Here is a 71,458-nt window from a genome sequence, read left to right as displayed (position 1 = left end):
GAAATATTAATGGTTTCAACATTATTTTAATTTTGAGGTAAATATCATTTTATTCTCAAATTTAAAATTGATTTCTTAAAAAAAACATTTTCTATAATTTGAAAAATATCTTCTTTTAATTTTTCTGTTTAAATATTATTAATGAATCTATCACTTGTAATTAAATATGTCGCACAAAAATTTATTTATTAATAATATTATTAATAAAAATATTACATTAAATTTAATAAATGTTGTATAAATACTTTATTAGTGTCTATGATGTTACTAGTAGTGATGATGAATATATATATATATATATATATATATATATATATATATATATATATATGAATGATGGAGTTATAATTACACTGATGTAACTTTTTACTAAGTGTTACACCACTCAATAACTTTATATTAAATGTGAATTTTGTAAATTTAACCGTTACATTCAAAGTTCATATCACTTTATAGGTGTATATCAAATTTTGTTAAAATTGAACAACAACTTGAAGGTGATCAAAGTGTTCATATTTTAGTATATTTTGGAATGAATATATTACGTCAATTTTGTTTTATAAAAATAAAGTATTAAATTATCTTGAATTAATATAAAATTTTGTATATATGATCTAAGAGATATGAGCTTTCAATCTACAGTTGGGTTTACAAAATTTATATTTAATATAAAATTATTGAATGGTGTAACACTTAGTAAAAGGGTATAATTATAACCTCTCTCTCTATCTATATATATATATATATATATATATATATATATATATATATTATAAGGTTCATGTTATATTTGTCAAATTAAATAAAACATTATTTGTATTCTCGCTCCTTTGAACAGACAAAATATTAGTAAAAAGATGTCTGTATTCAAACTCGTGGCTTACTTATGATATAGCCTGTATAAACTTTTTATTTCTCAAGCAACTATGATTTTATCATTCAAATTCGTTAATCATTTCATCTCATACCATTTGAAATTCATTCATAAATTCACAACATTGCAAACACTAGTTAAATGTTAATATAAACTCACTTTTTTATTCGAAGAACCAAAATAATCAGCAAGATTTATACTTATGTTTCATAAATACAAATGATAAGAAATGTGGGAGACTACCTTCCAATTACCTTTGCCATGGTTTGATGATGCTGTGGGAAAATTATTTTAGAAATTTGATCACTCACGCATCTATAAATGACTTAAACAACCACATAAATATTTCTTTTCCTTCAAATAGAAAAGCACACCCAAACATAACATTCCGCCATTAATTATTTACTCCCACAAATGATATACGTATTAAATTGTATTTATTTGTGCATTAAGTGATGTCAAATATATCTCGTAGTCTTTGTTTGGTAGGCTAGAAAACCGAAAGAAGGAGCAAAAGAGAAAGAAAAGAAGGCTAAATACATTCTCTTTTCTCATTTGATTATGAAAAAAAAAACACATAGGAAATATAAAAATGTGAGTAGGTCCTAAAATTGCGAGTTTTTCCCCAAAATGAGATGAAGAAACAAGTATAAAATATCATTATTTGTGTAATTTTCATATTGTTTTATACTAAACATCCTATAAAATCACTTCATTTTCCTTTCTCTTCTTTCCTATTTCCTTTTTTTTTCCCATTATTTTCTTTTACTTTCTTCCCTGAACCGAACGCACACAAAATCTCTCGCTCGCAATCAATTCTTAATTTTCCCCATTTCTCCTAAGTGAAAAAGTATGAGTCTACCTTCTTGATCAATTTATCCTTTGTAGAAAAACTTAGGATATTGTTTTACTAAAGCTTGAAAGCTTTATTAGAGTTTGAGAAAATATATTGAAAATTGGAAGACAGGATCATGTCTTCAGCAGAAAAGAAAAAAAAAAGAAAAAAGAAAAAGAAAACATAGGATCTTGTTGCCACGTACAGCGGGGATGCAATTCTTATGATTAAATACAACTTTTTTTTTTTATGCACATAGTGATTTGTAGTAACTAGTATGCAATTTTCCATGCTCATGCACGAAGCAGGGAATCATTGAGCACTCCATGCATATACAACTCTTTTAAATAAACGGAGCAACCAAAGTAAAAAAAATACAACAATTTTCTTTTTCTTCCCAAAAGCCAACCAAACTGTAAGTGGCTAGTCTGGTCATGAGTTCATTAGTTTAGTCCAAGCAGTACTGAAATTTATTATGATAAACTTATCTGAAAAAATACTTATAGAAAAATAATATATTTTTTTCATAAGTTAAAATTTATAACCTAATTTGTAAAAAAAAATCATATTAATTTCTTTCAATTTTAACTAATAGAAAATATTGTTTTATTTTTTCTTTCTATTTTATTTTATATATCTTTGATATTTTTTATCCAAATAGATCTCATAAAATGACACAATTTCAATTAAAACAATAAAAACATAAAGTACATTATCAAATAGTTGATAGAGAATAATCATATAAAAATAGTTGATAGAAAATAAAAACGAGTTGTTGAAAAAATAAAAAATAGATTTGTTTTTGAAATAGGAAAGATCACGAACTACTTTTAAAAATACAAATTGTACTTGACACATAAGTCAACAATATCATCCCAAGTATGAATGATCTTAAATCAAAATTGTTTGACTTCTTTATGTGACTTAAAAACAAAAGAAAACATGTTAATAATAATTCAAATATTAATAATAAATTCAATTGAATAATATTAACATTTAAAAGATGACTACTTTATCATATTCATTCCATACTTTTTTATTTTCAATCATAATCATGTACTTTGTGCTATCCCAGTCAAATTCACTTTAACTAAGAATGTCACTAACAATTTCATACCATGTTTTCTAGAGTTTAAAATGGTTCTTGATATTATCTCTTACTAAATGAATTTAAAACGCTTAGACAAAACTTGAAATGTAGTATTGTATGTCATTGCTTTCTAATTTCCATCACTTTTATTATCCCAACTTTTTTGGTCTTTAACCACACCAGCTAAATCATGTTTCATTTCCAAATTTCATGAGAAGTAACTTCTTGCATCCTCTTTCTTATCATGAGTTGTCATTTTTCTTTTTTCTATTGACTTGCTCTTAACATTGCTTAACTTCATTTCTCTTTAAACAATCTTATAGTTTTCGCATGTGTCATAAAAATTCAGTGCATTCAATTATCATCCCAATTCAAGCAAATCAAAATCTCAATAGTAGAACATTTTCAAACATGAAACTATAATTATGACAGAACAACTAATCTCTTGAATCATAAAAAATTAATATAGTTATAAGCAATTTCAAAGCTCACTAGCAAAAACTTGTATGAACTTCTTCCATTTATTTTGCCACAATTTATAAGGTATTGACTAGTTATTTAATTATACAATAGAAACTATTTTTTGTTTTCAAAACAACATCAGTTTTCATCAGACACAATCATCCAAAATAACAAGTCAAATGCCACTTTAGTACAATAACTTCAAGTTGTAAAGGCACCAAATTCATACAAATGAAAGTTAAATTACCAAACAGATGAACACAAAAAACACTAGATCATAGAATAAATCATATATGAGAAGAAATATAGAGAGAAATCAAAGATAAACAATAAATAAAATGCACATAAAAAATCTTAGATATGGAAGATATAAAAAAAAAATTATAACAAAAATGCATAGACAAATTAGAGATAAACAAATTAGAGATTGAATAAGAAAAATGTGAGAAAGAGCTTGAGCGAGAGAGAAATTGAACAAGAGAGAGCTTGAGCAAGCAGAGGTTGAACCAAAGAGAGATTAAGCAGGAGATAGATCGAATTAGAAAGAGTTTGAGTGGGAGAGAGGCATGACACAAGCCAATGACGAAGTGAGAGTTCACTGAGCACTAAACGAGAAGAGTAGAAAACAAGTAAGAAATTTTGAAATTCTTTTGTTTTAGGTGAAAATTGAAATTTCATGTCTTTAGTTAATTAAAATTCTAATATGAAATTCTAAAATTTTAAATTCCTTTCTAATAAAATATCTAAACAATGAATTTTATGATAAAAAATTTAAAAATCTTATTTAAATTACATTTCTCATTTAAAATTCTTTACCCAAATATACCATTCTTTAGCAATTTCATTTGCTAATTTTTTTTAGTAGTTCTCAATTTTCTTTTATATTCTGTCTATATTTAGAGTGAAATAAAGATAGAAGAAATAAAATGATAAAAATAGTGAAAAGTATTAATATATTATTTAAATGGATAAAAATAAGAAGAAGGAAAAAATGAATTCTTCTTCGTTTGTTTGGATTTGTGAAAGAAGGAAAAAAAATATATATGAATTTTTTTGTATGTTGATTTAAAAGGTGATTTTCAATCTATGATTTTTTTCTTAATAAAAATTAGTTATTATTTAAAAAAAAAATCATATTAAAAAGTTAGAAATCAAACAACAAAATCCAATTTGAAAAAAAAAAGATTTTATAATGAATCACAGGACAATAAGTTTACTTCTTACTTTTCAAAAATACTTAAAATTTAATATTTTTATTATATATTTATTTTTCATATTCTATTTTTATATATCTTCACACAAAAAGAAAATCAAAAGTTAGAGCATCTCCACCATTGAACTATCTAAGAGCTCATTAAAAATAAGCAATCGTGTCTTATAAAAACTTAACATTAGAGCAGGTTTACATGACAAATGAAATTCTTTAAACTTAACCGCCGTATCTTACATTAATAGACACATGTGCTTATAAATTAAAATATAATTTATTTACGTCAACAAAGAATAACAACTTCAAATTTAGACGCTCCCCATCAATTATGAAAAGCATTGAGGGTATAGTTGCCCTCACAAGTTTTTCACGTATTCTTAATATAATGTGTATAAACTGTCCCATAATTTAAAATATAGTTTGAAAAATCACTTATAATATAAAACATGGCTCCTCTAATTTAAAATATAGTTAAAAAAATAGTTATAACATAAACATTGCTCCACTAATTTAAATATGTAAATGTTACTCTCAATTTAAAAAATTTCGATCCGTCAGTGCTCATTGCTCATAGCTTTGTGGCTTGTAATTATTCACTGCTATTGACTTTTTAATTCATTGCTACCAAAAGAAGTCTTGACACTGCTAATTTTTTGTTATGATCGTTAAAATATTATTTTATATGTTTATACAAAAAAAATATTTGTATCCATATTAAATTAATATTTAATTATAATAATAAAATTAATATTTTAAATTAAATATAAAAATATAAGTCATTTATAAGATCCTAGCGTGTAAGCAAAACATGTAAAAAATAGAAATAAATATGAGACTGTGGATCCATTTTAAAGTTTGAGAAAGAACTTGTAGTAGTTGCTTATAAGAAAGAAACATGGCAGTTGGTATGAGTAATGTAGAAATTTTGGAGGTGTCAGAAAGACATTGGTTGGAATGATAGCTGACGTGGTGGGCTAGGAGTGGGTACTAGTTTCTGGTTTGTGGAGGGGCACATGTGGATGAGAGAGAGAGAGAGAGAGAGAGAGTGTTTAACGGGTGCAGAGCAGAAGAAGATTCTATATGTTCATTTCTACTCGGCTTTTGCTCACTTTCCTAGCTCCTTCCTTGGCACATAGCAGCATTCCAGTGTTCAATTCAACACAACCGAGTGAGAGTAAATCCACAACGTGTAATTCCTAACTCTCACTTCCTAATATATATATATTATTCTCTACCCACATAGCTGCACCTATTAAAATCAAAACTCAGCAACTACTACTAATCCATAGTTTTAATTCACTTTACCACTCTCTCTCTCTCTCTCTGCACACAACTCAAGTCTCAAACCAGGCTAGACACGCTCACAGGTATGCTTTCTATGTACACTTCGTAGGTTTCAACTTCCCTTGTGAGCAATGCCTCAGGACCAGCACGCTTTTTTTTTCCTGTCTCATGTGTTGGATGATTCACCTCAAACACCTAAATCATAGTTTTTTGTTTCAATTTATATTTTCAACATAGGATTCCTGTTTTCCAACCGACCTCTTTACCATTCAATTTCGTGGGGTTTCTGTTACCACTGTTTTTTTGTCTTTTTATTAGTGAAGAAACCCAAAATGGAAAAAATATATATATATATATATATATTTTTTTTTTTACGGTTAAGACTCTTATCTTATCTGTTATTTGAGATGAACTTGGAAACTATGACTTTCCTATGAGGTTGACGATTTGCGAGTTTGGCAGCCGAAGGGGTTGAATTTTTTGGCATGTATGATTCAATCCTTTGTTTTTCTTCCCTCTAGTGTCAGCGCTGGTCGTTGCTTGTGCATTTATTCTTCTTTCGTTATTTTATCGCTCAGTCAAATGCTTTCTATTTTCCCTTCTCTATCATTTCTGTCTCTGTTTCCGCAATCTTAAACTACGCGTTACTGCTAGCGTATCGGATCAAAAGTTCTTTTTCTTGGGAACATGACCCGAGTAATAATATACACGTTTTCATTTTTCTGTTTTACTCCTCCATTTTTACTTTTTTTGTTCTCTGCATTTTGGTTACCTTGTTAATATCAGAAATTCTTCCATTTACTGTTTGAAGTCTCAGTTGGGAAATTTAACTGGTTAGTAGTGGATGATAATCTAAGCCGTATTCGTGTCCATCTAATGTTTATTTAAGATCCTTAATTGATCATTCAGAATCTAAAATTAACACCACCTCTCTCTATCTAAAAAGATACTTCATTATGAGAGCGAGTTTGCATCTTATGAATCCAACAGAAGGTGGATCAAATGTTTTTAATCATGTTTTCTTACATTAGATGGATTCATTTGACGAAGAATCTTCGCAGTAGCCCGGATTTGTTTTCCCCTTCCATAGATTTTTGAAGTTTGAATTTACTTTTCTTTAGCTCATCTTCATTATTTAGATCTTCATGTATCAACCTGTTTGAATCCAATTTTTTTGTTTTGTTAAATCACCGTTAAGTTTTCTTAATAGTTTTATCTTATTATGCAGGTTGTGTTTCTTCAAAACATCTGTGAACGGTTGTTGGCAGATAATTATTGCGTCTACCAGCTCATAAAAACAGTGACTATGAGTAATCTGCAAAATTTTACTGCATGACCATCAAGTGTTCGTAAGAACCTTCACAATCAGAAGATCGACAAATTTTGTTATTCTCGTTAATATTTCTTGGAGAAGGGAATAGTTCTTTCTAGATGCAAACGTCTCAGAAACACCCAAGTTCAGCTGGTGTCCATTTCTATCACCAGCCTGTGCAAGGCATTTACCAAATGTTGCAAAGCAATCTGTGCCATGATAGCAGCAGCCAGGGAACAACTAGCGTTTCTTTTGAAACCTGCAAGGAGCAATACTTTACTCTGGAATCATGCCCTGCACCCACTGCTTTCATGGATTGTGATGATTCTCCTTCCTATGCCAGTGTATCATCCAAGAGGACTCCATTTTCTCCACAAGGTTCTCAGTCATGTTATTCAGACCACCACCAGTCGTCCGACAATGCCTATGGATCCCCGATAAGCGGCTTGTCTAGTGTTGATGACGGGCATGGACTGAAGCACAAACTTAGAGAACTGGAAATTTCATTGTTGGGACTAGATGAATCTGACATCGTAGACAGTTGTGGCTGCTGCATGGCCAAGGTTGGCCTTCAAGGAGCATCTCAGTTGGCTAAACATGACTGGGATCAGATTGTGGAAAATATTCCCCAACTTGACTTGAAAGGAGTCCTCAAGGTATGTGCACAGGCAGTGTCTGATGATGATATTCCAATAGCAAGAGGCTGGATGGACAATGTATTAGGGAGAATGGTATCAGTTTCTGGAGATCCAATCCAGAGGCTAGGTGCTTACTTGTTGGAAGGGCTTAGAGCAAGGTTGGAATCATCAGGGAATCTGATCTACAAATCCTTGAAGTGTGAACAACCAACAAGCCAAGAACTAATGAGTTACATGCACATCCTGTACCAGATTTGCCCGTACTGGAAGTTTGCATACATATCTGCAAATGCTGTCATTGAAGAAGCAATGGCAAATGAATCCAGGATCCATATAATTGATTTCCAAATTGCTCAGGGCACTCAGTGGTATTTACTTATACAAGCACTTGCACATAGGCCTGGAGGACCCCCTTCTCTTCGTGTAACTGGTGTTGATGATTCACAATCGATTCACGCTCGGGGTGGAGGACTTCAGATTGTTGGAGAAAGACTAACAGATTATGCCAGGTCTTGTGGAGTTCCATTTGAATTCCACAGCGCTGCAATATCTGGCTGTGACGTTGTGAGAGGAAATATTGAAATTCGACATGGGGAAGCTCTGGCTGTAAACTTTCCTTATGTTTTGCATCACATGCCAGATGAGAGTGTGAGCACTGAGAATCACAGAGATAGATTGCTGAGGTTGGTTAAGAGCTTGTCTACCAAGGTTGTTACCCTTGTTGAGCAAGAATCCAACACCAACACTTCCCCTTTCTTTCACAGGTTTGTTGAAACCCTCGATTATTATACTGCTATGTTTGAATCCATAGATGTGGCTTGCCCCAGAGATGATAAGAAGCGGATTAGCGCAGAGCAGCACTGTGTGGCACGAGACATTGTCAACATGATAGCTTGTGAGGGAGTAGAGAGGGTGGAGAGGCATGAACTTTTGGGAAAGTGGAGATTGAGACTTTCCATGGCTGGATTTAAACAGTGTGCATTTAGTTCTTCAGTGATGGCTGCTACACAAAATCTCCTAAAGGACTTCAATCAAAATTATAGGCTTGAACATAAAGATGGTGCTCTTTATCTTGGCTGGATGCACAGACATATGGCCACCTCTTCTGCTTGGAGGTGAAACTGACCAATTCATGCTTTGGCATCCTTTTTGACCTTTAATAGTTTACCATATATCCTTAGGACTTGAGATTTACCTATGTTCTATACTGCATTCTGCAGAATCTCAAAGCACGTTGTAAATGTCAATACTGAAATTAAAGAAAAACAGACGTCTGTTGTGACTTATTTTCCTCCCTTCGTTCGCGGGGTTTAGTGTTATTTAACTAATGTGAGATGAGCAATATATTCATCCTGTTTCCTCGTTTTTTTCCTTGTAATGACTACTGAAATGAGAAATCCCCTACTACTGATGTACATGAAGGTTTGGTCTACTACTCTAGTGACTTTACTATCTCCAAATTTATAGTAGTTTCCTAATTTGAGTCAAAATACATCATTCTACGCGTGTATAACTTTACTTCTCTTAAATTTATTTGCTTTGTAGAAATAACATATTCCTGAATGTATATTGTATATCTTGTGAGTTCTCTCAAGAATGTTCTAAAAATTTCACATCACTATACCTAATGAATGGATGTTTACATTTCAATATTGATTCAAGTGATAAAACCTTACACCCTAAGTCCTAAACTCAATATTGATTCAAGGGCTTAGGGTTTAGTTTAATCTCAAGATATAGCTAACTCATGTATAATTAGACCTTGCTGAAAAAAGATATAAGTAATAAATAGGCTTAAATTTATGATAAGTATTTGTGATAAGATATAGTTTCATTATCCATATGAAAACTAGCTGAAATGCAATAAGTGGAGGAGGATAAAGGAAGAGTCTTGGAAGCAAAGGGATAGTCGGAAACAGAGATATAGGCGCTGCAATTTCCATTTGAGAGCACAAATTAAAAATAAATACACAGCTAAAGTACTACTCCTACTACTTTTACAATTTCTTGATAGAAAATAATACTCGTATTTATAACCAATGACTTTTAAAATACTGTAAAAAAAATATTAAACTTAACTTTTAGATGTCAATTACATATATGAATTCCATAAAGTAATTTCTAGAAGAAGAGACAAAAGAGAAGGGTTATTTGAAAAAGAAAAAAAAAAAAGGATAAAAAATATGCTTAAAAAGGGAAAATGGGAATATATTTAATAAATAGGGAGTATAAATAGAAGAAAAAAAAAGGCTTTTTTTTAGTTAACCAACTTGGCTCATTAGTAGGCCAACCCACTTTGTGGGCTTCTTAGTCCACTTTATAGACTTCCTGACTCACTTTTATTATTTTAATAAATAACTAAAGAATATAAATTAACAAAAAAATTGATAAAAACTCACCCTCAAGAAAATGTGAGACCATATTATAAATTACACTATCAATTTAATTAGTCAATTTTAATTAAAAATAATTATTTAGTTAAAGTTAACTAGTCAATCTAATTAATTATAATCAATTTTTAAAAATAAAATGTTAACTATTTTTCGGTACAGGTTTAAAATGTTAACTATGATTTAGTTGAAAAATTAATCCATAAATAATTATATAAATGAAACATATTGTAATTGAGTTAAACCTGAAAATAAAAATGACACGACAAAAACTGTGATCTTTAACAGAAAAGACAAAATTCAAAACAAATCCAATAATTTATAATTATAATCAATTAATTTTTTTATGTTTAATTATAATCAATTAATTTTTTATGTTTAATTATAATCAATTAATTAAATTGGAAAATTATTAATAACTATTTAAATAATTAATTAAAATATTATTTAATTATTAACATAATTTTCTTTAAAAAAATAATTAAAATAATAATAATAATTAATAAAATTAAAATCTAAAGTGATCAATTTTCAAAATCCCACATCATCTATCTTAATTTTTCAGATGTAATTTATATATTTATTAAACAATTTCATTTAATGTCAATTAATTTTAAGATGAAGTTTAAAATTATATCAAATCCTATAATTCATCTCTTTTTATTTGCTTATTTTGAAAAACAATCATTACATGATTCCACAACTTATTCCATTCTCAAGAGGTGAAATTTTATGTGTTCAATTATCTCCAATACATCCTTATTTTCCTCCGACAAATATGAAATCATTTCAAAAAAAAAATTAAAAAAAATATTGTTAGCCATTTCTGCCCGCACTACACTCCAATAACCCACCAAATTGAAAGAAATTCAACCCAACATCCTCATGGAAAACTGTGCATATATATCTCACCATTTTGAAATTTCAGACTGTTGCCATTACTGCTAAATAAAATATGATTAATGTCTTTTATTTTCTCACCATATTATTTGCACGATAATTCATTTGCAATCATTATCTTTAAGAATAGATTATTTGATGACTTTATACGATTTGAATAAACTTCACAAAATTATATAGAAAATGAACTCCTAAAATTTTATTGAAATACAATTATCGTCTCTAATATATCGGAGAACGGCTGTAGTTAATTTATTAACATCATCTTAAAGAATATTTTATATTGCATAATAAATATTTTGAAAACTTTAAAATAATATAATTTAATTATATCTTATAAATATATTATTTTAATTTGTTATATTTAGGGTGTGTCTTCAAAAACGCGGTTCTTCATTTTTATGTATGTTTAAATTTTTTATCTTCACATAATTCTACTAACAAAAATTAATTTTGGTCAAAGTTAAATAAAGATTGCTTTTACTTTCTTAAAAAAATTGATTTTAGTAAGTGGGTGTTTAATTTTCCTCATTTACTCTCACGAAATTTTAATGTTTACTTCAAATACCCTCATCTAATTCATAAATGCTCTGATTCATCTCATCTAATTTGATTTTTTTTATCAATGTTCTTATTGATCTTTGTTTGGATTTAAGATTTTGTCGTAGAAAATTTTTCTCATCAATTTTTGTTTTATCGATTTAGCTTCTTTCATCCTTACGTGTGTATATGTTGTCCTTATTTTGAACCTAAAATTTTATTGGACATCTATTTTTTACTTTAATAGTAACCAACAACTTATCCAAGTTAATAATATACATATCAATATATAATTAAAAAATGATACATTACAATACAAAAAGAAACATCAACAATTAGCTAAGATCCATTTTGGTCATTACACACTTAAAATCAATTTTGATAACAATTTCCCAAACATCATTCAATATGAAAATCAATTTTCTAATAAATGCATTCAAACAAAAATTATGTTACTTTAAAACCACATTTACTTAAAATCAATTCTGTAAAATCATGTTAATATCAAATTAATTCTTCAAACACAAATCTAAACACACACTTAATCTTTGTCTTAATGAAATTAAGATTTATTGTAATTAATATTGACATGTATTATCTTTATTTAGATTAAGTTCAATTTTCACAAGTTTTTTCCTTCATTTTTCAATTGAGTTATGTTAATTTTACTTTTAATTCACATATTTTATCTCAAGGTTGTGTTTGTTACGTGGAATATTTTTATTTTTGTTTAGTAAGTTTTTTTTTTTTTTTGAGGTGTTTTGTTTAGTAAGTTAAAAATATTAGTTTTTCATGTTTATTTATCATTTATGAAAAAATAAGATTTATAGGAAACATAGTTTTCAATAATGTTTTTATATAAGTTTCTCACTAAATTATTCTCATGAAAGTATCTGAGAATCTAGTAAAAAAATTTGATTTTCATGTAACATTTGTAAACAGTCATAAAATTATTTAGTATCAATAAACAAATTTAATCATTACCGAAAATATAATTTCCAATAATCATGATTAATAGGTATGAGAAAAGATTTCTTCTACCAAACATCACATAAATGTTATTTTAATTTTTCTAATTTTGGTAGCTCATATTAATTCACCTAAACTTTAAATTGATTTAAATTAAAATTCTTGCCATAAAAATCCAATTAATAATTAACATATATATATATATATTTTTTTTTTAAAGTATCGGTAACATTAATTTACGTACAGCGACAAAGAAAAAATATATAAAATCTATACAATGTTATGAAAACCGGTTTTTCTTTACATATATTTTATAATCTGAAAAATTAATGACATATCATATTTTTTGTATTATTGATTAAATTTTATTTAAAAAAAATTAATTTCCATATTAAGCTTATTATACTCTGTAACGACCCGCCACGGTCTCTACACTTAGTGGAATCGCACTACAACTAGTTAACTAAGAGAATATTAAACTGGATAACACATACATACAGGCATAAATATAAAGATCGAAATAATTAAGTTTCTGTATATAAAATATAGCACCATATATGTACAGTCATCCCAAAATATTCCTTAGTGCCGGTCAAGCACTGACAAAAAAAAAAAATGTTACCCAGAATGGTAACTCAAAACACGAGACTCAGCTCCTCGTCTCACAACGATCATCTCTACTCCCAAGCTATCCCTGACCTGCTCCCATACCAAGTATGATCATCGCAGTTCCACCACATGGAAAACAGAAGGGTAAGCTAGAATTCAAAGATCAATAATACAAGTACAGAATAAAAATTCTATACTACACATGCATCCCAAATCCTGTCCCTAAGGAACCTTTCATCTCAATCAATCATTCATTCACCAAACATGAAGTCAAACACCACACTTCATCATATTAATAATCATGCAATGAATGCAACTCATGACAGATAGGCATACATATCAATCATCTAATGCGTCGTCACGCATACACCTAGGAGATCTCCATAACAATAGAGTTGTATAAGTGACATTCCATCCTACCGAAACCACCCCAACCGTTTTCACGCCCAATGCGCCCGCTCGGTCACAGCTAAACAGGATATATAATCCTCACTCGGGTTTACTCGGATGATGTCACTTACACACTTGGAAGTCCAGATCCACCGTCAGGTATAGCACAGCTGGGTACGGGCTTACCACGACCTTGACATGCATTAACCAAGTCAATTGTGGAGTTCGCCCACCGACTATCCGCAAGGATCCACGCACCTTCCCGAGTACTTGGTTAAGGGAATAACCCTCGACCTCATACCCTGCTCCAACACTAGCTAAGGACTTAGAGGAGACTCACCCAACCCAGTGGCCTATCTGAGCACCACTCTCCCAAATCCAGTGGCCTCCCAGAGCACCACTCTCATATATCAGTGGCCTATCCAAGCACCACTCTCAAGAGACTCTATGTGAGCTCTTCCAGTTCGAAATATTTTTCCTCTCCTCAAGTCCTAGGTTAGACTCATGCCATAGGCATCACATGCAATCATGCATCATACATCATAATGGTCTGCCCACCATCATGATCAACAACCATACACATGTCATAAGACATCACATGCAATAATGCATCATACATCATAAATGGTCTACCTACCATTATGATCAATACATACCATATGAACGTATCATATTCAAACATTCATATATATCATCACAAAGCATACATATGAATCACACCTCACCATACATCATATATCATACATACATGATCTAAAACTTCAACTTTAAACATGCATAAGCATCAATTCATTCATAAATATATTCAAGCATAGTGCCGTCAACTCGCGCCTGGCCTAACACCAACCCAAGAGCTCTAAGCTCTTCCACGCCTGACACGCTCAACCTGCGCCCGGTCTAAAACTATTCAGAGAGTTCAAAACTCTCATCCAAACTAACAAATTCAGCCACATGCAAACAATCTAGCTTCCCTTACCTGAAGATTGGCTCAGATAGCCAAAGACTGAATCAAAAGTATAATTTCCCCTCGAGGCTCAACTCGAAACTTCAGTCCTCCCAAAACAAGCTTTCTAATCTGAAATTCAAGAAAAGACAAAAGGAGTTATTGATCTAGAGGAGAAAAGGAGTTAAACAGAGAAATTTGGGAGAGAAAGGAGCTCACTGACCCAGAGACCTTCTCTCTAAAACTTCTCTCTAGAACCATAACTCCTCACGGCCCCCCCCTTCACCCCTATTTATAGGCAATCCGGAGTGGCCAGAACGGCCCGTACCGATACCGGAACGGCCCGTTCTGAACTCCCAGATCACGCACAAAATCCACGCCCAGAACGGCCCGTTCTGAAAACAGAACGGCCCGTTCCGGGACTCATCCAGAACGGCCCGTTCTCCCTCAGGAACAGCCCGTTCTCCCTCTGGAACGACCCATTCTCCCTCCGGAACGGCCCGTTCTCCTTCCTAGAACGGCCCGTTCTCCTTGTCGGAACGTCCCGTTCTCAACTACAATATGTAGTTCAATTCAGTAGTGTGGAACGGCCCGTTCCAGTTTGGGAACGGCCCGTTCCAGTTTGGGAACGGCCCGTTCTGGGCTACTGAATCAGCCTCTTTTTTTTTTTTTTTTTTTTTTTTTTTTACAATTTACATACTCGGTGTAAACAAACATTTATATGTGAACTCAACAAGAATGTATATGTAATATATATATATATATATATATATATATATATATATATGTGTGTGAAATTTTATTTAATAATAAATTATTAAAATTAATATAAACATTTATCATTAATATTTTTCAAATAAATTCAATTAAGCATTTTTTTTCATTATTTGTGTATTAGTTAATCATTTATTATAAATTTTTGTTTCTATACTAAATTAATTAAGTTTTTTGTTTATTATTTTTTTATATAATTGTTTTTTTAATTATATAGTTGAGTAATTATTGATTGGTTTGAGTTGACTCTCATGTCTATCACATATAAGATAGTCTGTCCTTTAAATTAAAGTTGTAATGTTTAAAAGTGTGGAATTATTGAAACCAAGTGGTATCAAGTGTTTGTCCTTTAAATGCATTAAGATGTCAAATTCTTAATAATAATTTTCTACTAATAATTAATCCTGAAATTGGCGTAAAAAAAACTAATCATGAAATTAGTATTAAGAATTTGACATTCTTAATGAAAATTTTGAATTATACTAGCTAATTAGATCGATTATGGCCATACAATCAATATATTAATACTCAAGTGTTTTCACTAAATGTGTACAAACAATTTTCTTAGTTTTTTTAAAATTGATTTCCACACATGTATCTATCTATACACCTATCGAACTAAAATATTTTCACTAATTTGGTTATATGATATTTTCAAAATTTGGTTAAATTGTTTCAATTTTTTACTTCGTTTTCTTTGATTAACTTTTCATTTAAATATATTTATTGACTTCTCATATTTCCAAACATGGATTTTAATTGTTATTTTCCCTTTTAAATAAATAGAATTTAAAAGTACATTACAATTTACGATCGTTAAATTAAAATTACTATTTATTATATATGTCAATCCTAAACTGAGAAAAAAGTATTGATATAATATTAATTGTGGTTTTTTTACTCATTTGGAAATTGTATCATCTTTTAATCTTTCACATTTAATGATTGAAATTCTATTTTATTATTTTATCATGTTATAAATATTTTATTGGTTAGAAAGTTAACAAAAACATAATAATAAAATTCTTTCCCTGAAATTCTCGCATGTCATTTTTTAATTATGAATTTTTTAAACACTCATTAAATTAAATTAATTCATTAATGATTCAAAAAATTATAATGAATAAAAAAAATTGCTTTATTTAATTTTCTTTCATTTATATGTTTGTTGACTTTTCACGTATCCAAACTTTACATATCCATCAATTCCATTGACTATATATAAAAATAAAATAAAATAAAATAAAAATTAAACTTTAAAATATTTATAATTACAAATATAATCTACGGTGCGTGTATCTCAAAGATACGAAAACTAGGAGAGTGTATAGATCACTCTCGCATAAAATGGAAGAAAATAAACGATATAGAAAAACATTGATTCCAAATAATTTTATTTATATATAGCAAAAGTGTTTATGTTTTAATTTGATGGCTATTAATTTTCAGTTTTTAAGCTCTCCTGCATACATTGCTTTGGCTCTTCAGTTATCGAATCTGCAGTGACAGGTAAAATGTCTTGTACACCAATATTCAACTCATTCTTCATTCACAAACATCCAATATTAATTATTAGCCTCTAATTACTTCTTTTTCTTATGTCTTAATGACGATATTTTATTGTCTAAACTCATGGAATCAGGTATTCTTAATTTGTGATTATTGTTCATCTAAATACCTTAAGAAATATGAAGAAAATTAATTGTAGCTGGATTTTTGTGTTTGATTGCGATTGACTGAGGCAGATTGTTGATAAATAGCGAATGGTTACATTTTGATGTGGCCGGTGATTAGGGAGAGAAATGAGAAATGAAATGACGAATAGCATTGTGAGAGATCTGAAAATGTGAAAAGATGAATAGGTGTTATTGTTATTTAAAAGGATAAAAAATAGTTTGTTTGATTTAAGAAAAATGGAGCGAGAGGAAGAGAGGGAACGGCGTCGTGTGCGTGACAGGCAGAGGAGACAATCAATGACGAAAGAACAAAGGGAACGACACCTCGCTCGACGCCGTAGAAACTACCAGCTTCGGAGACAGAGAGCTGCCAATGCTCCATTCATGTCTCTCCCTCAAATTCAATCTTCAAACACGCCCCCTTCTACCTCCTCACACCTTCATCCATCGTCCCAAGGTTCTCCCCTTTCTTTTTTCTTTTCTTTTTTATTTTTTCTTTTAATGCAATCATCATCAATCATCCACAAACAGGTTCCTCAATTCAGTTCGAAGGTTTTCCAACAAGCTTGCGTCTAAACATTATTAAACGCCTTGCACGAAACCTAGCAACTACCACCACTGTGCCACCTGCCACTCACCAAGTCGCAACAAATGCTCATGGTAACTCATTCGGATACAGACCACTGTCTTAAACCATTTTTTTTTATTTTGTTTCTTTCTTTTGGGTGAAAATAGGTTGTTGTTGTTACTTTGACACGTTTTATTACAGGTACCACATCGAAACCCTTGCGATTGAATCGTGTCAAGCGTCTTGCTCGATCGTTAAGTTTTCCTTCGGAAAACACACAAGTTCAGAATAACCACAATGGTACGGGGGAAGGTACTAATTCTTTGTTCTTACTAGAATCGTTTTCACTATTTTATTATCTAAAATGCTATTCAATTTAGGTATTGTAGAACAGAATAGGACACACTAGAATATAATCAGCACAAAATAGTATTCAAACAGGATTAACATCCTCTGCAGTTTTTTTCTTTCAAACTGCCTCCAATTTTTTCTTATTGATTTTAAGAACTTAAAATGCTATTATTTTATTAGACAATATCCGTGTGTTAAAATTTTAACAACTCAAACAGGAACTAACATTATCAATTAGTTGCGTATTCACCTAATTCTCAACCTTTTCTTGTTTATTATGTTTAATCATTCTATGTGATACTCTCATGTCTATCACATTAAATCTATACTTTTATTGTTTTTTCACCGTCTAACATTCAATTTTATACAACATTATACGTCTTATGATTGTATAGTAGTTTTTTTAAGCTTAGATGATAATCTAATACTTGATCATACATTATTTTTTTTAACTCAATGGAAGTCATATATAAATCATTTTGGCTCATCTAAAATAAGTAGGAAACAATAAGAGTATATTTATTCTTAATTTAAAATGAATTAAGTTTTCCAGATACTTTAAATTAAGGGTCGTTATGCTTTAATTTTATTTTATTTTTTTTACTTTATACATTTGTTCATTTTCATAACTAGGTAGATTCGAGTATAATAAGATCCTTAACAATGTCGGTAATTTGTTTATATGAATAATAAGTTGATAAATTGTTTTGACCTACGATTCCTATATAACCAGTTCTCAATGGACATGAAATATTAGATCCTAAAATTTCACTAAAGCACACTAAGTTTTAAACTCATTCAAATGGACCACTTAATCAATTAATTTAATGCAACTCAAAATAAAATAAATTATTCTAAAATGATGTTAATGGATTATAATTTATTGTATTATCTTCGTAAGAGCGCACATTACCTGCCTTGAATGTAGCTGATTGTGGCTATATTTGATTGTGTCTCTTTTCTTTACAGTGAATGGGGAAAGTTTAGAGGTGGTAACATCTTGAAAATCATTTGTAAGAAGTTAAAAGCAAGTGGGAAGAAGTTTTATTCAACCCATGTGTACTATTTCATACACACAGTGAATTGGGTAGGGAAAGCAAGCTATAACATTGTAGGAAATGATTTTATTTTATTTTAGCATGATATTGGTGTGAAATATTCACATGACTAATTTCTATGAGCAGAAAACTTGGTTGATCTCCAATGTGAAACAAAGGAATTCATTACAAATGATATTGTAAGATTACAAATTGCTAGGCCTTTTTCTTTTTAATAAATTCAGAAACTCATGTTGAATTGACTTACCTCGACTCAAAGACTATAAAAACTTTGCTTTGGGCCAAATTCATCTGGGTTGGGCCTTATTATGATCAAATTCGAAATATTAGGCCCCAAACTCGATAAGTTGATATGTAATCGTTTCTCTTGTAGTATCCGCTCTTTTTCAAGCTTTTCTAATAGATTTTTTTCTTTAATAATTATTAGTATTATTGGTTTATATATTTTGTTTCTGAAATCATGTTTTAATAAATATATAAATACATTTTAAGTCTATATTTGTCTTGTTTTAGTTCTTATAAAAAAGCGTCAAGTTAGATTCTTAATTTTTTTTAGTATTTTTAGAATATTTTAAATTAAGATAATTATATATTTTTAAGGGCATTATTTAATTGTAATTAATACATTTATTATTTTTTCATTTTGTATTAATGTCATAAGACTTCGTCTTAAAGTAATTTGACTCTATTGAAAGATAAGTAAGATTTAACTAGAAATTATTTTAGTTAAGGATTAAATGTAGATATTGTCTAAATAATTTAATTTTGAATTCAACACCTTAATCATTCATGTTCAACTTCTTGATTACATTCATTAATTTTATATTTTATATAAATAATATACTTATGAATTATTTGTTTTTAATTTTTAATGTACTATGATTATGTACAATGATTTTTATGGATTTTAATATTTTAACTTTTCAATTTATTAATTTACATTTATCTTTATACTTTTTTCCAAAAAAAATGTAATTTAATTAAAATCTTATAATTTATTTTTAATATATTACTTTTGTCTTTCAAAAGCTTGTGATATATTTAAGATAAATCAATTATATTATTACAATGAGTCATAACTAATGAAGTGAAATGTAAGAGTAATATTAAAAGTAATATATTAAAAATACATTCTAATATGAAAATTATAATATTTAAAAATTATAAATAAAAAATATGTTGAAAGTTTAAAAATAAGAGCTATATTAAAAGCAATATAAATCGCTGTTTATAATATATCAAAAAGTAAAACTAAAATATAAAAGTACTTTTCTTGAGTACCTAATTTATATTAAATTATGCGCCTAAAATAATATAATTATAATAATTTAAATATTATTTACTGCTATAATTATTTTAAATTCTTTATTACGTTAGTCATGTAAACACTAACTAACTATAATTATTGGTAAGAACTTAAAAACACTAAAAATATATTAATGATATAAAAATAACCAAAAACAATAAATTACAAAAATTAAAATGAGACAAAGTCATATTTTGTAGGAATTAAAAATATATATAAATCTTAATAAAACATAAATTTGAAAGAAGCATATTTATTTAAATTTAGAGAAAATTATAATATTATTTCTTCCGTAAAATAAATAACTATAAGTTATGATCGTTGTAAATGCTTTTCTTTGGTCACATCCCTCAAACTCAAACATCTAAAACCAGTACTTCAATTCAATCCCTGTTGTTGCTCATTGAAATAACGACAAAATTCGTGTAATGTTAGTCTTTTTCATAAACAATTCAATAATTTTTCTTTTTGTTGATCAGGCGCTGATAGGTAATATAGTGTATTGATATTTTTAATTCATTTCTTTTTATATTTATTTTATCTAATATATTTATATTTTTGTAAAAGTATATTAATATTTGTCAATTTAAATTTATAAATTTATTAATTTATCTATAAGTATATCAGTAATATTATTGATATTATTTTATCAATAATATTATAATACTGATAATATATATAAATTTTGTTTATTTAGTAACAATATATATATATATATATATATATATAATTTGATAGATGAATAAAAATTATAATATATATAGCATAAATAAGTCAAAAGTTATATAATTTTAAATATTATAAATAGATATATATTATATGATTTTAAAACTATAAATTTTTTAATAAAAATAATTAAAATTATATAATTATAGTGTTTGAAGAACTAAAATTATTCATGAATTAAAATGTTGAGGGTTAAAATTACGTAACTAGAATATTTGAATGATCAAAATCGCAATTAAGCTTAATTTATTTTTAAAATGTCAATGATTAAAAATAATTTCATGTCATAATTTAAAATTTTCATTGTAAATTTGAAGTATTAGTTTTGAAATATATTTATTCATTGTGATTTTTAATTATAATCTGTATATTTAAAAAAATAGTGTAAATTTTAATTATATAAAAATACATATTTATGAGAAACTAAAATACTAGGTTATATTATAAAAAATAGATTAAATAGAAATTGAATTTCTTAAGTTTGAATAGTTAAAGAGAAAAAGTATTTTACGATGATATTTGTTAGAATGGGGGAAAAACTTAGGAGGATCCGTGTCAAGTGTCAACGGGAGCAGCGATTTTGTTGCGATGCGTTTATATCGGATGAAATTATGAAACTATGATGCGATGCAAGAGCGAGAGCTAAGCCAATTTCAGTTTTGGTTTTTTCCCAAATGCAATCATTAAACATCTAAAGAAGGATGAATATGGGGAACTTTAACTCTCTTTCCGCACTGACACTGTCATATAAACTCAAGAAAAAGAAGAAAAATAAAATAAAGATGGTGAAGAGGGAGAAACAAACACAAGAGGCTGCCTCTCCTCCTTGGTAACAAATCAAATATCTTGTGCTTTTTTTATGCTTCTCATCTCATTTCATTACTTTTTTGTCCTTAATCAATTTACATGTTGCATTCATCTGATCCAAGTTCTGACAATACAATAGCAGCAAAGGTGATTGTAGACGCATTCATAAGTCATAACACAGATATTCACAGGAATAAATAACAGATTATTGCATGAATTCATCACTTGGGCCATGAACATACCAAAATTGTTACTAATAAGGTCACTTTCACCATACCACATTCCCTCAATGTAGAATAAATCAAGCATAACCATGTCATATTAGTTTTTAAATCTAAAGAAATTTTAAACAAGTTCATGTATTTTGTAGGTATAATTTTAATATATGTAGGATATGTCTCTTAACAAAAATTATTACAAAAACTAAAAAAAATATTTTATATAATAAAGTATAATTATATAATAGTATGAATTATTTTACACTCTTATTTGAATATGAAATAGATTATATTAAAATAAATTATTTGTGTGCATTCATAGATTTTGACAAAAATTAGTTATTATTTTTAATGATGAATACTTCATGTTTATACTATTGTTAAGAAAATCTCTAAATCAATTAAAAAAAAAGATAATTAAGCATATTATTAGAAAAAAATATTTAATCTCTATTAATTTTTCATGAATTCCCGACTTCCACTGTTTCATAAACATGACATATCTTATTTTAATATAATTTTTTAAATTACTCATTTCGAGGATTTTTTTTTTAAAAAAAAAACTTATCATGTCTATCTTAAAAAAAATTGAATTCTAAGAAAACTTTTACAAAAAAATACTATGGATAGCAATAAAAAAAATGGATAAAGAATTTAAAATATAGTTTATACGATAAAAATATTCATTTTTTACCATTTCTATTTATAATATACATTTTTTTATATTTTTAAAAAACTATTATAATTTTGATGAAATGAAATAAAAAAAAACATTTTGTGAATGTATAATAAATACTAATTTATTAGAAATAAGTGTATTAGCTAAAAAATGAAAGAAAAAAAATACTATCTTATAAAATTTACAAGAATAATATTAAAAAAACTTGAGCTTAATTACTCTCTTGGTCCCTCATTTTTTTAAATTATTCAATTTAATCTTTATTATTCAATTTAATCTCTATTATTAAAACTTTCAATTTAATCTCTTAACTTATTAAAATGATGCAATGTGGTTATTTTCGTTAAAACTAACAATACTAACTTCTTACACAAAAAATGACATATATCACTTCAGATATAAAAAGTTAATGATGAATATCATTAATCTCAATTTAAGAAAAAGGATCGCATTGTATGCATTATGTTGAAAAATGTTTCTCATTTCAATTTTGTGTTTCATTTATTTTTGTTTTACATTTTTCTACCGAAAATAAACTTATAAATTTTGTGTATTTTTTTTTATTAGGGTCACAATAAATGGGTTGTGATTATCCTTCAAGTCGAATAACTGAGGTACATTCATGTAAGTTAGGTTGAGTCATTTGGATGAATTAGACAATTTTTTTTATTCACTCAATTATAATTAAGATAATGAAGAAATTAAAAGATTTGTAATATGATAAATTTGACGTAAATTTAATAATAATGAAGATGTTAATTATCTAATATACACTAGAAACAACACATTAATTTATATACATACATATTAGGTAAAATTTATGTTAATTATATAATATCTATCCAATTCTATTACATAATGTAAGTCTTATGAATAAAAATATATATATATATATTAAATAAAACTAGAGATATACTTAATAAATTACTTTAATAATTTAATATATATTCATTTTTGTTAATATTGTGTTTTATGAAACATATATAACAATTTGATAGAGTACTTCACTTTCTATAGTATGGCTACTACGTAGTGGAGAAATGCAACTAGCCTAAGGTTATCATGCAAATTGTTATATATATATAAGGTGGAAGATATAAGGCATAATATGCACACATATACAATAAACATACGAAATATACAAAAGTATATAAAAAAATCCTACTCAGTTAAGAGCATATACAAGACCTAGCAGCCAATAAAGGATATCACAAAGGAGTCATCTATTGCATGACTCGCCACCAACCATTATTGCAAAGCCTTGCTAATTCTGACATGCTTCTATTCCAAAGTATGATCATAATAGTTCTAACCACAAGAAAAACACAGGATAAACTTGTGAAATAAAATAACATATGCAAGCACAATATCAATATCAACATGAACAACATAAACAACATCATTTTTAACATGCAACTTCAACTTATCACCAATACTACTCATGTAACTTACAACATAAAACAACTTTACAACTTCATCCCAACAACATAATCATCATACAAAAATATGCAACTAATGTGTTAGCACACATACCAATTAAGGAGATTTTTTACAATAGAAATGAGTAATTTAAGTAGCTAGACTCTACTAAGCCACACTATTTAACCTATTACAACCAGATTAAGTATAAACAATTTCAGGTCTCATAAAAATTACATTTGGGTTTATCTTCTTTAGGGTTCAAATGAGTATGGGATTGACTGGATTATCATTTGATTTTTTAAAGACATTAAATTTTCCTCCTCCACCACCACTGTCACCAACTTCAGCTTCAACACCTTCGCACCGCTCATAAACAATGTCATTAAATCAGGCGCAAAGTAACTAGGATGATCAAGAAGAGAAATCAAACAATAACTGTAGGGTTACACAATTTTAACTAGGTTATTTACATCAATACTAAATCTGGACCACACAATATGGGCTCTTGAACTTATCTAATTATCAATTTTTTTTGTTGGTTGGATGCAGTTTCCAATAAAAACTTATTTAAACCTGTTTTTTTTGCCTGCATAACCTGTTTATTTGTCTGAACCTATCCAAATTTTTTTTTTCAATCGGATTCTTCGGGTTTGGAACGGATTGGATTTTTCTACTCACCTGTATGATTCATCATATACTTTTTATTTATTTATTTTTGTATTTACTTCTCAGTCTAACCAACTATGTTTAAAGAAATCAATTTATTTTATTTCTTTTTAATTTTATTTAACAACTTTAAAATTATTTAAATTTTTATCTTCTTTATTTCTTTTTTCCACATATAAATTTTATCCAAACAAAGTATAACTGTCAAACAAAATAAAAGAGAAGAAACAATTTATAAGCTGTTAAATTATCTTTGCCAGCAGACATAATAATTACAAGATAATCAACAGGATAAGATAAAACGAAAAAAATGAAAATGGTGTTGTTATAATTATGATAAATTTGAAAGTTAACTAACTTTATTATCTGTTGCTTTTAGTGCATGTTTGGAAATAATCAAGAACGTACATTATAAATCTCTGTCCGCATTTAGTTGAAGCAACAAATGTTATTTAGTCGTAAGAGACGTGTTATCCAATAAACAGAAATGATTTATTTATTTATTTTGCTAAAACAGGGCAAACATTAAGTAACACATATAGATTCATGACGATTTTACGCTAAAACAGGACATACACTTAATACATTTCATTACAGAATATTTTTTAATTCTTCTGTAACATGTTATATAATCAATCTATCATAATTTACCTTTTCTCTTATCTCTCTCTGAATATCTACGACCAAGTGGTACAGTCATTATCTCTGCTTCATCATCCAGGTAAACTCTAATAAATGATTTATTTTTTTCTTTTGATTTTACAATGAAGGTACGTCGATCTCTAACGTAATACTAAAAATCCACTAAAAGTTCATGAATTTCGTAAATACTTCACTTTCAATCTGTCTTGATCTCTTATCACCAAACATTGAACCCCTTAACATTTGACAATCTCATCCACATCTTCCATCAGTTGGAATTTAAAGCATAATTTCTTCGACGGTGGAAATTTGGATAGCTTCAGATTTTAAGAGTAAATCAATTTTGAGATCACTAGCTGAATAATTTTGACTGGTTGGTGTTATATAACATGCGGTGTATAAAGAATTAGCACAGTTGGTGTAAGATTTTATATATTATCAACTAATAAAATATTATTCTTATTATTTATTTTATATTTTTTTTGCTTGACAGAAAAAAGTAGAGAAGAAAGTACTGTAAAAAAACAAAAATTTGTTGGATCATTCGGTTCATCCAATAAAGGAGAGGAACGCAAACAACCAAAAAATTACTTGCGTCCAAAACTAAAGGAAATAAGGTGTTGGAATTACAAAGGTAAATTGTCCATATACTTCTCTCTTTCTATTTCCGGTATGTAATACTTCCCACAAATGTTTATCTCTTTTATTTCTCCGTGTTTTCTCTTTCATTAAATCAATCAATACTCGTTGGTAAAAGGTGTTGGTTTTGGAAACCAATAGATAAATCACATGACATAACCTATAATGCATATGGCAAAACCCATATGATATGAGATTGAGAGGACGAGAACAAGAATCTTTGATGGGAAGGGGGGAGGAGGAATACACACGTTTACAATAATTTTTTTTTATTAAAATAAATAGCATAATAAAAGAAATATTATAATCATTATCATAGGAAAAATTATAAAATGTTATATTCTAATTTAAATATAAAATAATTATTTTATAAAAATTATTCTTCCAAATATTCTTCTTAGCTAAACACTGATTAGAGTATTTATGCTTCCAAATATTAGAGTTTTTCTTTTTATATTATCTTTTCAAAAATTGTAACTTTTTTTTCTCTTCATTTACACAATCTCATCTCATTCGTTTATCTTTTTCTTAAACCAAAGATCCTCTTAAGATAATTATTATTAAAATAAATAAACTTCTCATTATTCTAGTATCAATAATTTTATGGAGTTGAGACCACGTGGAGTTAAGAGCTGTCATTTACATGTCACGATGCTCAATATGCATGCAAAAATTCGGCGACGTACAACATATTCATTCACCAACCACAGTTTGTATTTGCCATGCAAACGTATTCCGATCCTCTAGAATTACATTCAATAAAATATTGAAATTTGTGTTTTTTAAATAAAAAATGCTTCGACCTCTCCCAAATGAAACCTCGAATCCTCCGAATCATTAAAAAATTAACAGCTGTCAATTAATTTTAATATAAATATTAATTTAATTTAAAATTTGTAAAAAAAAATTATCGGAGAATAATTCGGCTGTATCTTCGAAAGCCGAAGCATTACACCATTCAATATTCATATATTACTGTATGTTATTAAATAAATTCAGTGCATTGGGATTGTTGCTGTTCTTATTGTAACTGCAGAGGATAGAAATCCCAGGCAAACTCTTGTGGGTTTGTGGCTGACCTTTGTGTTGTATGTTGTGACAGACAATGACAATAAATTAACGGTCAGTCATTGAGAGTCGAATTTAATTTTCTTATCCAAAGGAGGTTTCAGATTTTCTCTACAAAGTACAAACAACTGCATCAATCATCTATTTTGTAAAAATAAAAAATTAATTTAATTCTAATTTATAATGGTGGAATTTAGAACTGCACACACCCTGTAGCTATAGCGGACCCCATTTCTCCAAAAGGTGAAATCTTTCATAATTTTCTGTATAGCCACTTCTTACGAAATTTGAAGTAAAAAATGTTGTCTACCGTTGAGACATGCAACAACCAAATAACTTTCTTTTCTTTCGGCTAAAAGAGTTTAGGGGTTTCACAAACGTTAGAATATACTACTGTATCACAAAGACATCCCTGCAACAAGAAGCAGTGTCTTTTTCAGTTTTCGTAATCTCCATTTACCCATTCATGAAATTTTCAGAGAATCAAGATAAGGTGTAGTAAGTATGGAAGAGGGTCACAAAGCTGCAAGTTCGGCAGAATTCACAGAATGTTGGAATAGAGCAACTCGTTCACCATATATTATGCGTCTTGCTCTATGTGCTGGCATTGGAGGTCTCTTGTTTGGCTACGATACAGGTTATTGGCGCAACCATTTTAAATTTTATTCAACTTGTTTTAGCTATAACATCATATGAAATTGATTTTGTTTCTTTATTCACTACCAAATCATGTCTTATAGGTGTGATCTCTGGAGCCTTGTTGTACATCCGAGAGGACTTTGAAGAAGTTGATAAGAAAACATGGCTACAGGTGAATTGTACTCATTTGCATTTTAGATATTATTTCTTAATTCTTATTGGCTTTCCAAAAACACATTTAAGTCAAGAAGGAAGCTAATTTTACTTTCTAGTTCTAGATGGTTGACTTTGTTTTTTTTTTTTTTGTAGGAAACAATTGTTAGTATGGCTGTTGCAGGAGCTATCATTGGTGCTGCATTTGGAGGATGGATGAATGATAAGCTAGGGCGAAAAAAGTCAATTTTAACATCTGATGTTGTATTCTTTCTTGGAGCAGTAGTTATGGCTGCTGCTCCAGCTCCCTGGGTCATAATTATTGGGAGAGTTTTAGTTGGTTTGGGAGTTGGTATGGCATCCATGACTGCACCATTATACATCTCAGAAGCTTCTCCTCATAGCATCAGAGGAGCTCTAGTATGTGTCAATAGTTTGCTTCTCACAGGAGGCCAGTTTCTATCCTACCTTATCAATTTGGCATTCACCAAGGTATGCAATAAACAAGTATCAGCTTAAATGAATTTTTGAGAGCTTATTTATTAAAATTATTTTTTTTCTTTGATTAAAAAACTTTCAATAACACTTCTATCTATATTCAAAATTACTCGAAGTCTAAAACTTTTTGATGACATCGTCAGATAGTTATCTTTTCTGAAAGATCAATTTCTTGTGTTTCAGACCCCAGGAACCTGGCGATGGATGCTTGGCGTGGCAGGACTTCCTGCTGCGGTTCAGTTCATACTAATGTTGTCCCTCCCCGAGTCACCCAGATGGCTCTACAGCCAGGTAATGCAAATCTTCCATCAATTGCGATTGAAATTTTTTGCATTCTATTTGTGAAATTGTTGGTATACCAACATGTTATTAGTCCGAGTAGTACCCGTGCTAATAAATTATATAGGTTTGATTGGATATTTAGAATTTTCATTGCGATTGTGTTTGAAGAATTGAAGTGAAAACGAAGTCTTTTATAGGACTTATTCGCTCCTTCATGTCTACATTGTGAATGATCACAACCAAAGGTTGAATAAAATATCTTGTAAACAGGTTTATCTGCATGTCATTGATGATGCGGTTTTATTCTTTTGCTTCATCTAATAATCTGTTTGGAGGCATTGGCATCCATCTGGTATTTCAGGGGAAGGAAGAAGAGGCAGAGAAAATCTTGTCGAAAATCTATCGCCCTGGCGAAGTTGAAGAGGAGATAAGAGCCATGCAAGAATCCGTTAAACTTGAGAAGGAAGACGAAGAGCAGAATGGACAGATGAGTTTTGCAAAGAAATTAAAGAGTGCTTTGACCAATGATGTAGTTCGAAGAGGTCTCTATGCTGGCGTCACTGTTCAAGTTGCTCAGCAGTTTGTGGGCATCAACACTCTCATGTATTACAGCCCAACCATTGTTCAATTTGCTGGAATTGCCTCTAACTCCACGGCGATTGCACTATCTCTGATCACATCTGGTTTAAATGCGGTTGGCACCATCTTGAGTATGATTTTCATTGATAGATATGGAAGGAGAAGATTGATGCTCATGTCTATGGTTGGTATCATTGTTTGCCTCGTGGTCACAAGTGTTATATTTTTCGAAGCAGCTAGTCATGCTCCTTCAATCAGTAACCGGGACACCCTCAATTTTGGTGTCAACTCTACATGCCATGCTTACACAAAAGCCCCTAATTTCTCTTCATGGAACTGCATGCAATGTTTGCATGCAGAGTGTGCTTTCTGTGCCAACAGCGACAATCATGTAAGCTCCTCCAGCTAATATTTTTAAGCACTCAATTGACGTACAACACACACAAATATGCCCTCACAGTCATACAAAAAGAAATTATTACATGGCATTACTTTCCATATATATAACACATAATTGAGTTTTATTAATTAAAAAACTCTTGTCTGTGTTTGTTATCCAGTTTCTTCCAGGAGCATGTTTGGGTGCAGAAAAGAGTATAAGAGGTGTGTGTCGTACAAAGCAACGAGTGTGGTTTTCTCAGGGTTGTCCAAGCAAAATTGGACTTGTAGCTGTTATAGTGTTGGGACTGTATATCTTATCATACGCTCCAGGAATGGGAACCGTGCCTTGGGTTCTGAACTCAGAGATATACCCATTGAAATTCAGAGGGATAGGTGGAGGTATAGCTGCAGTTTCCAACTGGTGTGCTAATCTCATTGTGAGTGAGTCATTCTTAAGCATGACAAAGACTTTAGGCGCGGCTGGCACATTCCTCCTCTTTGCCGGATTCTCAGTAGTTGCACTCATTGCCATTTATGCATTAGTGCCTGAAACCAAAGGCCTTCAGTTCGAGCAAGTTGAAAAGTTGCTTCAACAAGGCTTCAGACCTTTCCCATTTAACAACAACAAGAAACAAGAGGAAAAATAATATCAAGGTCAAGAATAGCATTAATGCTATAATTACTTTCTTTTCTTTAAGAATAACTTATTGGATTTCTTCTTTTTCTATTGCAATTAATAAATGAAATTACATTTATTGTTCTCGATCATCGCAACATTTATTGTATGTGTGCATGTGAACGTTTTAAAAGTGAAAAATAACCATTTTAAAATAAATACAACAATGTATCTGTCGGCACAATTAAAATAAATAAATAAAACTTAATATGCTAAATAACTACCAAACAAAATAAAATCAACACAAATAAATTAATAAATAAAGTTGATATAGATTATAACGGTAAAAAAAATGATATGGATCATATTTTTAAAAAATGGGATAAAATAGAAGCGCTACAACCCATAATTATCCTCTAAATAATTAAAAAATAAAAGTAATAAATTGAATCATTATAATGACTCTTTAAAAATTAAAAATTATGGTGGCTATAATCCATAATGATTCCTTAAGAATTAAAAAAAAAAAAAGCATTGTTATATAAACTATAACGCCTCTTCATAAAATAACTAATCGCTTTTATGTCACTAACTGTTATAGTAACTAATAGTATGTTGGTATCGACTATATAAGTCTTTTTCATGGCTTAAAAAAAAATCCATGTGGTGCGAATAATTTCAAAATAGTCATATTTATGTAAATAATTTTAAAAACTAGACCCCAAGAGTGAATAAGCCTTCCGATTGTCACAAGGGAGTTGTTGGATAGTGTATCTCCTTTCAATTAATAGATATTTAAGAGAATCTGACACCATTTCTTTAGTCTCATATCCTCCAATGAATGTTAAGTTTAATTTGTCTTATCATTCTTTATACTTTGACCTAGGGGTGAGCATTAAACCGACATCCGAACCGAACTCGAAAAACTCGAAAAGAAATATTGCTTTTAGGTGGGTTCGGGCGGGTTTTATGGGTAAATTGGGTTAAAATTTTGATTTTATAAGGGTTATATTGAGCGGGTTCGGTTTTGAATTTTTAAATCCGCTAAAAACCGAACCCAACCAAAAATGAGATAAGTTTAAATTTTTATTACTTTTGTATAACTAAACAACAATGGTCCAAATTTAAAAGTCTTTATTTCAAGTATAATATAGCCATCAATTTGAAACTTATTTTTTTCTTTTTTCTCATAACTTAGATATTTATTTTGTCTTCTCCTTCCTCATTCAACTTCTCAACACACTAGTCCATTTTTAGAGTTATCTTTTTTTGCTTCTTTCTTTGTCTTTCTTTTCCATCTTCTTATCTCCATTTTGAGTATATTTTGTGTGACTGTGATTTTTGCTTCTTTTCCATGTAACAACTATGAATTTTGTTATCTTTTATTTTTGCTTCTTTAGTTTGTAAATGTTTCAACTACGAATCTATTTACACCATCTATTGTCACCTTCATTCTATACACTATTTTAAAAATATTTTTTATCGTTTTAAGCTTCATCTAGATAAATTGGTCTACAAAAAAATTCAAACCCGATTATACTCACCCGCTTAAATCCGAATCCGTTTCAACCCGAATCGCCTCAAATCGAAAGCTCAGTCAGTCGGATATGGGTCACATTTTTTCAAAGTCAGTTTACAACGGATTGGACATTTTTCACCCAAACCCGACCAAACCCACCCGTTGCTAACCCCTACTTTTGACCAAGTTCAATTAGCTCTTCCTTCGTGACCGAACAAATAAACCCTACCAGAGCTCTTCGGTTTTTCTAAATCCATTCTTTAGCCATTTCTTTTTTCTTTGCACTAATTAATGCGATTTTTTAATTATTGTATTTTAATGTTATAGTCTTTTTATTTAAAATAAAAAGAATAAAATATCTTTAGTTTAATCCGAAAGTACCCTTCATGGAGTTTTCCTTTCCAGTGTTAAAAAAAGAAAAGAAAAAAGTGTCCATTATGGACACATAAAACCAACATAAAAAGATTATTAATTTTTTTTAGAAAAGGATACATAAAAACAATATAAAAAAACTACCAAGTTTTTTTTTCTTCATAAAGATGTTCTTCAACCAATCAATACAATGCACGTTGATTAATTAAATAAATAAAAAACTGGTACCCAAAAAAAAATAACAAAAAAATCAATTCTTTATTGTATAAGATCAATTTTCGATTCTTATATATAAAATCGATCCGATCCACGTTTAACAAGCATTCTACCTAATTTTTAAAGAATTTTTTTTTTTTCATTTTCGTCCTTATTACTTTACCTTTGTGCTTAAATATATTTTTAAGCTCTTAAACTTATGATAAATTTTTTTTTTCATAAATTTAAAATTGTTGTTTTTAATTTTTATAATTTTTGAAAATCTTATTTTAGTTTTCCAAACCATCAATAATATATTTAAGGGAGTTTCTACGGTACCCTCAAAAATCGAAAGATTTTAATATATTTTTTTTATGTAAGCTCATAAAAAATTTAAAAAATTTAATTTAATTATAAAATAAATAATCTAAATTATACTTATAAAATAAAAAGTAAGATAAAATTATAGAGATTAAAATTATAAGATTTTAATAATATTATAAAATATTAAAAAAGGAAAAAAAATTAATAAATAGTAGAAATAAAAAGTTATTAAAATTACGATATAGAAATTCAAAAATTTAAGACAAAAAGATAAAAAATATACTTAAAAAATTATTAAAATTAAAATATAGAAATTCAAAAAATTTAAGTGAAAAGATAAAAATATACTTAAAAATTATTAAAATTAAACTATTTAAATATATAATAATATTATTACAAATAAATTAAAATATATAAAATAAAAATAAAATGACTAAATAATTTAAAAATTGAAAGAATAAAATATCATAAATATTATTTAAATAAATTATTAAAAATATAAAATATAAAAGACTGTACCGGTACCCTCTCAAATAAGATGGGTACCATAAATTTTTTCTATATTTAAAAGTGACAAATTGAAACAATTATACACCTATCAGTTAGATTTAATGTGATGATTTTATTAGCAGACACAAGTAATGAAATTTATGTGACGATATTGAACAAATTCCCTAATAAAATTTGAGTATAAAGATTAAATAATTTTTTAAAATTACAGGGATTAAAAATACAACTTTAAGTTTAAGAAATTAAAAATAAATTTACTTTAAATTTAAAAAACTAAAAATATATTTAATTTTTTTGTTGAATTGCCTAGTCTTTTTTTTAGGATAAAAATTTCCAAGCCTTTTACTCCGTTTCGTATGTTTTCCAAAAAGATGTAGAATTATCTTTGAAAACTTTTTTATTTTAAATTAGTTTATTACATGAGTTGATCATCTTATGATCGTTTTAAAACAAAATTTCATTTCGATTATTAATCTACTAAAAATATGTTATGTGGATAACATAATCATCATGGTATTTTATTTTTAAATATTATACAATAAAAATAGAACAAAATCTAAACCGTTGATAGTTACCCTCTTTCTTAACCAGTGGATGTAAAAAGGCAGTGGTTTAAAAATTGAGTAGAAAAATGGTTAATCGCAACAGTCTAGTACGGAAAAAATGAGAATTCAACAACTAGCTTTTGCAGGTTTCTGCATTTCCCTCACTAAGCAGCTTCACCTTAGAATGCAAGCAATGTGTACAAAACCCATTTTATTTGCCGTGTTAATAAAAAATAATTCTCTCATTTAATTGTCATTTATAATATATCAATTAAATTATTTTTTACATTAAAATATTAAATATTTTTTTATTATATCATTCAACATATATTGTCAAATGAAATAGTATTAATATAAACATAAAAAAAGAACTCAGTTTCTCTAAAAAAAAGAATTTAATTAATATTAAAATATATAATAAAAAATAATATTTATAATATTTAAACACTAATTATATTTTTTAATTCTTACGTCAAAATCTTCTACGTCACATAAGATGAGATAGTGAATAAAAAAACATAAAGCCAGATAGAAAAAGTATCTTCCAAGGCCCAACTTTATTGAATTTATCAGATTCGTGCTTTACTCGTTTCAGAAAATTGCTATAGGAAAAGTTTTATAGTTCTACATTGATATATATATATATAAACTTAAGATTTCATGTTACATATGATATGTTATATGTATATGTTCCATGAGTATCACCACCACCTTGTTCCTTGTACATTATTCTCAATGGTATATACACAAAGTACTTTATAGTTTTCCCAAACCTCCGAACTGCCTATCTCTTATAATATTGGACAAAACTTGCATTCCAAAAGAATAACGAACCACATGCATAATGTTGCTGGCTTACCCGCTTATGTCAATCTTACCAAGAATGGATATTATTTTTTTTTATCAACTTCATTCCAGCCTATAACATAACATGCCTTAGAAAGAAAAGATACAACATGTGCCTTTTAGGATTTGCCGATAAGCAAGAAAGGTATAAAAAATTCCACCGTAATTACATATCAGTTTTTGAAAGGAAAGGTACAATATGTACTTTTTGGGATTTGCCAGTAAGCAAGCAAGAATTCAAGAGTTCCAAGTTACATGAAATTACGTGAAAGTCACTCGAAAGTTATGTCCCGGTTGGTGGTGCTAATATGACTCCGAGGTATTCAGTGGAAACAGATGAAAGGTGATTTAACGCCCTATGGCCTATTCAATACATTTAGCAGTATCAAACTTACCAAACAAAAGCTCCATGTTCACCAAAAAAAAAAAAAAAAATTATGAACACAAACATATTCCAAGTGGTAGTGTATTTCACTACAAGGGAGGCAAAATCACAAAAATACTTGGCTAACCCTTCTCAGAAAAACTGTATGTTTTCAGAACAATACGAAAAGATTAAGAACTTGAACAACGACATAACTTCTGGAAACATAACAAATTGAACAAGGGGAAACAAAATCACCAAACCTAGCTTAAATCGTCTAAGGGTCAACCTACCGCTAGCTAGGTTCTATTTAAAATTTTTCACACAGTACAAAGTTACAAACCCAAAAAACACTATATGTACAACATCCAATATTTACATTATATATAATTACCTTCCAAAGGGTTAATTACTTCTCTAAGGACTTGAACAGGACGCTTCATGTCTTGATTCTCTCAAATATCCAAGGAGGGTCTCAGCCTGCAAAACCAATCAGACTTCAATAATGTGGCACGAGAAAAAGATTAGAGTGTCTGAGGGCAAAAACAGCAGGGAATGCAGGGGGTAAGGGTTCGTATTTTGATGTAAATCATCATATTTTGATAAAATTGATTTTAAAAGTTGGGTAATTAATTTATTTAAAAAGTGAAATGCAAGAGTGGAAAGATGGCAATCAAGTGTATGGTAGGTATGGAGTGAAAGCAGTAATAGAAGAAGAGACCTTGTGCTTAGCAGGAAGAGAGGCATTCTGCGAAAGAGCGACGAGAGGAGGAATGGCACCCTCTCTGACAAGCAAGGCTGGATTGGGAAGAGAGTGAGCAGAGAGGTGAACAAGAGTGAAAACAGCGAACTCCTTGGCCTTGACGGAGCCATCCTCAATGGCTTCCACGAGGGCAGGAATCCCAGCTTCCTGAACAATGGCCTCCCTCCCCGCCTGAATGCCCGCCAAGCTATTAAGGACCACCATGGCCTTCTCCGCCATCCCGCTCCCATGCTCGCCCACCAGCTCCACCAGCGCCCTCACCGCCCTCTCCTTGTTCCGCCTCACCGAACACACCTTATACAGATAGTCTCGGCGGAGAGAAGGGAAGGGTGGAGGTCGAGGTCGACGTGAGCAGCAGGTTCCGATCTGGCCAACCTCTGGAGCTCACCCGAAATATCGCTACTGCATGCCGAATAATCGCTTAACGCTTCAGCCAGCTCCTCCGTAACGGAACATTGTAGGGACTTGGTGTTTGGCGTTAGGGTGTCGGAGACGCAGGTGTGGTGTTGCAAGAGTTTGGAGCGCACGGTTCGCATGGACCTCCCCATGTGTCGCCGAGTTTGGCTAGAATCGGACCGCAGAAACCATTTTGGAGGGAGAGGGATATTTTATCATTTCATAGTTGATACTTGATAGTAGCAGAGTGCAGAGTAGAGTGAGGTTGAACAGCAAGAGGGTGCATTAATGAATTATAGAAGCCAATTATTTATTATTTATCTTTACATAAATTAATAGTTAAAATCTTATTTTGGTCCCTTATAATAATTATTTATTTCAAATTAGTCTTACTTTTATTTTTTGTTTTAATTTGGTCTTAAATAAATTAATTGGTTTCAATTTGATCTCAAATAAATTAATTGGTTTCAATTTGGGACTTCCGTCCAAATTATTTAAACAGAGTTAACTTTTGTCCACGTAGATGCATATGTGGATACCACGTGGACGCCAAATTTTGTGAAAATATCTGGAATCAGAACGGACCGTTCTGGATGCACTCTTGGTGTGTTAATTTTGCACTTGAAACGGGCCGTTCCAGATGCAAAACTAACACACCACCGGTACATCAAAACAGGCCGTTCTGGGCCCGTTCCAAAACTGAAAATAGAATATTCTTTATTAATTTTATTAAAAAATATAATAATTTTAAAAAATATTTTTTTATGGTAAAAATTTTAAAATTACTTATTTTTATAAAATACAATTATCTTATAAATAGAGTAATAACTTTTTCTTTTTCTCTTTCTGTCTGAATTAATATTTAAGTGTCACTTTATAATTTTTTGCAACTTATTTAAAATTAAAGAAATAAAATGATAAAAATTAATAGGATACATTGGTAGTAAGTGGTTCACTCCAGTTTGAAATGAAATAAAATCTGTTACCATTGTCTTTAGTAATACATTGCATTGTCCTTAATAATACACTGTATAGCCTAACTGTTTAGTAATTGAAGTTATTAATTTTCATTGACAATATTACCAAATTCAGTGTTTGAAATACTTTGTACCTTGGGTCTTTTTCCTTCCATGATTCACAACCGTAAACTATAATCATTGATCCTTTATGTTTAGCAGTGTGGAAGCAGAACGACCCGTTCTGAAACCAGAACGGCCCGTTCTGAAACCAGAACGGCCCGTTCTGCTTGTACTTTTAGTGTGTTATATTTGCATCTGGAACGGGACATTCCGGATGTAAATTTAACACACCAAAAGTGAAACCAGAACGGGCCGTTCTGGTTTTAGAACGGGCTGTTCTGGGTCCAGGTGTTTTAAAAAAAATTGTCATCCACGTGGCATCCACCTATGCATCTACGTGGCATCCACGTGACCAATAGTTAACTCCGTTTAAATAATTTGGACGGAAGTCCCAAATTGAAACTAATTAATTTATTTGGGACCAAATTGAAACCAATTAATTTATTTGGGACTGTACCCTCCAAATTCCCAATTGACCGAATTAACCGAGTAAAGACTCTTTGCACTTTTAACAATTAAGCATGGAGGGTCATGTATCTTCCAACTCCCCATCCGACCGAGCAGGTCGAATTCAAGATCACTCACGGATTTTCTAAGACTGATTAAGGCAGTAATTTTCATGATTCTCGCACATATTTGATTACGGTTATAAATGTGATTTATAGGCTCATTATGAGAAATAAAATGAAGGCTTATTTCAAGGGATTGGGATTGGAGAAAAAGATTTGTATCCTTAAATATGACATCCATATATATAAAGGAAGAATGGTTTTACTAATAATAGGTTACACTCATCAAATGTTCTAGGTTAGGACGACGGCTAGGTTCTCTTAGAGCTCATATCATTAGGATTTTTCCGACCGTTATCCTTTGACTGGAACAGGGACCAAATTGAAACCAAAAATAAAAATAAGATTAAATTGAAACAAACAATTATTATAAGAGATCAAAATAGGTTTTTAGCCAAATTAAATAAAAGGCTCGTTTTTGTTGTACGTGTTTGCTTCAGATTTGACTTTGAGTGTGATCTGACCACACCACACAATTCAACTGCGCTTTACCCTACCCTATCCCTCCCTACACCAACCCCACCCATTTCTATTCTTATTTTTTTATTTATTTTACAAAGTCAAAATCCGATCACGCACCTCCAAAATCACCCTTCCACTATGCTTTACTACCTTTTTCACCTAATCAACATTACTTTTTAACTCTAATCAACTTAATTCATTCATCTATAATTTTTAATAAATATAAGCCTCACACTCATTGTAACGACCCGGCTGGTCACTACACGCACAACACAGCACACCGGAAACACCAGGCAGAAGAGAACGAGTATATAAATATAGGATCTAGAATATATATATATATATATATATATATATATATATATATATATATATATATATATATATATATATATATATATACAAGGTCCCCAATCCGACTAGAGTTAGAGTGTACAAAACTCAATGCATCCATCAATTGCTAACCAAGTAGCTAAATACATCAACAAAAATAAACTTCATCTGCCAGCTACTGACTCTCCTCAGCAGCACCAACCTAACCCTGCTCTGCTCCCATACATAGTATGATCATTGCAGTCCAAACATCATGGAGACAACAAAGGGTAAGCTAGTGTAAAGAAATCGACATACATACATAAATATGAAAATAAAAGCATCTACAGCTATCAGCACACCTGTACAACTTATACTACACCACAATAAATTCAGCAATATCAGCACCGCTCAGCGACTATAACAGCACCACAATAGTGGCTAACAGCACCGACATAGCGACTATAACAGCACCACAATAGTGGCTAACAGCATCGACATAGCGGCTATAACAGCACCACAATAGTGGCTAACAGCACCGACATAGCGGCTATAACAACACCACAATAGTGGCTAAACACAACATACAGCTCAGCAATAAACAGCACAACAAAACAGCTCACAGCACAGCACAGCAAAATCAGCATACAGCACAGCTAAGTAGTATTCAACACAGCTTACTACTCACAACTCAGCTCATCATTCTAGAGCACAGCCATATTATAAATCAGCATTTAAAATCATCAATAACAGTCCAGCTCAGCACAGCGAAATACATCTATTACAGCTTTAACATCATTTTTCAGCATTTACATCTAGTCAGCACAACATATTTATCAATTACATCTCAACTCAGCAATTACAGCATAATTCAACAACTATCAGCATATGATTCAGCTCGACTCAAACAATAAAGTTCAGCATTAGCATCACACAGCACAACTCAGCATTACATCATTAACAACATACAACATAACACAACTTTTCATCACACGACATTGGCATCATTAATCAGCATAAACAACATTCAGCATAAAATAATATTATCATCAAATTCAGCATATAACTTCACATCCTCATACGCGCCCGACGCACTCATGGTTGCGCCCGGCGTGGCACAACCAGAGGGATCCAGGGGCCAACGCGCCCAGCACAAGCGTGCCTGCGCCCGGCGAGACTTAGCCAGAGACTCCAAAACTCTCTCGCGCCTGGCGCAATACCCAATTGCGCCCAGCTCAGGCCCGGTAGAGACTCCAAGGAGTCCCACACGCCCGACGTGCCCCAACCCGCGCCCAGCACAGGTAAGGCAAAGACCTCCCTTGGTCTCGCGCCCAGCGCAAACCAAATTGCGCCCAGCGCCCTCGAGGCAGAGACTCCCAAGGAGTCTCACGCCCAGCGCGACAAGGGCCGCGCTCAGCGCAGCACATCAATATTATCGCTCAGCTCAACAACATTCATTATTAACAGCTTAAAACAGCATGATCAACACATAATACGACCCAACCATCTTGTTTACAACTCATCTATCTTGTCAACTTACTCACCCACACAACACCAATCAGCCTAAGCACCTATAACAACTTTCAACTTAACCAAATCACTAAATGCGAAATGGCAACCATCACAGAAAACAGCGCATCAGGAGTTATACTACTCCTACCATGATCATCCTTATCTCATAAGAAAGATAAGAATATTTCCTACAACTCTCATGAAGACACCAAGACCTAATTCCTTCATCTACCTTGTTAAAAATGATAAAAATCGCAACAACTATAAACAAAGCTAGCAGCTCGACCCCTCTTCACTAAAACAGCCATATCTAGAGTTCTAAAACTCCTTTTTGGGTGATTCCAGCGCCATTGGAAAACTAACATCCAAGGCTACAACTTTCATGAAGACTATAAAGTCAAATTTTGAAAATCAAATTCACGCCCGGCGCATTAAAATCGAGCCCGGCGCAATTCTCAACCAGAGACCTACAGAGGTCTATTGAGCCCGGCGTGGTTCTCCCCACGCCCGGTGCGATTCACCTAGGGATTTCCCATTTCAAATCACGCCTAGCGCGAAGAACTGCGCCCGGCTCAAATTCAAACAGGAACCCTTATCTACTTCGAAAATTTCATCAAACCTGCACAAATCAAGTCATCCAAACACATGCAATCGGTTCAAAACTCCACATTTTCATCCAACAGCTAAAAAATCCCAGTTTTTTACACATGCAACATCAAACAAAGAAAATCCCCAAATTTTCATCAAAACCCCGAAACCCCGGAAAAATCCATTTTCATCAATCTCAGCCATCAATCTGCAACAATCAGCCATCATGTGAGTTTCTAGCTCACTCCCAACAATCAATCACAACCAAAACTAACTTCCTTTACCTCGATGCGAGAATCCGAGCTCCGAGAAGACTAAGAAGCTTGAACGAAGAGGAGAACAAAAGAGAAGATAAGGAGAAGGAATCTGTCTTCCGGCTAGCTTCACAAGGCTTGCGTTTGAGAAGTTCAACCTCTAGGTAACCACCTCTTCAGCTAGAGAGCATGAAATTTGAGAGAATAAAGAAAAGAGATAATAGAAACATAAGGAGTAGAAGTGAAAGTGAGGGAGAGAAAAGGGAACGAAAAAGGAAATAGGGGTCTCACACTCATACCCTAATTTAATATACATACACTTTTTAAATTATTTTATTCTTATAACAATTTATAAAAAAATTAGGAGTCAATAAATGATGGATTAGTATTAAGTTCAGTAAGTTTTGAAATGTACTCCGACTCAACAAAAGAATGCAGAAATATTAAATTGGATAATGTTGTGTCTTATAGCTAACAGATTTTACTTGGATGGGTTAGGTGGTGGTTGGAATTTATTTTTATAGGAAAGTAGTTGGTAGTTTTCTAGAAATATTTTATAAAATGTCAAAAGAAAATAAATAAAGAAAACGATACAGAACTGTTTTTGCACTATGTACTATGTAGTTGATCAAGCTATTACGTTTATTAATATATACTACCATTAAAATAAATATATAATATTATTAATTATTGAGTCTATATTAGTGGGGAACACAGATCTTGCACTAGATACAAACTTATATGTAATGCGTGCTCCAATAATTTAATTATTATGTTGTGTAATGATTTAACAGTCAATAGCATTATTAGTTGTACACAACCCTGACAGCAGCTTCAAGATTGGGTATGTTCCAATTCCAACTTGCATATATCTTGTCTCTTTTCCTTCTTATTTTTTTTCTTAATTTGAACATTTATATCTATATTCTATACATAACATATTAAAGAAATGAATATCTAATTAGATGTCAATTTGAACTCAAAAGAACGATAGCTTGACGAAAATGAAATTATAGTTAAATCAAGTGTGAAGCAAATTGAGTGTGCAAAACCAACATCTTGTCAAGGAAAGAGGTATATATGATGTTAATGGGGATGTGCATCAAGAGAAAAATATTGCAGTTCACACTATACGTTGTTCTATTCATCAATTTTATTTTATTCTTTTTCTGGGGCAACGTTAGCTGTGCATCAGCATTACCAACTGTTATGCAAATATTTTCAAATTGTAAGTAATATATAAAAAAATATAATTTGATCTTGTATATAAAATTAAAATTAATTATATTGATCTTATATATAATAATTGTAATCAAAATGCAAAAACAAAAATGGGTTAGGTTAGCCATATTTCGAAGGCTATCATTTATTACGATGAGTTTTTCTATCGCAGGTATTAGTTGTATAGATTAAATAACATTAAATATATCTGACTATTTTTCAATTATTTTAAAATAAATACTACATACTTGTTTATATTTCTATTTGTTTGACTTACATATATTGATATGGAGAATAAAAATGAAATGAAATGTGAAAGCGCTTAAATTGGCCTTTTAGAATTTAATTTAATAAAGAAAACGTAGTGACTATTGGACAGGATATGCAGCTAGGGAAATGGACAATGAAGTTGCATTTGGTGCATTCATTGCAGAATTAATTATCTATCATTCAAAAGAGAGTTATTGAAAACTTAGTTTTATCAACCCGCGCAAGTGGGCCTAGCTAGCATACAATAGCAAGAGCTAAGTTCCAAATAGATCATTAAATAAGAGCATGATAACTATAGCCCACAAAGGCATGTGTGAGTCAGGTATCTATCATTCCATCATAGCAAAAGCCAAAAGCAGATATTCATTTCAAAAATAAAGGATACTAAAAGGGAGATTAAAGACAGATGTTACTTAAGAAGAAAATAATAATAAAATTAAGGAAATGGGGGAGAGACATTTTAAAATATAATTAAAATACTTATTCATAATTTTCATATATTTTAATATTCCCCATGAGTTAAGCTTATTGCAACTGAATATAATAAGAGAAATTTTATGGTACTCATCTTATTTTAGAGAGTATCAGTACAATTTTTTATATTTTATATTTTTAATAATTTATTTAAATAATATTTATGATATTTTATTCTTTCAATTTTTAAATTATTTAGTCATTTTATTTTTATTTTATATATTCTAATTTATTTGTAATAATATTATTATATATTTAAATAATTTAATTTTAATAATTTTTTAAGTATATTTTTATCTTTTCACTTAAAATTTTTGAATTTCTATATTTTAATTTTAATATTTTTTTAAGTATATTTTTTTTGTCTTTTTGTCTTAAATTTTTGAATTTTTATATTGTAATTTTAATAATTTTTTATTTCTACTATTTATTAATTTTTTCTTTTTTTAATATTTTATAATATTATTGAAATCTTATAATTTTAATCTTTATAATTTTATCTTACTTTTTATTTTATAAGTATAATTTGGATTATTCATTTTATAATTAAATTAAATTTTTTTAAATCTTTTATGAGTTTACATAGAAAAATGTATTGAAACCCCTCGATCTTTGGAGGTACCGCAGTAACTCCCCTATAATAAAAACATTATTGGAAGGGATGAAGAAGAATGAAGGTGTATCCAATATAAAATGACACAAACATATTCCACAATAATGAGATATTATCCGTTTTGTACCTTAGCCCTCACAGTTTTGTTTTTGGTCATTACCAAAAGACTTCTCGATCATTGAAGTATGTTTGTATTATATAAACTATTATTTCTTATTTTATTTTATCGATGTGAGATTTGTTTGTATACTAACAAATGGAGACTAAAAATTAGACAAGAACAGGATACTTAAAAGCAAAACTGATACACGAAATTTGCGTCCTGTAACATTGACATAGTGTGTCACAAAATCTTATTAATGAATTAGTATCATGTATATATTTCACCTTTTACAAAACAAAATCATAAAACTATTCCAGTTTCAACCAAGTCGTCATTTGAATGCGTACTGATGAAGGAATAGAACCTTTCGTTGTTTGTAAATGTTGTTGGACCTCTTCGTTTTTTAAAACTTCATTCAGACTCAGAGTGCCTCTCGTTACTAGTCCAATTCACATTACAGGCTTAGGGTGAACGAGTCCAATTCACCGTCTTACAATGATGTAACCCATATACACCAAAATATAGGCCCAACCCAATCATGTTTTAGCAATAAAGTTTCAAAATAAATTGCATAGGAAGCCTTACTCTTTTTACTTTCCACTTGTTAATACCTGTTCTCATCAAAGTTTAATAATTTTTTTTAATTGTAGATTGAAACCTAGTTAATAAGGATACTAAAAAGTAAAGTATATAAAAGGAAAGAGAGGGGAGGGTAATTTTTTAATATTTAAAATTAAATTTTATATCATATTTATAAATAAAAAAATTGGAATACTAAATTTATATTAATCTATTATTTATTTTTTATATTTAAAAAGGTCATCAAATTAAAGAATATTAGTTAAAATAATTCTTTTTACCTCTCTTTCTCTTTTCTTACAAAACTATTTCAACTGAAAAGGGCTATGAGTGATTAAAAAATAAGGCTTTTAATTATTAAAATACTTAGTTGTCATGCAACAACTATGAAATAGATTGATGAAGATATTAAGCGAACCTTGGACCTATACAATAACGGAACATCTGGTCTGAACTTCGTACGTCAAAATCAAACCAACGAGAGTCCACGTTTTTTTTTATCTCACCTACCATTTCACCCCCTCAATGATTTTATTATGTGTTTATTATTGGTTAATTATATTAATTTTTGACTTAAATATACTTTTAATTCTTTAAATTTAAAGTCAAATTTAAAACTGATCTTTTTGGTTTATAGAATTTCAAAAAAAAATATTTTACTCTAAATTTGAGAGATTATAAATATATTTAAAAATTATATATTTTATTATTTTTATATTATAAATTAGATTACATAATTTACGAAATAATATTTTTATTCTCTTTATTCTTCCAACTAATACTTGATATTTTTTCTCTTTTCTCATTTAAATAGAAAATACTTTGAAATGATGGGAAAAAAATTAATTAATTCTAGAGATACCATGTGGAATATACTTCTAAAGAAAAATTATATTAAAATATTGAATTTGAAAAAAGAATAAAAATAAGTTTTGGGTTTTAAAATTATATATTGTAATTTATAACATAAAAATGATTTTATATATTTATTTATTATAATTAAATTATTAAAAGGTAAAGATTTTTCTTGACGAAAAGCTACATAGTAATGATGATGAAGAAGAAGCACAGACACAGGTGATTTGGACGGCCAACCAGAAATAGCTCAACTTTTTTTTTTTTTTAGAGGGCAAAATCAAAAAGCTTTACGGTGTGTTTGTTTCGACAAAATAGCGTTTGAATAAATATTTCAACTGAAGAGAAACGTGAATCTCATATCTATATTTTTTTTTCTTAAATATGAAGAGAAATTGGGAAGAGAGAATGATATTATTATTTTTTTACACTTTTATCCTTTGGAAAGTTGCATGTGGGTTCATTCTTCATAATATTGTATATACATTCAGCCTAAAATACGAGCACTTTTATTCGATTGAGTAAAAGTTTTATTCGTATAATATATACAATAAAAGAAAAATTATACTCACTTTATTCGAACGTTGGTTTAGGAAGTTGTTTAATTCGAATAAGTACTATGTTTATTAGAATAAAATAACCTTTTACTTAAATAAATATTTTCAAAAGCTTGTTTTATTTGAACAAATATGTTATTTATTCAAATAAACAACAATTTCACTTGATTGTATTTTGGTAAGTAATAAAAGTGTAAAATTATATTTTTTTATTAATTATAATTTCTTTTTTCTTCATCCATTCAAATCAAATAATTTTATTTTCATCATATGTTTTACCTATTTATACTCACTTATTTTCTTTTCTTCAATTTTTTTCACTCTATTTATCCCATATTTATCTCCTGAAAACCAAATATACTGTGACTTGATTATTTGTGTAAAAGAATATTGTATTACAATATTCTCAAACAGTCAACTTGTACTATACTACACCAGCCGAGTACTAATTAAATCTTTAACCTAAATATATTAACAATATTTTTTGCCTGAATTTATTAAAAAGTTAACAACTCCTTCACTGCTTTCATTAAAACCTTAAATTAGAAATTCAAATAGTGATTATATTTATAAATAAATTTTATTAAAGGGAGAAAAATAAGTTTAATATTTTGACCCATTCATGCATATTAGTTGTCATTTGATTTTTTTTTTTAGTAACATGTGTTGTTGTACATAAATATTATACCTAATTCGTATTGTTAGGATTGGAATGGTGAAATGAATTATATTCTATGATTAATGCAACATTTATTTTATACGGTTGTTCATCAAATAATAAAAATATATTTAAAATGGTGTCAAAACCGTACACCACAAAAGACTTCCTTTATTTATTGTTTTTTTTTTTCAGAAGACTTGTTCGTATATAAATTCACGTGTGAAATATATAGTGGGAAAATATTAGAAGAAACGACAGCGTAAAATGACACCATAGAAATGATCAACTGGACAAGTGGCAGATTGGGGCCAACGAGGAAACGATCTTATCGATTTCTTTTCTCTTCCATTGTTTATTATTACAATTTTTAAAAAATAAATCATATTCTATATTATATGTATATTAATTCCATTTCAGAATAAAATTAGAGTTATATATAAAACCTCTTATATAAGATAACATTATCTATGTATCATTAATAGATAATAATTTATTAATATAAATATAACCAATTGAATGAAAATTAGTTTTTTTTATATATAATTTTAACTCTTAAATTAAATTATAAACAATATTTATGTTGTGGTTTAAAAAATACCAACTTCAAAAAATAAATTTAAAGAATTGGCTAAAAAAATATTATTCTAAAAATTAAAGAAAAATACAAAAAAAATTACAAAAAAGATAACTATTATACGTAATTCAAAAATAAATAATAAATAAATATAAATACTTATAATTATCATACAAATAATTCATGAATATTTATGCAATAATATATATATATATATATATATATATATATATATATATATTATCGTAAAATATAAAGTTCTACTAAAACAAATACGCTTTCCCTCTTGCTTATAAAACATATGAGTAGTTTAAATAAATTGATTCAATCAAACCAATACCAAGATATTTTTGGCTTGCTAGATCAAAAATAAAGCTGGATATCAATCCATTTTCAATATAACATGATTTCTTGAATTTCATTACTTATATTAGGGAAGTTCAATACCTGTTGTTAAAAATAAGATAACTTGGAAATAGTGTGCTAGCTATCCTCGGAATACCACACATCCTTCTAATAGTTAGTTAATGATTTTACTCATCGACTTCATATTTACTAAAATTGGTTGTTTTTCGACAAGTATGGTTTAACCTAACCCTCGTAGAGGTGATTCAATACTTTATTTTAAAAGACAATAATACTCAAGAAAACTTTTTTAACAATTAAACTCTTAGAACATCACAACACATATTCATACAATAAGATATTTTTACTTTAAAACAATACATCTCTTTTGTTTTAAGTTCACAACACAATTTAACATCATTTATCATGCATCTTATCAACATAACAATATGCCTCATGTATATCATCACACAACTCTACACAACAACATACTTTATGCATATCATCCCAACACAACTCTACACAACATGTCTAGTGCATACCACAACACTACACAATGACATACCTCATGTACATCACAACACAACAGAAAGAAAATATAGCTCAGAAGTTACAAGTTTCAAAGAGACAATCGCTTCAAAGTCCTCACAATTCACTCTGGTTGATAAAATATGAATTGACTTTTTTTTTTTTAATTATTTCACTCTAATTAATGACATTATTCTAAAGGAAGTAAATGATTTTTAAAAACTAAAAGGGATATGTAAGTCATTTAAATGAGTCCCAGGAGAGGTGAGTGTAATTTTTTCTTTAAAAAAAAGTGTATTTAAAAATTCTTTCAATATAATGGTTAAGATATGTACATGTTATATATTTTTGAGTAAAATGCTAATAATTTTTTCTTTTATTTAAAATTTAATAGTTGAACTCATTTTAGATTCTTAATTTTTTTTTAATCTTAATGTCACTTAAGCTTTAAAATTTTCATTTATTTTTCCTCTAACGGAAAAACTTATTTTAAATTATTAATTTTTTTAATAGATCTCATTTTTTCCCCATTCAAGTGAGAATAATAATAATATTTTTTTATTGATTGATGAAAGTTCTTATATAAGAATGTTCTCCTACATTCACATCAAATTTCTCCAATGATAAAATTTACAATAATTTATTCTTATATTTAAGAAGACAATTAGGAACTCTTATTAGAGGTGATTTAAGTCTTCCAATTCATTTTTTTTGTTGATAGGAGTCGAATGTAACGTTTGGACTATAATTTATTAAAGAGTAAATTGTATTTGTTAAAAAAAAAATCTTCATACACACAATAACAAAAAAAAAAGACATAAAGAGAACATCCTTAAAAAAATCACACAAATTTATTTAAAATAATATGATTCATAATTCTAACATCAACGATAATGTTTTAATATTTTTAATGGATTATATTTTTCTTTTCAGCTTAAAAAAAACTATAAATTCATCCAAAATCTTGATATTATAAGAGGAAACAAATTCTTAAATATAATATTTTTAATTCTAATCAACATAAAAAAAAGGAGTTATTATCTCTATATTTCTGAACAATGTCTTATAAATTTAAAATTAGAAAATTGAATTGTTATCTATATCCGAGATTTTGCGATATTACCGATAACCATTTTATTTTTAACGTTTTTAGCAATCTCCCTGATAGGAAATCGGTATACTGCTTTTCAAAAGATTAAAGGGAGTAATTGAAATGTATAATAAATATTAGTGTTATGTTTCTCAAACAATTAAGGGAACTAGGGCGGGAAAAAATAACCAAGTAGTGTGTGTGATTTCACAAAACTTCAACCTCAAGGGGTGTCCATGTAGTATACTCTTTATTTTTTAATTTTTTTTATTATAATTTTTTATAGTAATTTCACTTATAAGAATCATAGTGTAATGTTTTTCAAAAGTTTCAAAGTGGTTCATGTGTCTAAGGAGTGTTTAGGATTATTTTTTCAAACAATTAAAGAGATCAGTATAGAGAAAAAAAAAAAAAAAAGTAAAAATCACAAATTTATTATTTTTGCTTTCATCTCTAATTTTTATAAATAATATATATATATATATATATATATTAAAAATTTATAATATCCACTTTTCTTTTCGTTATTTATGTGGAGTATTGGTCAAAAGTTGAATCAAGTATTAACTACAAGAACAATTTTGAATTGTTTCCATGCAAAAAAATATTTCAAATTTATGTGAATAAAATAAAAGCCCTTAATTTGTATTTATCTGCATGTAAAGATTATGAAGCCGCGTCGGGCACACCTACTGTCAGAGTTAGACGTTTGGTTAAAGCGGCTAAAAATTCTGACCTCCACTCACAACTCACGCATCAAAATTAAGCATTTTAAATTGATGTATAAGTTGCATCAGTATATACTTTGCCAAATCAACTATTAGAGGCTGTGGTTGATTTAGAAAATGATAGATAAACCTTGTCAACCGGGGGAGTAGGAATACAGATTCTTCGTGGAAAAAATCAAATCACTTTATCACGGAAAGGAAGCTTCCCAACGGTAGGCAAGGATAGTTAATCCTTATGATTGGTGGAACATTTCATAGCTTATTTATCAAGTGTTTGTCATAAATACATATATCGCTTTGTCTCTTACCCATGTTATCCTGATTCCTGTGTACTAATGAATAAATAAATATATCACAAAGATTAATTCATTATTTGTCACGGTGAATACGTTGTACAGATTAACTAAAAAAATTCTATTTGACAATAATTTAAAAGTATAAAAGTTTGTAAAGATTTTCTGACATGCTGATATTTATTCCACTTCAACAACCAAACCCCACCAACTCTTATAAATAAATGAAGGCTCTTGTCTGTCTCTCTCATTGCCTACCACCTGCTCCATTTTTCAACTTAAAGCGATTATTTGCATCACAAGAAACAAACGCCACGCTAAACTACTACCCCTTTAAGTTCTCAGAACCCCTTTGGTACCAAATTTGCTCTATACCAACCTAATACAGATTCTAAACTTGTCAAGTCCTAAACCAATAATTACGACCAGGCAGCAGCAAGGGAAGGGCATGTCCATGCTCAGCATGTTGAGGCTAGTGTTGGCCTTGTCTGTTTTGAGTTGTGCGCTTGTAACATCCTCAGCTCAAACGTGTAGAAACCAAACATTCTCAAACAGGGTGTTTACCACATGTCGTGATCTCCCACAGTTGACAGCATATCTACACTGGACATATGACCAGGCGAGTGGCAAGTTGGAGATAGCATTCAAACATGCTGGAATCACCTCAACGAATAGATGGGTCGCTTGGGCCATCAATCCCAGAAACACTCTTGACCCGGCCATGATTGGGGCCCAAGCCCTGGTGGCTATTCCGCAGTCAAATGGAAGCCCGAGAGCGTATACTTCGTCCATCGCCAACACCGCCACACAGTTGGAAGAGGGAAACATCAGTTATCCCGTGGAGGGGTTGAGTGCCACGTATCAGAACAACGAGGTCACCATTTTTGCCACTCTCACCCTTCCTAACGGCACCACCTCTTTGGTACACGTCTGGCAAGATGGCCCTCTCTCTGGTTCCACCCCTCAAGAGCATAGCCATGAGACTTCCCACCAAAACTCCAAGGAAACGTTGAATCTTCTCTCTGGTTCCTCCACTCAGGCTACCGGCAATTCACGTCTAAAAAGAAGAAACGTAAGCACCAATCTTATGATTTTTTTTCTTACATGTCTTAAACCATGACAAAATTTAGCTACACTTTCTTATCAACTTCAATCCTGATTATAAAAATATCAACCATGGTTATGATGATAGAGTAATAAAGATTTCCTATTTCCTATTTGAGTAGAATTGTCTTAGAAAACAACTTTTGAAACAAAAAAGTGAGAGGGAATCAAACAGGTTCCTTTAGTATTGTATTTTGGTTTTGGTGTTTAAGTTTAGATTGTAGAGATGGATTGAGTATGGAGATTGTTAATTTCAGACCCATGGAGTGCTAAATGCGGTGAGCTGGGGTATATTGATGCCAACGGGTGCCATAATCGCAAGGTACTTGAAGGTGTTCAAATCTGCAGACCCTGCTTGGTTTTATCTTCATGTCACGTGCCAAGCCTCGGCGTACATAGTTGGTGTTTCTGGATTTGGTACAGGTCTCAAACTTGGTAGTGACTCGAAGGGTGTTCAGTATGACACTCACAGAACAATTGGTATTATCCTCTTCTGCCTCGGAACTCTTCAGGTACGATACCAGGTTTTCATGTTTTGCTTAATTATGGAATGGAACCATATAACAGAAACCTTTGCGATGTGATTCAGGTGTTTGCGCTGTTCTTGAGGCTCAACAAAGACCACAAATACAGAGTGTACTGGAATGCGTACCACCACTTTGTCGGATACGCCACCATAGGCCTCAGTATAGCCAACGTATTTAAAGGGTTCAATACCTTGGAAAACTACGTTGGGGATCGCTACGATAGCTGGAGGAATGCGTACATTGGCATTATTGGAGCATTGGGTGCCATTGCTGTCCTTTTGGAAGCTTACACGTGGATCATAGTCTTGAAGAGGAGGAAGTCAGAGAACAAGATGTCACACGGGGCAAATGGTGTCAATGGTTATGGTTCTAGGCCACAACAGGTTTAGGATGTGTAGCCAGAAAGACAGATAGATATTGGTTTCTTTTGTTATTTTCTGCCTTCTATTTGTGTGTATTTTGTTGTTGGACTCCTTTGTATATTTTCTTACAGATGTTTGAAGTTATTTAGGGGTGCTCCAGTTGCTCAGAGTCTCAGTTTTGAGGTAATTCTTTCATAGGAAAGTGACTTTCAGGTCTGGTTTTATCCATACTGTTACTACAGGGTATACATTGTATTGGTTTCTGTTTCTTCATATTTGTATTTATTATTTTAATTATTTTTTTCCTTGGGTCTTACTCTTTCTACATATCTTGTGTTTCAAGTATCTTTACATTCTTGGGAGCAACCTTTCTGTTTCTTTCTTCGGCTTGTAGCGAAGCAAAAGACGGAAATTTGACTACGAATTTTGTATTTTAAAGTAGAAGTACTTCTGAAAACTACAACAACTTGCAACAATTTAAAATTTTATTCCCGGAACTTAGACTCAATTTTTAAATACTAAGTCATGGATCAAACCATAAGAATTCAGGCTATAATTTGATTGGTTCAACTCACTAAATTGATAAATAATCAGAGATTGAACCGAACAACATAATAAGAAATGACCTAAGCGAAAATTCCTCATTAATTGAAACAAATCTTTCGATCCAATTTTTAATAAAAATTGCTTAAGCTTTAAATATAGTTGTAAATAGAAGTTCAAACGTTAAAAGCATATACAGCTCAGATTCCCTGAATATTGTACATTTAGGGGCACAATCATTGACGCATCCTCAATTAGAATGAACTTGGTCAGAGTTTGACTAAAGGAATGCATCGAGTTCTCTTATCCCATTTCCCCTCTCCATTCCCCTTAAAAAATGGATTTTTTTTATATATAAAATTATGTTCTTCTCTCGACACAATTCTCTTTAGAAATGTGTTTTTCTCTGTTACAGATCATTCATTTGTACCATATTTAATCATCAGTGATTCATGTATTATGAAATTGTAAACCAAACACGTTCCACCCGGAAGCAGACACGCACGCCAACTCACTTTATGGTAGTAGATGACTTATCGCTTGGCGCTTGCAATTTTTCTCGGGCTTTAATCAAGTTTTTTATTTTTAAGATCATACTATCTAACCTAAAAATACCAACTACCAAAAGACTCAGCCATCTAATAATTAAATAAAATGAAATTCAAAAAGGAGTTACGATAAAAAGAAACAACAGAACACAGTCGTGTTGAAAGTTTCTTGGCTACGCCATGGAATTATTTTAAAGCAAGTTGCATTGTTAACTATGTGAACCTTTTGAAAAGAAAATAAAAATTAGAGAATAGAATACTAATATTTCGGATAGGTGACAAGAGAATTAGAAAAATAATTGAAATCATGCACCCCACACAAAGGCTGATTCAATTTCTCCTTGTCATCGATTAATAGCAGGTTTCTTACACGGTTTGGCGCAGAACATCAAGAAGGGCATCCTTCAGGAAAGGGTTGGAAGCTGCTACTCGCTGGGATGTGATGTCAAAATCTGCACCCGACCTGAAGCAAATGAACCATCAGATTTGGACGTATAAAGTATAAGATCTTTGAAGAATGTACATTCAAGTGTGTGTTTTATAGTTACTAATGAAAGGAAAGGATTGTGATAGCGCATAAGTACATTGCATGTCCATCCAACAATATCTACATAAATGGCCACAAGATGAAGATCCATGCAAGTAATAAAATAGCCTACCAACCTAACAATGCAAACATTGTAGAACAGCATAGCTTATTATGTGGTTAAGAACAAAGGCCTCTAATTAAAGTCACTTACGGATCAAATATAACACCTCCAGCTTCTCTAACAATGACAGCACCGCCTGCCACATCCCTGATAAAAAGGAAGAGAACATGTCAATCTAGGAACATATCATATTATCAAAATGCCCACCAATACCATGTATGAGGGATGTGAAATTCTTACCAAGGACCTCCAAAGCCTAGTTCAAAGCATACATCCAGCCTTCCACATGCAATTCCGCAAAGGTTTAAAGCACAGGAGCCAGTCATTCTAAGAGATCTCACCTAATCATATTAAAGGCATACTTATGTCACAACCATATCAAACTTTAGTCCAATTGATTCCAATTGGAAGACCTCGTTTTACCTTGAAAAGCAAGCTATTAATCCTGTTTGTGCAGGCATCTAATGTTGATTTGTCACGTTTTGTTCCCACCTGCTCTTTCAGAAATGAAAAAACTTGATGAATTTCAAATCTATATTGATTTAAAACTTACAGTGAAACTGACCCAAGTACACTTGAATATGAATTGACGACTTAGATCATCCCATCTCAAGTTAGTATTCCAGAAAATAGGAAAATTTTCAAACTGGAGGACTGGAATTGCATTCAATTAAATACAATACAACATTGCAGGAACAAAAGAAGCAAGTCACTGGGAATACATTTTTTTTGCACAATAGGTGACAATGAGGTTTGAATTTATGACCTTATGCATATTGCCTCACCCCATTAGACAAACCATAGTGTGTCACCGAGGAAACAATTTAAAGAAAACTTAGCAATGATGCCACATTCTGCTAAATGATCATATTTGCGGTTAAGATATAATGTATTTCCTAGTCCCAGAAAAGAGAAACTCTAATTCCTACATTACTTTGTTATATTTCTTCAACATGTCACAGTTATTACCTGAATAAAGGAAATGTTTGAATTTTGTACCGTCTAAGTTTGCACAAGCTCGTGAATACAAAGGTTTTGAAATTCATATATCAGCCATGTATTTAGAATTTGGAATATCTGAGAGGCAAGTAGCAAAACAAAACATAACCAGAGCATGCTCTCAAAGCATATAAATTCAGAGTATACAAAATTTATAAATCCAAAATGGTCAGGTTACAATTATACGGGTTTTGTTTATGAGTAAACTATTTTTATTTTGAATCAGGGACTCTTCATAGAGGGTTGCTACTTCACCATGGTAATTGAAATAAAAGGAAACACAAAACCATTTATGTATATCAACTGTCAAGGTACACAATGATCATATTCGGAAAATAAAAGGAGAGTATCCTGATTTATATGGGTCTTGTAATACATTTCATGATGGAGGTGCTAGCTGCTGAAAATAAAAATACAAATGTGTAGAAAAAGATTGACAAGAAATGGCACACATGCCCACGCGCAAGTGCCCACAGAGCACATGTTCAAACATATATGTATATGAAAGCACACACACAAAGGTGCATGCTTAGACCAAAATAGACGTAAGTCAGGTTTCTTACTGGCCATGTAGTTGGTCTGAAGTTGTTTTTTATTAACCAAAAGAATTACGTGGATCTTAGCCATTGATATTCTGGAGCAAATTATTGTCCCAACTTAATTTTTACCAATTACAATAACGAGAGGGAGTGGAATAGAATACATTATATTGATCCAAAGAAAAAGATAAATGAACAACTTTCACATAATCAACTCTAACAGACTTGACATACCTCAGTTACAAGAAGAGCACTCATTAGTTCAGTTTGTGACGATACTGCAAAATTTCAAGGCATATCCATGAGGTATCCAAACTCGATTAACAATAACAATCAAAAGGTAGAGAGCAAAAGACCAACCTTTTATAGGGTTCCCATTCAGAAAAGCACCTTTCCCACGAATTCCAGTGAAAAGCTACAGATGGCAACTAAAGCTTCAGTTTACATAATAAGATAAGCAAGGGAGGAAAACAAATGAAAATAGTCCTAAATTAATTATTCCAGTGTCTCTAGTCCTCAACAAACCATTACAAATACATAAGGTCAGCGAAAATAATGTTGATAAAAGAAGAGAATAAATCAATTCACTAGTTTTGTTAACAATCTGCATTTACATGGTAACAAAAAATAAAAACATATATCTCACGTCAGGAAATATAAAACGTTTTTGTGGTCACCAACTTGTGCAAAAGGAAAGATTGTAACCTCATTAATTATTGGATTGTAAACAACGCCAACTGTAGGAATTTTTCCAATTGTGAGACCGATGGAGACACAAACAAAAGGGAACCTAAAAAAGCAGAACTATAATCAATCGATGTGGAAATGCGAACGTATGAATTAAAAATGAGATCGATATTATATTAAATTTACCCATGCACAAAATTAGTAGTTCCATCGAGAGGATCAACTATCCATGTGGGTTCATCCGTAAGTTGTGCATTGGCACCAGCAGCTGTGGTTTCTTCCCCAATGAACTAACAAGAAAATGTAGAGTGAGAAACTCAAATATGATTATATTTATATGTAAAGTTGAGGTGAAAGAACCTTGTGAGAGGGGTAAAGTTGCTTGAGATGATTAAATATGAGGTCTTCACATGCTTTATCAGTTTCAGTGACCAAATCAACCTGTGCATTCCAATAAATAATTATGTCTTTACTCTTTAGTGGTTGTTTACTTACAGTTGAGAATGGAAACCTGTCCTTTGTGTTGCACTTGCTTCGTCTCATAGAAACCTTTCCGAATAATCTGCAAATAAAAGCCGTTAACGTTGAAAACCAAAGAGACAGACAAGTAGAGAGAATGGAGTGGAGAACCACCTCGCCAGCCTTGCGAGCGGCGTCGATTGCAGAAGCCAGGAATTCGGAGAACGAATCTGCGTTTGCCATCAAAATCAAACGGTTATCATATAACCATTTCACATTCGCCAAAACTTATTATTCAAAAATTGGATCCTACTCATACCATTGTCACCCATTTCCTTCTTCCCTTCTTCGCAATCAGAGTAACAACTTCAAGCACCCTGCTCTTTCACTCCCAACAATCACAAATAACATAATTAATATACTTATTTCGTGGATCGTCATGTCAAAACTCTTTTACAACAAAGTATATATGCATTTACTCATTTATTCCCTTTAAGATTCAAAAATAGTATCAATATATTCTTTATTATTAAATTATTCTCTTTAGAAATCACATATTATATTTCAACTAAAATATCCTTATTTAATATATTAATCATTTATACATACATTATTAATAGTACATATTCTTTTCGGTCTTTTATATAAATAAATAAATAAATAATTTATCAAAATCAATAAAAAATAGTTAAGCTAGTTAATTTTTATTAATGATGTCATTAAATTAAATTTTATTTCAAAAACTTCTGTTGAGTTGATTGGTTTAAATAGAGACGACTTTTTTATTTACCAATAATTGTAACTTGTATTATTAATAAATTAATAAATGTATCAATGCATCTTAAACTATGTATTTATTTTTAATAATTAGAACTAAATAAAAAAGAAAGCATTTGTTTTTTATATAAAGAACCAGAGGGAATATTAAATAGAAGTATATTAATAAATAACATTTATTTTTTATGTAATTAGTCTTCTTTGTAATTTAATATTTTTTAATTAATTAATAATAGAGGTTATTTTGGAAGAATGTGGTTTGTATTTGAGAATTTATTTAAAATTTGTTCCCTGAATTCACTTATAATTTGAATTTTATTTTATTTTGCCGCAAGCAAAGAGAGGCTTAAGAAGATGGAATATGCGGAGAGAAAAAAGACAAGATGGTAGTGCATGTCTAATAAATTGTCTATAAATAAAGCTTGGATAGGTATATGCCAAAACATATCCCGCGCCCGTGGCGTGAATAAGAAGGCCCAGATGCTCCTGTCTTTCTCTAACGAACCTTCCCTGTCCGAGTCACCCACAAATCAACAAGGAATTACCTATTTTTGCAAGAGCTACAAAAATCCCATTTTTTGTATTCCTTCCATTGGAACTCCACTCAATACTCACTCATCCTTGAGCAACAATTTTAAGTAATAAAACACTATATTTAAAAATACAGTAATTATCCCTCTTATAAAAAATAGATGTAATAAAAGAGTTTATCACATGTTGACAAATATGATAGCAAATATAGTTGTGAATTTCATGCTCTTTTTGTTATTCTCATTTTTTAAAAAGAGAAAGTTAATCTGGACTTGCATATGACTGACTCAATTATTTTGTGAACATGCCCCGTATTTCACTACATGCATTATTGCTTTTTAATGACATGGGAAGGTGGCTTTGAGTTCTTCCTTTCATTGCATAATTGTCTTTTTATCCCTCCCCCCTCCCCACCTTTCTTTAATAGTAGTATATTCTAATTAAACTACTTTTGTCTTTTGAAAGAACAATGTTCTCTTTTCACCTCTTTTTTAGCTTATAATAAATAATATAAAATGTAAAAGCTACGCATTTTCTTTTTCTATTTTTTTTTACTCTCTTTCTCGTCATTTTATTCTTTATTAACCGTTTTAGTTGAGTGAAATGAAAATAAGGATATAAAAGTTTTAAAATAGTTAAAGACAATAAAATTGCCACTTTATTTTGTCTCAACCGAATGAAAGAAAAAGTCCATTTATGGGACCCCCGGCTAGGAATTCCATCCAAGTCTTAATTAACAGACAAGAGTGTAAAAGGATTTGAATTCTCTCGTGTTAGGTAAAAATATTAAAAACATGCCACGAGAGAAAAACACAAACTTATTATTGCCGGACTCACTAAGTCACTATTGTTTGTGTAAGACATTAATTTTATTTTGTATATTTTTTTTTAATAACGTTACATTTTCTCAATTCCTTCTAAATGCCTGCTTAATTATAAGAAAAAGTCGTACATGACCATTAACCTTTTTTGAAATAGCTTCTACCTCTTTGAACATTTGATTTGAAAATTATAGCTAGACATACAAAATTAAAGTTGAACCAAACCCTCGCTAATTCGAGAAAGTCTCAATCCCTGAAAACAAGTTACACTGTCGAACCAGAGTGAGCAAAAGCAAGAGTCTTCCCCATTTCTTTTCATTATCATTAAATTATCCTATCAAAGTTGAGCTAGTGGCTTCATTTCTTTTCATTACCATCCTTAAAAATCTGTCGTGCGGCAATTATTCACCCTTGCCCAAGGGCTTGAACTTCTCACTCTCGACTCCCTAGATCATTTTACAACGTCAAAAAATTATAGAATCTATAGCAATCTTTTTTGTCATAAACCTAATTAGAATTAATTCTGTCTAATGAAAAACAAAAAGGTAAACCTTTGATTTTTTTCAATTTACCAAAAAATCCTTATAAATTTATAAGGACTTATGAAAAAAGTCTTTAAAAAAATAGCTTTTGAAAAAATTGACATACATAAGTTAATTTAACTAGTGTAAAATAATTATTTTAATTCAAGAATTTAATTGTTACTCTTGTAATTTATCTCACGCTTAGTATATATCCGAATCGAAGTCACCTGTAGAAACATCTATGAATCTGTCCTCCATTCTCCAGTGTCATGGGAAACACGACCTACTCATTTTAGATGAACTTCGTGAGGAAACACCGAAGTTCTAATTCTAGCATGTTTGGAAACGTTTTCTTAGGCAGGCATATTTGACGTGGTTTATCAAGTCATTACAGAAGCTACAAAATACAAATTGTGGCTTTCTGTATTTCTCATACGTAATTTTCTAAACATAAAAACACACATATCAAGTCTCCACATGCATGGTACAAGACACACGTACATATAGCGCATACCATGAGAGAACTCTTCTTAATATAAGAGATGAGAACTATAAATTTATATCATATAACTATACATGGATACTCAAAATTAAATATTAATAGTCACATGAATTTTTAAAGTAAATATGTGACTTAGAAAAAAATTATTGACCATTTATATAATTGTATGATTCAAATTTATTCATCTCACTCTCATACAAAAAGTTTCCCTCATACAAAAAGTCACTCTCATTATGAAGTAACAGAACAAATTAATCATACAAATTCTAGATAGTAAGAATATTACATGGCCTCGTACAATTTATAAACTACCTGCTAGGCAAACCTTTCTAGCACCAGGAAAGCCATATACTGCTACTGCATGTAGCTCATTTTAGCAATTTATTTATCTATGAATTTACAGAACCGAAATGAAATTTCAGGATGGAAACGTTGGAATTTGTGTGAATGTTAGTCTCATCTTGATGAAGACAAAAAGAACTATAACAATAGACAATTAAAGAAAGTAAAATGCCGCAATGCAACTTGCTACCTGACACAATCTGAAGCTCAAGCGAGGTCCCTAGGTTCAAGAGCAGCAATTTCTTTCATAACTTGAGCTTTGTCAGCTTCAAACTGTTCATCCTCTGCACAATCCCAATAAACATGATATCATGGAACATAGTACCAGAAAAAAGAAAGTACAAATTCTTAAGAAATCGCATCAGATCCTTACCTTTATCAATTTTAAAGTCGCCCAAAAGTCTAAGAAGCTTGCTTCTGTTTGCAACAAGTATGCTGATGATATCAGCTGGTTTCTTTTGGTTAGCAACAAAAAGCTGCATGACAAGAACAAATCAATATAAAGAAGCAAAATTTTGGGATGTACAAGGTTAAGAGTAACATTCCAAAATGTGGGCCATTATGTAACCATAATACCTTGAAAACATGAAATGCTTCTATCTGAATGCTCTTGCTCGACTCCTGCAGAAAGATATCAGCAATAACCCATTAAATGGCTGAATAAACATAACTCTAACTGCTAAACTTCCTCTTCAACATTAAAATTTATGCTCATCAGAAACTCAACATTAAACAGGGGTGGAAGTGGAACATTTACAACAAGGCATTTCAGTATTTTAACAATGCTAATACATTTTCTTGTACTGAAAAGAGCAACTGGATAGTTCAACATTATCAATACAAATGTATCTAAAGTCCATATAATTACCACCCCTCCTGCAGGGCGCACAATAAAGACGGGAAAGCCATAAAGTTTTACAGAAAGGACCATACCCGTAGAAGATTCATCAAAATCCTTAAGTTGTCTCGCGAACTGACATATCGTGTCATTACAGCTGAATTTGTGCGATCAAGTAACATATCTCCCAGCAACTGTAGAAGAGGCACAAAAAAACTACTCAACAAATATATATACATTGATTCAACAATAAAATTATGAGTAATGATCTTAAATTCAGCGGTGGAAAAAACAAAACTAGACAGTTATTGCAATAGCAAGGTGATTTGTTGACTGCTTGGGATGGCTTGTTTATTTTTACACAGTTACAAGTCAAATAAATTCAAGCCTACTATAAAGAAACAAGCAAATATATATGAAATCATTTTCAAGAGGATAATCTCAGAAGCCAAGACTTCTCAATTCTTGTGTCATCCAATAATCTTACAGTTGAGATAAATACCAAAACTTAAATCATACCTTGACAGCTTGACGCCTTGTAATATAATTGGAAGATTCCAACAGCTTAGAGTTATATTCATCAAAAAACTGAAAGTAAGCACAAAGATAATGAGGAGTGGATGGTAACTATGAGATAAAGCCAATACAAAATAAAGCACGTCAAGAAAAAGTAATGAACACACTAAAATATATGAAAGAAACAGAAAGGGGTGAATAAACACACTTGTATGGTAAATAAATAAAAAATGTGATTATGTATTTATAGCTGTACTAAATAGAAAGTATGTCCATCCTCCATGTCCTGGAAATAAGTTTAATTCCACCATATTTTAATAATTGTTTTTTTTTTCTTATAGAAAGTTTGGTACAAAATTTGGAGAAATAATCACTTATTTTTCAAAATCTCTCTCAGCAAACTGACAAAAATAAGCAACTATTTCTACAAAATAAGCTGAATCAAATACACACTAATAAGTGCAATGTTTTAATCTATGAAAGCAAAGAAAAAAATAAAGATAGATCTATTTATAACATATCAACTAATAAGAATGGGAAGATTAAAATATTAATCAGAACTATATATGATAAAATTATCTTCCTTGGTACATCATTTATATTGGATCACCAGCAGCAATAATATCAATCTAAGAGTTACCACACAACTAAAATCATAATCAAAATGTGCCCTGATTAGTACCAAGCTACATACTATTACCATAAAAACTTTAACGAATCAAGCATACAACCCATGTTGAATATGGAAAAAGTTGGCATTTCAATAGATGAGTGTATAAACTAAAAAACTATATTTTCTATATAAATCGAGAGGGGAAGGGGAACCTACCCATTCATAATTCTTAGAAAGAAATTCAGCAACTGTAGATTTATGTCTTGTCAAGAGCTCCTGCAACAATATGACATGATATAACTTACAACTTTCACTAAAAAAATGGGCATGGTACCAAAACAAACAAAAAAATACCTTAAATGTTGCTGCGGCATCTGCAGCAATGTCAAAATTTGGAAGTTGAATGAAGTCAAAAAACTTCTTCATATGAGGCGAGTCCAGAACATATCTGATATAAAGCCAAGAATTACAGCATCACAAATCACAACTCACAAAAGTCATACTAGAGTAGAAAGAATGATCATGCCTAGGCTGTCTTTTATTTGTGTACATCTATCTATGCTTCAATTTATATATGACTACACAGTACCCTCCCCATGTAGCAATATATATCTCTAAAAGGATTTGGAAGTATCTGAACCAATAGCACTATGACTCCAAGATATAAAACTACTCTAACATGGCCTAAAACCATAACCAAAATGGTCGTGATTCAACCTCCTAACATTAAATGCTTTAAAATTGAAATCACGCAAAAAACACAAAATTGAATTTATTTGCTCCTTCCCTCTTACTTTGCAACAATCTGGTGTCTTATGCACTCCCTCAACATTGCACCATAGTGTAATGCCATATCTGTGTTTTCGTAGCTACAAAAAAAAAACAACAGTTAGTCAACCTATAAGCACGAAACGACTGAATTTCACCTAAAATAAACCAAATGCTGCAATCAAGTATAAAGAAGAAATGACTAGAATCAACTGACATTACAAGATTAAATTTAGATTTGGTCAAAATGGCGAGTTCACCTATATGCCCCTTACTTACCCAGATATCAAGACATCCATGAGATCCAAATTCGTCTCCAAGTAATCAGACGCAATGAGCTTAGATTGAACCTGCTGCCTCTGTAAATTCGCAACAATCTGAGTGGCGTCTTTTCTAGCCTGCAAAATGGAGACAGCAAATAAGAAAAAAAAAAAAAAAAAAAAAAAAAAAAAAAAAAAAGAGAGAGATCAAGATAAAAAGAATTACCTCCAAATTCAAATTGGGAAGATATTGGATAAGGAGTCGCAAGGTATTATCCTTGAAGAATTCCTGAGTGAGCTGCGCACAAGCCTCGGGAACCGGTTCGGATTCACTGTTTCCATAGAGGATAGACTTGAGGTCCCTTAGGTTTTTGGTGAGGTCGGACATCTGCATCGAGCGTGGCGTGAATTGAAATAGAAAAGAAAAGAAAAGAGAGAATAAGAATGGAATAGAAAAGGCGAGGAGAGGACCTTGTCGTGGTCGCGGTTGGTGTATCGGAGAAGATCTCGTGTTTGGCGAACGATGTCAGAGGGAGTGCGGGGCTTGGACTTGAAGAGGCTCTTCATGGCGGGGGAATCCGGAGGGGAATGAACCGCCTCCGACGAAGAGCCCCTTCGGAGCCCCCTGGGTTTGGACACGCACACTCCTATCTCCGCTTCTCTCACTCTCAGGCTATCCGATGATCCGTCTCGTCGCTCACGTGAATTCACGCCTTTCTCATTTTTCTACCCTCATCAGTCATCACCATCCTTTCTTTCTCTCCTCAACGCCTGTCTTTTTCCATATTTCCTTTCCCTGCCCATTTCACCCCATTTCTTTTTTCTCTTTTTTATTTCTCTCAACTATTTTTTTTTCCAATTTTCTTATTTCTCAAGTATTTTTTTAGGATTCACAATATACTCATTATTTCATCACCAACTTCAAATCTATACAATCTTAAATTACCTCACGTACTTGATAACCAGCAACAAATCTAGATTTCATTCCAAATTTTCAATATAATTTAGAGTTGTGGAAATAGGTTATTCACCCTCACTCATCTTAAGGATTGAATAATAAATGGGTTAACTTAACTTTGTTTAATTTTTTATAAGCCTAAAAAAAATTAATTTTGCTTGGTTTACCATACGTTAATTCACTTAATTTTTTTTTAAAAAAAATAAAACAATTAAACTTTATAATTTTTTTAAAAAAAATTATATTATAAAATTACTACTATATTACATAAAAAAAAAATATCAATCACAATTAACTTAACTAATTTATAATATCAAAATATTTGCTTAAACATTAACAAATAATATTAAATTAACAAAAATTATCATAATTTGTAATTAATATGTATAAAATTTGTTTAATATTATAAATATATAATCACATAAATTAACATTTGAAAAAATAAATAAATAAATGTAACTCAAATAATAATAATCATGATCATGATAAATTATTTTTGCATCTTTTTTAATACAATTTTAAAATTTTAATTGATATTTTACCCTTCATTCGTCAATATCATCAAATGTTAAAGCAAAACACTTAAAACTCAAATTCATAATGAAAGTGCATTCCTTCTCAAATTTCAATTGTCATAAAGGCATATTAGGCGTGGATCAACCCCTACCGCTGAACCACACGTTTGGGGTTAAAAAAAATATTATTTTAGTCATTATATTTAAATTTTGTTAAAAAATTTATTAGATATTATTACATAAAATCTACTTATTAGTATTTCTATTAGTGAAAATATCACATTAAATCCGATTGATATTGTATAACTGTCTTAATTAATCACTTTCAAATATGTTATTGGTGACCTAAGGTACTAAAACAAGATTTTTAAAAATTATAGGGACTAAAAATAACAGTTTTAAATTTGAAAGACCAAAAATAAATTTGTTTTAAATTTGAGAGATTAAAAACATATTTAAGCCTAAAAAAAACTTAAAAGTCAAAATTCAATAAATTGTGATTGGTTGGCATGTAAAATATTTTTATAATTCATTAAAGTCTATTTAATATGCATATATTTTTTTGATAAGCATACATTACATTAATTTCATAGATATTATAATTAATAATACTATTAATTTTTATTATCAATATATGAGTTTTGTTAACATGGGCTCATGAGACTTTAAGAAATTAATATGTAAAAAGCATTCATTGGTAGGAAGTGTTTGGTCTATGACTTTTTTTCTATAGGAATCTTATATTAGAAATATTAGTTTTTTATTTAATTTTTTATTTAAAAAATAATATTCATAAGAAATATTATTTTTTGAGAATGTTTTTTGTTTAGATTTTCTACAAAATTATTTTTATGGGGATATAAAAGTAACTTTTTCGAGATAAAAATAAAATTATAATACAGTAAATAATATTTTAAATTAAAAAATCTAAATACATTAACTAAACATCAAACTCTTAAATCTTGATATCTTAAAATTTAAAAGTCAAATTCATTAATTAAATATTAAAATCTTAAAGTCATAAAAACAAACATTGTTAAGTTTGAGTGTGAAATTAAGGGTGTTCATGGATCGATTTTTTTTTAAATCCAATTCGAACTGAACCGATCCATTTTATAAAAGTGAACTATAAAGTAGATCGGTTTGATTTTTTTAAAATATGGATCAATTTTTTTGAAATTAGATCGGTTCGGTGCGGTGCGGTTATCCATTTTTTATTCATATATGGATCGGTTTTTTTAAAAAATCAAACCAAACCGAACCAATCCACTTTGTAAAAATGGGTCGGATAATTGAACCGGTTTTATAAAGTGGATCGGTTCGGATTTTTTTCCCAAAATGAATCGGGATTTTCAATATGGATTAGATCGATTATGGATCAATTCGGATCAATTTAAATTTTTTGCACACCTCTATGTGAAATAGGCTTCGTGGGGCGCAACAGAAAAATTCATTGTGACTGTATGGATTTAAAAAATATATATAAAATGAGTTGTATATGAGTGAGCCATGGGCTTAACCAATTGATCAGTAGACCTTAACCCATTTATCCGCCCCTAAGTATAATAAATATTTTCATAATTATTTATGAATTTATTAAAATAAAAAATCCTAATGTTTTTGTCTTTTTTTACTTGAGACTTAAGTTTGTTATTATATGGATGTTATTGTTTATTTTAAATTTGAATAGAATGGTAATACACTTATAATGTAAAATAGTTTTACGGTGTCAATCAACATAAATTTATTGTTTGTCTAATTTATTTATTTATTTATTACAAAATCAACAATTTATCATAAATGATAATTTGCGATGGATGTAAAATTATTTTACATTGTCAAAATACTATCTATTTTCTCGATATAAAATAAATGTACAGTCATCCATCACAAATATTTTTTTACAACTTTTAAAATTGTTATTGTAAAAATTAACAAATTTATTATATAAATTTTTTTATTAAGAGCATTTTTATATATAAGATAGAAGTATTTTTTAAAGTTTCTCTTACTAAAAATAATTGTTATATAATAACACATATCCTATAGTCAAATAATATTTATCATTAAAAATATTTTTACTTATATTATAAATATAATATATAAGTATATTATTAAAAGGTATAAATATAAATTATAGAAACACATAACATATATTATTGAATCTCATTTAAAATTGACACTAGTTCACTAAAAATTACTTTTGACTTTTAAACATATATTCAAACATATTAATACTTTGTATATAATTTATTATTTAAAAAAAGATTGTACCTCTAGGCCCTAGGTGAGCTTGGGTTATAAATTGGAAGGCATCTGAGAAGCAAAATTCATAACTGGAGTCATAAGTTAGAAGGTCTTAGAATAAGCAGTAGCAGGATGAAAGTGGAGTGCCTAATTTTGGTCTTTGTTCTCTTGGTTTCTGGCGTTGCCATAAAGGGTGTGAGGAGCTTAGGTTTTAGTCCGATCGGCGTGAACAACCCTTACGTGAGGGAGGCTGCAAATTTCGCCGTAAGAGAGCATAATAAGCAATCTGGTGAAAAATTGAAGTTGAAAAAGGTAATTGTGGCCGACAATGAGCCGCTAGATGGGAATAATGGGATCATGTACCGCCTTACCCTTGAGACCACCCATGGCTCATACAACCATTACCAAACCTTTGTGTTGATTAAGCCATGGCTGCCTTCCCACAAACTCAAGCTCCAATCCTTTTATCCTGTTCATGCTTAATTAGCATTTTTTAATGTCAACCATCTTTCTTTTATTTCCACCAATAAATGTTTATGCTCAACACATCTTTTAATCATAATTTTGTGATAACAACAATGTAATTCTCACTGGATCAATCACAAATTATATAATTATCTTTAGTGTAGTGTGTTAATCTTAATATACTACTATAATGTGTCTACCAATCTTCGTTGCGCGTTACATTCCATGTTGTATTGGTTTCAGTAATTTATGTTTTTGATGTTTGAGTGGGAAGACGTCATGTTTTTCTTTCAAGTAAAACAAGATGGTTGAATTAATGGACGAGAAAATGTCTTGCTATTGGTGAATGTGAATTTTATTTTATATTTTTTTTATAGAACTCTTTAACACAGAAGTTTGTGTTTTGTTGTTTTGAGCACGAGTTAAACTGCGATACTTAAATGTAAAAACGAACAACATTGTGGGTGGCTAATTACAAATTTGCAATACATTTAATAAGTAATTGTTTTTATTCGGTTTCTTCTCTTGTCCATTACATCTCTTAATTTCACTTTTTTTTTTATTAAGGGTGTTTAAAAAGTGAGAAATTATTATCTAAACACATTATTAAAGTAAAAAAAAAAAGTCACATGTAAAAAATAATTAAAAATAAGGAACATTTTTCTTAAAATTAAAAGTATATTATTTTTAATTGACTATTCTAATGCACCACATATTATATAAGAATTATTAATCTTATTAACAAAAATCATGTTCTATAAATATAAATTAATTTTCAGTTGTCGATTTTAAAATATTGTATAAGCTATGCTAATAGACAAGAAAGATACAATAAATACTTTCAAAATGTGTATATTTTTTAATATGTAAATTGTTTTGATTTTATTTTTGATGTCTTTATTTTTTTTATTAATTTAATAAGGAGGTATAACTTCTTCTCATTAAATCAATTTTTATAAGAGTAAAGTGATATTTTTTATTGCGACTTCATGCTCAAAATAAAAAATAAATTTTAAACCTTAATTAAAAAATATAACCACTTGAGCATGCTACTTTTGCTAAATTAATAAAAATGTCATAAGGTGACTTGATTCTTTGATAGAAATAAAAACATTTTCCATTTTGTAAGTAAATTAGTGTATTTATTACACACTGTATATTTTATTACATGCAATAAATTTTAGATATTGTATATTTATTACACATTGTAGTAATAACTTTAGTTGTCATATAAATTAAAGAATCTTATTAAAAAGTGCCTTTATAGTATTGTTTAAAAAATTAGTAAAAAAAAAACTTATAAAAATTACAATAAAGTTATATGGTAAATATGTTGATACATTTTTCAATATATATATAAAAAATCATTTTTAATTCGTTAACTATCCTAGTTTTTTTTAATCAGTATGTTATCTTAGATATGTTTACATAACTTAAGAAAAATATAGGTTAAAACCCTTATTTGGTCTCTTATAATATTTTTTTGTTTCAGTTTAGTTATACTTTAATTTTTTGTTTCAATTTGGTCTCCAATAATTTAAATTATTGTAATTTGGTACTTTCGTCCCATATAAATAAAAAGTTACATAATTATTCTTATTATTTTCTTCTTTGTTAAAAAAATGTAATACAATAATAACTTTTTAAAATATAATATTAAGATTATAAATAATAATAATAAATATTACTTTCAAATATTAAAATGACACTAATTTTATTAAAAAAGATATTAATATATATGTCACCCTAGCAATGCAAGGAATTATTTCGATGTAATTAATGATTCATTAAATGTGATGTATGTGTATCAATTGCGTGTCAATTTGAATAGGTAAAGTTTAGTGTAACAAAAAAGCAATTATGATAATATTTAGTACCTCAAAAATAAATGTTTTTATGATCTCTCTTATTTAAAAAATAATTTATAAAACTGTTAAAAAGCCATAAAAATATACAAATTATAAATTAGAAAGTATAAACTTAATACTCGTTTAAGACAAAGGTTATTAACCTGGTCTATATATAATTTTATATGAAAAATTATATATTTAATAGAGAAAATAGTCGATATATAAACCATGTATTTTTTAAATTTTTTTTTTTTTTACATTTTCACTTGACTAAAATTTGCTATGTAGAATAAATGTATAAACTTTTACAAAAAAACAAAAATAAAAATCATTTAAAAGTCTTACATCCAATATTATAGATATAAATGAAAATAAATTAAACTTTAAATAATAATTTATTTATTTAAAAAAGTTTGACTTAAACATTTAAAATGGTCTATTAAACTTAATAGGTTAACTTATTTAATTATATAATATGATAAAATTAATATACATAATATATTATTAATAATATAATTAAATAAATATATTTATAATACAAAAAAAATATTTATATTTTTAAGATTTTCATAATATTTAAATATTATATATTCTTTATTCATACAAAATTAAAAAATCGAAATATAAGCTTTAGTAATTGTATCTTCGTTTATTATTATTTTTTACCTTCATAAATAATAATTTAGAATATTTGAAATAATTATAAATAAAAAACTATTCTATGTTTAATAATATATATAGATACTTTACTCAGAAAAAAACTATAACTGTAATATAGAGGAGCCTAATGATAACTACATCATTGCAACTCAAATCTAAAATTACATCATATGTTATCGTCGTATGAAAACTACATCTATACAAATAAATTGTAATCGAATATTATTTTATTTTATTTTTTTATCAATCCTTATTATATATTAAATATAAACTTCTATTTAATAAGAGTATTTTTTTAAAAAAATTGATGAAAAGATTTTAAAGAATTTTTTAATTTCTTTTATATTTCAATTTTTATTTATTATAATTATTTATAAATTTTAAATTTTAATATATTTAAAATAATTTAAATATAAACTTCTATCTAATGCGATAGCATCTCACGTCTTTAGAAACTTTTGTTTCATGGAAAAGTTTTTAATTTTGTTAAAATTTTTTATTTAATTCAATTTTTATTTATCATAATTATTTAAATTTTTTGAATATTTTAAAATAAATTATTAATAAATTAATAAAAATAATATTATTTATTAATATAAATTATTTATTATAAATTTAAAATACAATTTACATGTTTAAAACTATCTATTTATATAAATTTTAAATATAACTTATATATTTAAATATAATATTTATTTATATATTTTATTATAATTTTTAAATGCATATATAAATGTTTAGTCTATGTATTATGTTAAAATATTTGTTTTATACAAATATTATATCATCATATGCCTATCCTTTTTAACTTTGCTGGAATCTTTGAGTTAAAAAGAAACTCAAAATAAAATATATAAGGTAGAGGTATCATGCAAAATATTTAAAAGACTAAAATATTATATTGTAATTTCAAATAAAATATACTTTGAAGTTATTGTAATATTTTTGAACTACGTAATAAATTGAATAAACATTTTTATAATATTTAATTTGAATTTATTAAGTTTATTTTTTTTTTGTTTTTTCTTCTTATATTTGTATCTTAAAATGTTGTTTATTAATTAATTATTAATTATTTATTTACAATATTGTTCTTTAATAATTAATTATAAAAAATTAATAATTAATTAATAAACAAAATTTTGTACGGCCTAAGTACGTATTTTAATTAATATTAATTATAAAAACAATAAAATAATTTTTAAAAACAAAAAAATATGACCATATATTTTAATTACATTTGAATATTACATATTTAAAAATAACAAAATTAAAATGTTAGATATCTACTTTATAATAATTGTGCAAACATTAACTTTTTGACCAAGAAAATTACTTTGCTATTTTTATTTTATAATTGATAATCAATAGTTGTTAGGTTTTAGTAAAAAAGTTGTTTTATTTCACAATTAATAATCAATAATTATTAGGTTTTATTCAAAAAGTTGTTTTATTGCTTTATTTATATTTATAATTAAATTAATTTTTATAATATTTTTATTTTTATATAATGGATAAATAATTAAATTTAATCACTTAATTAATATAATAGTTTTTTTACACCAATTAATATAATAGTTAATATGTTAAATTTAATTTCAAATTACCAGTTACTTTATACTATAAATAAAATTACCTTATATTTAATATATTAATTATTATACTATTTTTTTTTATGTAACTAAGAATTTAATCAAAATTAATTTAATTAATATAATTACAAATATATACATATACACTAATTAATTATAATTTAAAATTATCTATTATTAACTTTCGTGATTTTGCAAGTCTTAGTATCAATAAAAATTGTCATTAAACCTGATGTCAAAATATAGAAATAGATTGTGGACAATTTTATAATTAATAAAAGACATAATTCTACATAATTTAGTTATACATTTCTTATAATCATAATAATTTGAATTTAAATATATGTAATTAGGAGACCGTTATATTCAGTAAATATTATTTATGTATTTAGTTAGTGTAATTAAATTTATTAAATACTAATAAATTTATTTTTTATAAATAATTGAATATATACGTTTAAATTCTATACAAATTGTCGCAAAATTTTATTTTTATCAAAAAAGTTGTTTTTTTTTGTTATTTATAATTAATAATAATTGTGTAATATTTATTATTTTTTCTATTT

At 29.3% G+C, this 71,458-nt stretch overlaps 8 protein-coding genes and 1 long non-coding RNA gene across 20 annotated transcripts; 5 read left to right on the top strand and 4 right to left on the bottom strand.

Moving 5' to 3' along the window:
- Positions 1-5,677: 5,677 nt before the first annotated feature.
- LOC109807848 (scarecrow-like protein 13) lies at positions 5,678-9,202 on the top strand. Of its 4 annotated transcripts, none has more exons than XM_020370520.3 (2): positions 5,678-5,838; positions 6,984-9,202. In XM_020370520.3, the coding sequence occupies exon 2, from the start codon at positions 7,187-7,189 to the stop codon at positions 8,822-8,824; it is 1,638 nt and encodes a 545-aa protein (XP_020226109.2). In that variant the 5' UTR covers positions 5,678-5,838; positions 6,984-7,186; the 3' UTR covers positions 8,825-9,202. The 4 variants fall into 4 exon arrangements, with proteins under 4 accessions (XP_020226109.2, XP_029129049.2, XP_082932056.1 ...); XM_029273216.2 differs by lacking the exon at positions 5,678-5,838 and adding an exon at positions 5,845-6,242; XM_083075930.1 differs by lacking the exon at positions 5,678-5,838 and adding an exon at positions 6,259-6,451.
- A 3,811-nt stretch (positions 9,203-13,013) lies between these two features.
- LOC145957784 (uncharacterized) lies at positions 13,014-14,705 on the bottom strand. The gene is made up of 3 exons (XR_014433781.1): positions 14,670-14,705; positions 14,480-14,578; positions 13,014-13,203 (listed from the first exon to the last, which is right to left on the bottom strand). It is a non-coding gene; the product is annotated as an uncharacterized LOC145957784 (long non-coding RNA).
- Positions 14,706-16,531: 1,826 nt separating this feature from the next.
- LOC109807496 (zinc finger CCCH domain protein) lies at positions 16,532-19,245 on the top strand. Of its 2 annotated transcripts, none has more exons than XM_020370027.3 (5): positions 16,532-16,729; positions 16,966-17,353; positions 17,428-17,556; positions 17,666-17,776; positions 18,785-19,245. In XM_020370027.3, exons 2-5 carry the CDS (start codon positions 17,134-17,136, stop codon positions 18,817-18,819), a joined length of 495 nt encoding a protein of 164 aa, XP_020225616.1. In that variant the 5' UTR covers positions 16,532-16,729; positions 16,966-17,133; the 3' UTR covers positions 18,820-19,245. The 2 variants fall into 2 exon arrangements, with proteins under 2 accessions (XP_020225616.1, XP_082930314.1); XM_083074188.1 differs by lacking the exon at positions 16,532-16,729 and adding an exon at positions 16,736-16,862.
- A 2,275-nt stretch (positions 19,246-21,520) lies between these two features.
- INT4 (inositol transporter 4) lies at positions 21,521-30,346 on the top strand. Of its 6 annotated transcripts, none has more exons than XM_029273620.2 (9): positions 21,522-21,734; positions 23,177-23,223; positions 25,833-25,973; positions 27,526-27,683; positions 27,787-27,857; positions 27,995-28,330; positions 28,520-28,627; positions 28,980-29,588; positions 29,758-30,346. In XM_029273620.2, the coding sequence occupies exons 4-9, from the start codon at positions 27,551-27,553 to the stop codon at positions 30,223-30,225; spliced, it is 1,725 nt and encodes a 574-aa protein (XP_029129453.1). In that variant the 5' UTR covers positions 21,522-21,734; positions 23,177-23,223; positions 25,833-25,973; positions 27,526-27,550; the 3' UTR covers positions 30,226-30,346. The 6 variants fall into 6 exon arrangements, with proteins under 6 accessions (XP_082932054.1, XP_082932053.1, XP_020225527.1 ...); XM_029273621.2 differs by having other exon boundaries at positions 23,177-23,233; XM_083075928.1 differs by lacking the exon at positions 25,833-25,973 and having other exon boundaries at positions 21,521-21,734.
- Positions 30,347-34,682: 4,336 nt separating this feature from the next.
- Positions 34,683-36,328, bottom strand: LOC109806836 (U-box domain-containing protein 2). Of its 2 annotated transcripts, XM_020369356.3 has the most exons (3): positions 35,591-36,328; positions 35,264-35,349; positions 34,683-34,868 (listed from the first exon to the last, which is right to left on the bottom strand). In XM_020369356.3, exons 1-2 carry the CDS (start codon positions 35,849-35,851, stop codon positions 35,287-35,289), a joined length of 324 nt encoding a protein of 107 aa, XP_020224945.1. In that variant the 5' UTR covers positions 35,852-36,328; the 3' UTR covers positions 34,683-34,868; positions 35,264-35,286. The 2 variants fall into 2 exon arrangements, with proteins under 2 accessions (XP_020224945.1, XP_020224944.1); XM_020369355.3 differs by lacking the exon at positions 34,683-34,868 and having other exon boundaries at positions 34,931-35,349; positions 35,591-36,326.
- Positions 36,329-49,902: 13,574 nt separating this feature from the next.
- LOC109808532 (cytochrome b561 and DOMON domain-containing protein At5g47530) lies at positions 49,903-52,004 on the top strand. The gene is made up of 3 exons (XM_020371569.3): positions 49,903-50,767; positions 51,057-51,311; positions 51,389-52,004. The coding sequence occupies exons 1-3, from the start codon at positions 50,144-50,146 to the stop codon at positions 51,713-51,715; spliced, it is 1,206 nt and encodes a 401-aa protein (XP_020227158.1). The 5' UTR covers positions 49,903-50,143; the 3' UTR covers positions 51,716-52,004.
- A 931-nt stretch (positions 52,005-52,935) lies between these two features.
- Positions 52,936-56,588, bottom strand: LOC109808510 (inositol-phosphate phosphatase). Of its 2 annotated transcripts, XM_020371542.3 has the most exons (12): positions 56,433-56,588; positions 56,288-56,343; positions 56,166-56,216; positions 56,015-56,095; positions 55,841-55,944; positions 55,673-55,757; positions 55,328-55,382; positions 55,202-55,245; positions 53,853-53,921; positions 53,670-53,770; positions 53,520-53,576; positions 52,936-53,242 (listed from the first exon to the last, which is right to left on the bottom strand). In XM_020371542.3, exons 1-12 carry the CDS (start codon positions 56,443-56,445, stop codon positions 53,146-53,148), a joined length of 813 nt encoding a protein of 270 aa, XP_020227131.1. In that variant the 5' UTR covers positions 56,446-56,588; the 3' UTR covers positions 52,936-53,145. The 2 variants fall into 2 exon arrangements, with proteins under 2 accessions (XP_020227131.1, XP_020227132.1); XM_020371543.1 differs by lacking the exon at positions 56,433-56,588 and having other exon boundaries at positions 56,288-56,356.
- Positions 56,589-59,396: 2,808 nt separating this feature from the next.
- Positions 59,397-63,415, bottom strand: LOC109809871 (putative MO25-like protein At5g47540). The gene is made up of 11 exons (XM_020373287.3): positions 63,077-63,415; positions 62,832-62,993; positions 62,625-62,743; positions 62,372-62,446; positions 61,932-62,025; positions 61,794-61,853; positions 60,968-61,036; positions 60,544-60,642; positions 60,187-60,231; positions 59,984-60,086; positions 59,397-59,894 (listed from the first exon to the last, which is right to left on the bottom strand). Exons 1-11 carry the CDS (start codon positions 63,170-63,172, stop codon positions 59,818-59,820), a joined length of 999 nt encoding a protein of 332 aa, XP_020228876.1. The 5' UTR covers positions 63,173-63,415; the 3' UTR covers positions 59,397-59,817.
- Positions 63,416-66,457: 3,042 nt separating this feature from the next.
- On the top strand, positions 66,458-66,808 carry LOC109807423 (cysteine proteinase inhibitor A). Its single transcript, XM_020369937.1, has one exon. It carries the CDS (start codon positions 66,458-66,460, stop codon positions 66,806-66,808), a length of 351 nt encoding a protein of 116 aa, XP_020225526.1.
- The last annotated feature ends 4,650 nt before the right edge of the window (positions 66,809-71,458 follow it).

Source organism: Cajanus cajan, chromosome 5, assembly GCF_000230855.2.
Source record: "Cajanus cajan strain Asha chromosome 5, NIPB_CcT2T_4, whole genome shotgun sequence".
NCBI lineage: Eukaryota > Viridiplantae > Streptophyta > Magnoliopsida > Fabales > Fabaceae > Cajanus > Cajanus cajan.
The sequence above is the reverse complement of the archived record's forward strand: the minus strand, read 5'-3'. Positions and strand labels throughout refer to the sequence as shown.

Bases quoted from the DNA above. Each gene is read 5' to 3' on its own strand.
- LOC109808510 (XM_020371542.3), bottom strand. The intron at 53,771-53,852 runs GTAAAACGAGGT...TAATATGATTAG, and splicing joins TTAATAGCTTGCTTTTCAAG to GTGAGATCTCTTAGAATGAC. The intron at 53,577-53,669 runs GTAAGAATTTCA...CCTTTTTATCAG, and splicing joins CTAGGCTTTGGAGGTCCTTG to GGATGTGGCAGGCGGTGCTG.
- LOC109808532 (XM_020371569.3), top strand. From the start codon at position 50,144: ATGTCCATGCTCAGCATGTTGAGGCTAGTGTTGGCCTTGTCTGTTTTG. The intron at 50,768-51,056 runs GTAAGCACCAAT...TGTTAATTTCAG, and splicing joins CACGTCTAAAAAGAAGAAAC to ACCCATGGAGTGCTAAATGC. The intron at 51,312-51,388 runs GTACGATACCAG...GATGTGATTCAG, and splicing joins TCTGCCTCGGAACTCTTCAG to GTGTTTGCGCTGTTCTTGAG.
- LOC109807496 (XM_020370027.3), top strand. From the start codon at position 17,134: ATGGAGCGAGAGGAAGAGAGGGAACGGCGTCGTGTGCGTGACAGGCAG. The intron at 17,557-17,665 runs GTAACTCATTCG...GTTTTATTACAG, and splicing joins AGTCGCAACAAATGCTCATG to GTACCACATCGAAACCCTTG. The intron at 17,777-18,784 runs GTACTAATTCTT...TTTTCTTTACAG, and splicing joins CCACAATGGTACGGGGGAAG to TGAATGGGGAAAGTTTAGAG.
- INT4 (XM_020369938.3), top strand. From the start codon at position 27,551: ATGGAAGAGGGTCACAAAGCTGCAAGTTCGGCAGAATTCACAGAATGT. The intron at 27,858-27,994 runs GTGAATTGTACT...TTTTTTTTGTAG, and splicing joins ATAAGAAAACATGGCTACAG to GAAACAATTGTTAGTATGGC. The intron at 28,628-28,979 runs GTAATGCAAATC...CTGGTATTTCAG, and splicing joins CCAGATGGCTCTACAGCCAG to GGGAAGGAAGAAGAGGCAGA.
- LOC109807423 (XM_020369937.1), top strand. From the start codon at position 66,458: ATGAAAGTGGAGTGCCTAATTTTGGTCTTTGTTCTCTTGGTTTCTGGC.
- LOC109807848 (XM_020370520.3), top strand. From the start codon at position 7,187: ATGCAAACGTCTCAGAAACACCCAAGTTCAGCTGGTGTCCATTTCTAT.
- LOC109809871 (XM_020373287.3), bottom strand. From the start codon at position 63,172: ATGAAGAGCCTCTTCAAGTCCAAGCCCCGCACTCCCTCTGACATCGTT. The intron at 62,994-63,076 runs GTCCTCTCCTCG...CGCTCGATGCAG, and splicing joins CCAACCGCGACCACGACAAG to ATGTCCGACCTCACCAAAAA. The intron at 60,232-60,543 runs GTATGGTCCTTT...ATCTTTCTGCAG, and splicing joins TTTTGATGAATCTTCTACGG to GAGTCGAGCAAGAGCATTCA.
- LOC109806836 (XM_020369356.3), bottom strand. From the start codon at position 35,851: ATGGCGGAGAAGGCCATGGTGGTCCTTAATAGCTTGGCGGGCATTCAG. The intron at 35,350-35,590 runs GTCTCTTCTTCT...TTGGTTTTGCAG, and splicing joins CTCTTCCTGCTAAGCACAAG to GCTGAGACCCTCCTTGGATA.